The sequence below is a fragment of the Budorcas taxicolor genome, chromosome X (genome assembly GCF_023091745.1).
Source record: "Budorcas taxicolor isolate Tak-1 chromosome X, Takin1.1, whole genome shotgun sequence".
In the NCBI taxonomy this organism is placed as follows: domain Eukaryota; kingdom Metazoa; phylum Chordata; class Mammalia; order Artiodactyla; family Bovidae; genus Budorcas; species Budorcas taxicolor.
The window spans coordinates 122,829,974-122,902,062 of NC_068935.1; the positions used below are offsets into that span (position 1 = coordinate 122,829,974).

The 72,089-nt window shown below is 43.1% G+C and overlaps 1 protein-coding gene across 1 annotated transcript; it reads right to left on the bottom strand.

The window, feature by feature from the left end:
- Nucleotides 1–7,416: 7,416 nt before the first annotated feature.
- SMS (spermine synthase) lies at nucleotides 7,417–56,862 on the bottom strand. The gene is made up of 11 exons (XM_052663181.1): nucleotides 56,707–56,862; nucleotides 36,658–36,778; nucleotides 33,120–33,210; nucleotides 32,504–32,568; nucleotides 26,062–26,237; nucleotides 25,045–25,199; nucleotides 24,519–24,608; nucleotides 16,325–16,439; nucleotides 15,267–15,346; nucleotides 9,190–9,305; nucleotides 7,417–7,918 (listed from the first exon to the last, which is right to left on the bottom strand). Exons 1-11 carry the CDS (start codon nucleotides 56,753–56,755, stop codon nucleotides 7,879–7,881), a joined length of 1,098 nt encoding a protein of 365 aa, XP_052519141.1. The 5' UTR covers nucleotides 56,756–56,862; the 3' UTR covers nucleotides 7,417–7,878.
- Nucleotides 56,863–72,089: the final 15,227 nt, after the last annotated feature.

Consider the following 72,089-nt stretch of genomic DNA (forward strand, 5'->3'; position numbering starts at 1 on the left):
ATAGGGTCACAAAGAGGGACACGACTAAAACAACTTAGCACGCACACACACAAATAGCAGGCAACTACAGTTCCAGGTGAACTTTTTAAAGTCCTCAACCAGTTTTCTCATGAAACTAACTGAATAGAGCTCTTTTTTTTGGCCTCACCATGTGGCATGAGGGATCTAGAGTCCCAACCAGTGACTGAACACATGCGTGCCCCCTGCTGTGGCAGCACAGAGTCCTAAGGGAAGTCCCTGAATAGCTTTTTTGGATGTGACTCTATTTCCAAATTTTTTTTTTTAATGAGACTTTTTGCCTTAAGTAAAAAGAAGGCTTCAGACCCACTCTCGATCTGCATTCCTGTTTCTGCCACATACATGGATTAAAAAATCCTTCATGCCCTCCAGACCCTTGAGGTCTTAGCAGAAGCTCAGGAACAAACATCTAACAACAAACAGTGGGGTCTTTGAAGCAAGATCTCTGCCAGGGACCTTTTGTCTGTAGGCCAGCGGGAGCCACAAGAACCTGAGCGCAGACGGGGAGCCCACTGCAGCGGACCTCCCAGCCAGAGCTCCACTCCCCATTCCAGCCTTCGTCATCTCCTGCGGGAGCCCTGGCAGGTACGGTTATATCTTTGTGTAGCAGTCCCACAGCCTGAAAGACCTAATATAGCCACTAGCACTTCTGCTGCCTCGCAAACATCACATTTTACTGTCTTCTGTGCTCGATCTTAACAGCCTGCTTCACTTGGGTGCTATGCAGGGCCCTTGAGACTCAGTCTTATTGGGTTTCTGGTACTGTGTCCAGAAATCTTGCTGTCATGTCGTTCAGGCAGACAGGAGACCAACCCTATCAAAAATTTCCTTTTTGTTTTTTTTTTTAAGATTTAACCTAATGTTTTGCTTGGAAATCATTTCAAACATAGAGGAAAGTTGCAAAAAGAACTTGTCAATTTAATACTGGTATAACAATACTTGATCAAAAGTACCATCCCCATACCAACATGTGAAATGATGCAATAATGCTCTCTACACGATTTTTCCTCCAACACAGGATCCAGTGTTGGGTCAAATACTGCATTTAGTTGCCTTGTCTCTTTAGCCTCCTTTAATCGGGAAACCTTTTCACGGCCTTTCTTTTAACATTGATACTTTTAAAGGATACAGGCCTTCTGACAAGAGAACATTTCTCATTTGGGAGCTAATGTTTCATCATGATTAGATTCAGAAGCATTAGAAGCATTCTTACCTAACTGCTGCATAGGTACTGATTAGCCTTCTCACCTGCCCCTTGTTGATTATGATCACCTCGTCAAAGGGTCCAGTGTCTCCAATGAAGTTTTCTCTGGCAACATGTAGTAAACTGAAAAAGGACTGCCTGTGGACGTTAACGTCCTAATCCAAGAAACTTAGATGTTACCTTATATTGCAAAAGGGACTTCACAGCTGTGGCTGAGCTTGAATTGGGGAAGAGAATCATGAATCATCCAATGGAATCCCAATAGGGCTTTATTACGAGGATGCAGCCGGACAGGAGTCAGAGAAGGTAACATGACAGCAGAAGCAGAGAGATTTGAGGACACTATGCCTCTGACTTTGACACCGAAGGGTGCAGAAGCCAAAGAATGTAGGTGCCCTCTAGAAATGAGCAAAGACAGTAAACATTCTCCCCTGGAGCCTCCCAAGGAAACCAAGTCCTGCCAGTGCCCAGATCTGAGCCCAGGAAGACTCCTTGCACACTTGTGACCAGATACATTTGTTAGTTTAAGGAACTCAATTAAGGGTAATTTGTTCAGGTGGTAACAGGATCCACAACCCATAAACAGTCTGGGGGAGACAGAGCCACATAAATCTGCTCCCTGTCAAAATCTGCCCCCAGATTTTACATCAGGGGATGGTTCTTGCCTAGGCCAGTCTTCACCATGATGATTACAAAACGCTCTTTTCAATTCCAGCACTCCTCTCCCTTAACGAGCTCTCAGCTTTCTATGGCAAGTACCTCATCTGTTAGTGTATTTGTGACCTCCACTTACTTGTATATTTATTTTCCATATACCCTTTATGACTTTCAGTTTTTTCTGAGGGTCTGATGGTTTATAATTTATCTTTCTGCTTAATTATTTTAGGACACAAACCCTTCTGGGGTTCAGGTTCAAACTACGCATAAGCAGCCAGGATCAGAGTCTCATGGTCTGGCTGACTGAGGCCCTGAAACCCAGGCCACAGCCCCCTATAGGCTGACCCGGACCAAAGTAGAGGGCTGGAGTAAGAATTCCACCCACTGGGTAGGGCGTCACCAAGGGTAGAGATGTTCAAGAAGGACAGAGTTGACAGTGGAGGACAAACAGGAAATAAGAGACTCACAGCAATGCCTGACATCCAAACGGCCGCAGGTCCTACGCAGTGTTCTGGTTTTCGGGTCTGAGTGCTCTATGCCTTTCCGAGTCCTGCTGTCTTCAGTCTGTGGGAGCGCCAAGAAGGAACCCCGAAAAAACAAGCCCTGGTGAAAGGACCTTTCACCCACGCTGAGACCACACCCTGCCGGAGCAGGCTGGCCACGCCTCCTGCTACCCGTGAAGGTGGGGTGTGTTCTCCCTCTTATCGTCACAGCGGCTCTTCTTGAACACGCCCACCTGTGTAACTTCTTCACACGGCATCTTCTATGCTCCCCTGGGAAAATGCACTTCTATGCGTTCCTGTCACAGTGCACTGTAACCATATGCATGAAGCATTAGACAAGCTGAGCAAGAGGTCCCGGGTGACGGCCTCGGGAGCTCATACTGTAGCCATCTGGCACCTGGACTTGGGCTGAAGGCCCTGCATCCCCTGTCCCCACTGGGTGCATCCCGTCCCCACTGTGCTTCACTTCCACGCCACCAGCTCTCACCTGAGAGTCAGAAACCACTGCTCAGCTGTGTTCTCTCCCAGCGGGACTCACCATCCCTTCAGACGTTAAACATTCAAATATACGTGGACAATAGATAAGGAATGAAGACTTAAATAAGATTTAACAGAAAAAGTAGAGATACTGAGTGTGAAGGGACCATGCAGCGGACGCAGGATATGTTGACAAAAGCTCCCCTCAGTGCTGGGAGGAAGGACAGAGGTGTGATTTCATGTATCAAATTGAACTCAGACATCTGAAAGCAGGCAAAGGCAGACTCGTCTAGAAAATAGAGAACAGGGAATATCATCCCAGGAGCATTTCCATCCTTCTGCAGTGAACTCAGGGCTGTCAGAATCCCTTACTGAGAACCTGAGTTATCAGGTAATCATCAACCAGTATGTGAGACTATTTTAGCCCTAAAACAAGAAAAAAAAAAGTTGCTCAGTCGTGTCCGACTCTTTGCGACCCCCGTGGACTATATAGTCCATGGAATTCTCCAGGCTAGAATACTGAAGTGGGTAGCCTTTCCCTTCTCCAGGGGATTTTCCCAAACCAGGGACTGAACCCAGGTCTCCCACATTGCAGGCAGATTCTTTACCAGCTGAGCCACATGGGAAGCCCAAAACAAGAAAAAAGGATTTCCTCATAGGCAGAGCCAGGCATCTCTCCCAAGTCCATTGTCAAAGCCCACATCTACAGACAACTGCCCCTTGCCCAACTTTACAATCTTGGGCCTCCATCTCTAGGCTGAGGTGGGGCAACCCCTCCAGGCCTCCCTCTGGATATTGGAGGGCTCCTGTCCAAACAGGAGAGCCCGTGACTCATTTACTGTTACTGTTCCCTGCTCAATATGTTCCCCAATATGTCATCTGAAAGGAATCACTCATTGAAATGACCACTGTGTGACTGGTTGTTCCCCACGGATGTACTCTACATTAATAAAATGGCCAGGGCATCGCTGGGACCCCCAGATCCAGGAGATAAGCTTACCTGTCCAGTCACATTTATCATCTTACTTCCCAGGGAGATCCCATCCAAGAGTACTCAAATAGCCTTCCAAGAGCACTGGGCTATTTCTTGCCCATGTTCAATTCCTTATTTTTGATGAGTAAAGCAGAAATCAGTGGAATGATTGCCCTGGGTAGTTGAGATTATAAATGGTTCTGGCTGAGAACAACTGATCTGCCACTGTTATCTGAGGTTGTGACAGCAGGGTGAAGGGGCCCAGCTACCCTTCCCCACCGCCTAAACACAATCAAACAGTAGAAGCCAAAACTATGGGTCAGGGGTTCTTAACTGGGCATCTATGGATGGAATAATTTGCGGCTCTAAACTTGGTGGGAAAACCTTTCTATATTTTTACTAACCTCCTACTGAAATCGAGCATTTCCTTTAATCATGAGCACAGGTGACAATCCATGTTAGCACTGACAATACCTATGACTTTGTCAACAAGTCAGATGCATTCTTTGCACATTTCAGTTGCCACAGATCTTCTATTTATGCTCATTATGATTCAAAACAATATGTGACCCACAACTAGATACAGCTTTGTAACACATCATTAAAGCAGAAGTATGAAATCAGACGTCTTTGAACAACATTGTAACCTACTTCCTTATAATCTTATCTCCTTGATGTATTAGAAAACTTGTTTCTGAGGAGGGGTTCACAGGTTCACCAGGCTGCCTTGAGGAATCCATGGTACCAGGAAGGTTAAGAACCCCTACCTAATGTGAGCCTTGTGACAGCAAATTCAGAACACTGGAACCTAAATTCAGATTGTTACTGGCCACGAGACCCCCGGGCATATTTCAAATTTTGACTACTGGCCTACTCAGTGATATTCACAATTCACAAAACTCACAAAGCTGTTTTTAAGACTGAGCAAGAGAATGTAAAGGAAAGTTGTGTACTGACCCAAAGCACAGCACCGTAAAAGATGGTGTGGTAGAAAGACATTCAGCAATGGGGTGATGTAGAAGGAGGTGAACTGTTATCTCAAAGCCATGTAGCAGCTTGAATCAAATAATGCTGCCCACCTGGCCTTAAGAACAGGGCTACTCACAGTGCTGTTCCAAGACTGGGGAAGGACTGTGCCCTGCGGTGGAGACCAACATGCTGCTTTGTTCATTGAGATGGTCTTGCTGGGAATGAAAAAACTTCAGCTGAAGCAAACGAAACAATGTGCATAGAACATAACAACCTGCTGAAGGACCACACTGCTCTAGAGTCTTGGGCACAGAGCAATGATACATCACACACAGACACAGAGCAATGATACATCACACACACACACACACACACACACACACACACACACACACACACACACACACCCCTTACTCTATCCCAGGAGTGATGAGAACAATGAAATTGATCAATTTATTGGGCGCAGAGCAATGATACATCACACAGACACACACACACAGAGCAATGATACATCATACTCACACACACACACACCCTTACTCTATCCCAGGAGTCATGAGAACAATGAAATTGATCAATTTATTGGGCGCAGAGCAATGATACATCACACACATACACACACAGAGCAACGATACATCACATACACACACAGAGCAATGATACATCACACACACACACACACACACACACCCCTTACTCTATCCCAGGAGTCATGAGAACAATGAAATTGATCAATTTATTGGGCACAGAGCAATAATACATCACTCACACACACACACACACACGAGAACAATGAAATTGATCAATTTATTGAAACAAATGCAAACTCTTACGGCAGCAAGTTAAGCAAGAAGGCGTCTATTTGACTGCAGAGGAAGAGCAGCACACTTTTGCTCTGCGCAGTAGAAACAGTGTCAACCCAGCCTCCCTCCAGCCCAGTAGATCACAACAGATCAGGTTCTTAAAACAGCCAATCACACTGTCAGAAGGCAGCATTTCTTCTTTTAATAAGCAAATTCTTGGTAACTGCTGATGTGCTGAATAGAATTTAAACTACAGCCACACTTGTCTTTAATTAAAAAGCAGCTATATATTACAGTATATTCTATTTTAGATGATAAAGGGGACTACAACAGTAAATAACACTACAGCCATTAGAGTAATGTAGCAGTGCTTAGATTTTACATTTCCTTAAAATGCAGCAGAACTGAAGTTGTTGATAATTATCAAGAGTTCAGTTTGCATACGTTTAGCAGTTCAAAAAGATGTTCAAAAAATACTAGACATCCTTTCCCTACTAGAAATGATTGTGCTCAGAATTCATGATTATCACCTGAAACAAAAATTTTCTTTCCATTTCCTTCTTCCTCCCATACCACACCCTAGTCTCTCCTGAACACATCTTCCATGGTCTGTCCCAACCCGATCCATCTCGTTCCTAACTCTCAGCTCTTGGCAGGACCTGCTACATCAGCAGATTCAGCTTCAGCCTCAAGCTAGTCTTCAAGTATAAAGTTATATCACATATTAACACCACCATATTCAGACAGCAGATACACTTGCTTTCACTTTTCAAATGGAAAAAAGAAAAACGCCCCAAAACCTCCACTTCCATTTATCCACTGTGTTCAAACAGTACCATACTGTTTAATCTTACACAGTATACAGACTTTGAAAGACTGAGGAAGTTGGTGGTGAGGAGGCAAGGCGGTGAGTAGGGTTCCTAGTGTCTATCTATCAATGCTATTTTTTATCTCTAGGCACAAGAGAAATATTTGCTGAAAGCCAATCTAGTTCCCACATGAGTCTAACTGCTTTTGTTCATTATTTTTTTTCCCATGCCAATCCCACAAAAAAGAGTAAGTGGACATATATTCATTTTGAAAGATTATATGTTTCATACCATGAACCTATCTCGGAAGAATATTATGGGCTGACACTAATTCTATCTCAGAACAGACAGTGGATATTTTTAACGGTTTTCTTCCTACAAATTCATTGTAAATGAACTCATTTCATCGATAAAGCATAAACTTCTTTAAAAACAACAGGATAACCCAGTGATGTCTAACAGTCTGAGTCAATATAAACTTACCTTTTTATGTGAACTGTGACCCACAAATACACTACCCAGCAGTGACACGCACTTCCTTAGGTGAGTTGAAGTTGCTCCTATGGCTGTAGGCCTCTACATAAACTATCCTCTATCTGTGCATGTAAAAAACTCAGACAAGTTCACAGCAGCAATCCACAGTGATCTTTATTTTCACATCTAATATACCGATAAAGAGTTGGAAGAGAAACTCTTATTAAGAGAAATAAGCTTTTGCCTTTCAACTTTACAGTAAGGCCAAATCTTTTCCCATCCTCCAGGTCAATTTTATAATGAAGAAGTGGTGAATGTAATAGGTGGTAATTTACCAAGGTGGTAAATTAAGTCATTACTACTGTTCAAAAAAGGCCCTAAGGCCATCCTATTATAAAGAGATAAATGGCACCAACTGATAGGACAGAACCAAAAAAAGACCAAGGAGACACCTTTGTTCTGTGAGATCAGAAGCAAGCAAGAGAGGACCTGACTGAAATAAAACGACAGACACATGAAATTTCTCATTTGTAATTTTAATTGAAGCGTTGCTATTCATTTTTAAAGTCTTTCCTCATAAGCACCAAATTTTAATATCTATATCAATTTGGGTGGGAAAGAAACTCCATGAAGAACTCCCCTCCAGAAGAAAACAATGATGTTCACTCCTCCAAACAACCAAATCAAATTCAAAGTCTACCAAAATGAAAACAAAACAAAACAAAACAAAAGCCCACGCAGAAAAACAGAAACAAAAACAAAAATCACATTCTAGGGGTTCAGTGCATTTAGCAGCCTTCACTGTGCTGTCTAATCATCCTAGTTCATCAAAATATACATTTTCCATTTGATTTTTAAATTAAAAAAATAATTAAAAACAGGAAACGTGAAGGAATTCACAATCAATTGCCTGACTTGTTTCGATTTCATGTACAGCATAGAAAGGTCAGGAAGGCTATTTGCAGCACACATGACTCGGGGACACTGATTTTCAAGGTTTAGCTTTCTTCCAAACAGTGTAAAATACCCACCTGGATAAGGAGTCAAGGAATAAGAGGAGGTAATTGAAGGCATCACTTAAACTTTGTTTACTGGCCTATAGACTGGAAGATGAATGAGCACTTCAAAGCTTACAGCGCTGTGGTAATGAGAGCAAAGGCCTCTGAGACAAGGGCACTTCACAGCCTGGATGCCCGCCATCTGTGACGCTGGGGCGAGGTGCAGGGGAGCTTAGCAGAGAAAAGGTTAAAGGGACACAAATATTCTCTCAGAGAACACTTGTGCTTCCAAAGACTCTAAAATGTTTTAGGGAATTAATATGAGAAGGAAGAGTGGGAAGGAGAGAGAAACATCAGAGGGAGTGGGAGGAGGAGGGTGGCAGAGGTGGGAGGAGAGGGACCGAGGAAGAGAAGGAAAAAATGGTGGAAGGATGAGGGACCAGAGAGGACCCAGAGGGTGGAAACCTTTTCTCCAGATGTCTTCAATTGCTTTCAAAAGTCTTTGAGCATGTAAACAAAGATCTGACTGTCACAGAATGCTCTGGAGAGCAACCCTGATGAAGGTGCCAGGCAGGGAGAGGAAGCTTTGGTCTGCAGAACACTGTCCAGTTTTTAGGAGGAAGAAATGCACTATGAAAGTCCAATGACAATGCTCTCCTTTGCCTTTTCTCCAGGTTGTTCTCTTATTTCTCTGGACCAACTTTACTAAGTGGAACTAAATGGAGGACACCAACAACTGACTTCGTGATGCCTGGCATCATTTTTAGCTCTATCTCTACTGCAAAGCAGCATCAAGCCAAGTGTCGAAATTAATATTAAAGTAGGATAATATAAACGTAAAAGGACAGCGAGCTTCTTCAGCCAGCCTGCTCCAGCTAGGGTGGCTTTCTGAAACTCTGAAGTGCACGTCAATCCCCTGGCAGGCTGGTTGAGACAGGTCACGCGGCCCCAGCCTCCAGTGTTTCTGACTGGACAGCAGGCTGGGGTGGGGCTTAAGAATGTGCCTGTTTAACTAGCTCCCAGGTGATGTCATAGGTCTGGTGGTACTGTGAGGACCAGTGGTGCCATACCATCCAAACCACCTGGGAGGCTGTGTCAGGGCACACCCCAGCATCTGAGGCTGGGACCCAGGAATCTGTATTGTTTTCAAGCGCCCAGGGTATTATTACAACATACAGCCAAGTCTGAAAACCAGGGCCTTCTGTATACTACAGAACTAATTCTGTTTCCTGAAACTGGTAAATGGGCATGCTTTTTACATGGGGGTTCTGACTGGGCAACACGATGATGTGGTCAAAGGATATAATTCCAAGTACGAAGGGACACAGACGATCTCCTTCGAGAATTCCACAGGACAATACAGGCGCCCCAGCTGTTCTTCGTAGAGTGACAGGGCTTCTGTCAAATTGACACAGTTCCCCTAAATCAAAGAGAGAAAAGCAAACAATAGGAATCTTAAGTCCTATGGAGGGTCCCACTCATTGGAAGGTCTCTAATAAATGAGAACAATTCTAGCTTTAGATAAAAGTTCATCTCTGAAAATGAGATAAGGTTTCTGTACTTTCACAAATTGCATTGCATTCTATTTATAGGTCCATTAGCTCATTATCCTTCTACTTCATTTACCAAGCCATTTCAAACTATTCGAGGATGAAGCAACAGAAAGCAGTGAAACCAATTTCTCATTAGTGACACAGTCATTGTATCAACACCATGCAATTAGCAAAGATTCATACACATAACCCATTCAAAATAAGTTTTCCCTAAAGTCACTGCAGTATTGAGGATGAAGTATCAGAAACATACTGTTCTTGATTTCCAGAATGACTTAAACTACAACCTTCTTAAGAGTCTAAGATGTTGACACAGAACTATTTCACACCCTTGTGCTTTCTCCAACAAAAGTCAAATCCAGATATATACACTAAAGGTATTTCCTCATTTACTTTTTATCAAACATTTTGTCTTGACTTCATTGTTCTAATTTTTCTCCGTTTCTTGCCATTTCTTGTCTCCCCAGCTGGTAGGAGTGGTCAAGGAAATATAGTATAAATCTGCTGATAAAGATTTTTTTTTGAAATGTGTTCTTTTTCTTAATTATTGAAGTATAGTTGGTTTACAACATTGTGTTAGTTTCAGCCATACACCAAAGTGATTCAGCTACATATATATATATATACACACATCTTTTCAGATTATTTTCCATTGTAGGTTATAAAAGATACTGAATATAGTTCCTTCTGCTATATAGTAGGTCCTTGTTATTTATCTATCTTATGTATAGCAGTTTGTATCTACTAATCCCAACCTTCTAATTTATCCCTCCTGGTCCCCTTTCACCTTTGGTAACTATAAGTTTGTTTTCTATGTCTGTGAGTCTGTTTCTTACAGATTCATTTGTACTATTTTTTAGATTCCACATATAAGTGATATTTGACTGTAGACAAATCAAGGATAAACATAGTGACCTTGCTCCTTCAACTTTCTTCCAGCCTGCAACTTAGATGTGATATGTGGAGCTGTGGCAGCCACTCTATGACTATTAAAAAAAAATGGTGAAGAGAATCAGAAATGCTGGTAGCCAAGACCCAGGAAAGCTGGTGAATGGATACAGAATCTGCCTAATTCTAGAGCTGCCATTCTCAATTTTTAATGTGTATATGAATCATAGGGGGCCTTGTTAAATTGCAGATTTTCATTAAGTAGGTCTGGGGTAGGGTTTATCATTTCAGCACAATTTTCCCCTAATTTTCTCATAATGGATTTAGAAAACAAGATGAGCATTTAATATCAACTATCTCCTTCTAACCTCTGAAGTTCTAACATTTGGAAGTTCTAAACATTTGGAAGACGACTAGAATATTCATGCTGATAACATTCCTTCATAAGAACTTCATTATCAATTTGCCTCAAAACAGCCAAGATGAAAATTATTCACAAATAAAGCATCCTGTGATACAAGCATTCCTAAGAATGGCATTTCAAAATCAAAAAACCAGCCAGCTATGGGGAAGTGGGTAGACAGGACTATTCTGAGAGCTGGCCTGGGCAGTTTTAACTGAGCACATTCGATCAGCATGTCATCATACTTTAGTGCCAACCTGTTTAGTAACCCATCATCTAGGGTCCTGCAGTGGGAATTGGCCCAAGTGCCTCTGACCAGCATATAATTTGGTTTCAACATTAAGTTCACCATGAGAGTATATAAATACCACATGTGTAATTTAAGATGCACAAATAGAAAACACTGCCCAGTTGTTTTTAGAACACCTCACTACTAGGGAAGCTATAGAGTGGAAATACCACCAAGGTTCACAGTTCAAGCTTTTCCTTGCCATCTTAAAAATGACACCATACTCTCTCTTTATAGACGGAATACAGGAAGACCTCCTTACAAAGAATATAGTAAGTAAATACAACAGTTTCCATTTATTCTATCCCAAATGGTCAAAAAGCAGTTTAAGAAAGAAAAATCCCCACAAACAGATGCCTACCCCAAAAAAGTACCATGATACATTTCACCTTTTTGTGTATTTAAATGCAACTACACTGTTCTTTTCTTAAGACATATAAGGGATACATAACAACAATCCAATAGCAGAATTCAGCACCTATTAAGGAGAGGAAGAGACTAATATAGCAAGGCAGGGGCACACCTGGGAGGTAAACCACAATATAGTGTCTTCCATTCTACAAGGTTCTTGTTGCCCCATGTTAGCTCTGGGTGACACCTGCTTTTTTACCTTATAGATTTTAATATTGTTTGCATCTTTCAAAGAGTTTATGTCATATCTGTAATATAAAAAGGTCTGGAAGACTATTTCCTTAATGACACCATTTTTATCTCTTCTAAAATAAGCAAAAATAATGTGATGATTTAGGAAATCACACATATGTGAAATACCTCAAAAAGAGGGGAAAAAAAAAACCCTCTAAATGAGTTACTTCCGGAAGGTTGGAGGGGTTGATGGAGAAATATAGATGTGTCAAGCGTACTGGTAACGTCGAGGTCTGTGGGAGGTGGGGGGAGGTGAGGAGGGGGGCTCATATCTTTGTATCATAACTAACATGAATGTCACACACACATTTGTACTTTCAAATAAACTACAGCTTTTTTTTAATGGGGAGTGGAGGGGCGGAAGTCAAGTCCTAGGATCTGCCTCTAGTTCCACAAAAGCAACTCTCTGCCCCCTGGCCCACCAGACGTGGCTCCATAAATCGGCACATTCCAGGAGGACTTCCCCAGCTTTGTGGCCCACAGACAAGGCTGTCTTCAAGCAGCCACAGTGAAATTAGTGACATCATAAAATCTCCATGGTGATGTAAGCAATTTTAGGCAGGGATGTTTAGCTTTCGTAAGTCACCAAGTTAACAAGCCAAACACCATTTTTGTCCCATCTTTAACCTTTCCTCTGTTTCTAAGCTACAGGCCAAGGGAAGGGGGGTGTGAGTGTATTAAGGGCATTTCCTGAGCATACCATGTGCTACATAAGGCAAGTGTTCCACTGTGGCAATACCATCAGTGCGTCCTTAGTCAGAGCATGCTGTGGCTCTTACCCGACTACTGCTTCCTCACAGGCCTGTGCCCCTGTGGTCCATATGGCATGTTGAACCACCCGACATACTGTGGGACTCCCAGGTATCATAAATGATATCGCCTTGAGTTTCCAACTATACTGAATGCAGGGGTGGGAAGCACATCCTAAGACATCTTTTGGCTAACTCTTAGAAAACCAGCACAGCCTTGAGTCTTTAAGGTGGTTTTTAGTAAAAGCTGGTTGGCAAAGGCCAGGTGATCAAAGCCTGATCTTTAGTGTTAACAAATGTGTGGTGACGATCTGTCAAGCAACTGCTTCTATTAGTTGTCCACACTGAGAAAGCAGTCTACCAGGCAAATATTTGCAACAAAAGACACTAGTCACACTTTCTTCCTAAGAGCACCTGTTGTCTACCGCAAACTGACTGGTTTGCATTAGATCCAAACTGTTCTCAGTCTCTTTTGATTAAAGATGCCAGAGCCTCACTTTCTTTCCCAACTTAAGCCCCACGGGATTTCTATTTGCAGAAACATAAAAAGAACCCAGTTCTATCAATATATGCTCTTCTTGAGAAGTATTCACTTCCGAAAACCCAACTCATTGAATTTGGGTTGCTTTTACAGGAATTAGGCCACTTGGTTTGAGCAGGTTTCATTGTAGAGTTCCTGTAAAGCAGGGTAAGCAATTTCTGCAAAAGGCCAGAGAGAAAATATTTTAAGCTTGCAGATCATATAGTCTTCACCACAACTGCTCCAAGCTGTTGCTGTAGTGCAAAAGCAGCCACAGACACTGTGTAATGAATGGGCGTGGCTGTATGTCAAGAAAACTGCAAAAAACAAGCAAGGGGTGAAAAATGGCCCATGGTTTATGGACCGCTGGCTTTTAAAAAGGCAGTATTAGAATGTTTTTAAAAATCATTCCTAAGCATCAGGGGTTAAAAAAAAATAAAAGTCCACTTGTAGACTTGTAGTCTGTTCCCCTTGAAGCGTGCCAACACTTGCAGCAAGTATGAGATGATCAAGGATTAACTGCCACCTGTAGGGGTGTTCTGTGCAGGGGGAAGAGGAAGAAAACAGGATCGGCTGGAAACAAATTCAAGGAGTTGCCAATTTGTTTTCAGCATTATGAATCTCAGGCCTCATAAACTCCCCAGGGCTTACTTTAACAAACCCTCCTCCTCAGAATAAAATCAGGAATTTTCCCATAGTTCTTGACGTGTAAATATACTTGGGCTTCCCTGGTAGCTCAGATGGTAAAGAATCTGCCTGCAATGCAGGAGACCCAGGTTCAGTCCCTGGGTGGGGAAGACCAAAAATAAAAGTCCATTAAATATACTAATGCTTTAAAAAAAAAAAAGTTGGGGGGGGGAGGTAGAGTTCTCCTGAAAATGCTTAAAAACTAATTACAGGGACCAGAGTACAATACTGTTTATCTTCTGCTTATGAATCAAGGGCTTTTTCAACCAAGTAAAAAGACTGATCACCAATTAGCCGCTTTTGCTGTCATTTCCAAAATGTTAAGGACTTAAGTAAGATATATATGTGTATTTTTATGTATCAGGAAATACTGACTTCAAACCTTCTTTTAAAATTAAGAATACCCTAGAAAATGAGGAAAATACAATTTTGCTTCCATCTGGTGGCAGCAGTTCATACTGCAGCCAGAGCAGTTTATGAAATTATATTGATGACTTCTCCTAGAGGATGAGGCGTGAAGGCAAAAAAAACAAGAAAATCACGGTCTGTGTCTCCCTCTAATGTCAGCAGCTGATACTGCAGCCAGTGCAGTTTATAATGGTTTTTTTCCACTAAAGACTCTCCAGAGAATATGAGGCGGGGCGGGGGGGGGGGGGAGAGATATATATATGTATCATGGTCTGTGTCTCCCTCTGTGGCAAAAGCTCACAGTGCAGCCGCTGCAGTTTATGATGGCTTTTCTACTAAACACTCTCAGGAGGGCGAAGAGGGGGAAGGGGGTAGAAATCACGGTCTGTGTCTTCATCTGGTGGCAGAAGCTCATTCTACAACCAAAGCCCAAATTTAATACATCGGAAGGTATGGTAACAGGACAGAACAGAACAAGGTGCATGCCTGCTTAGTTGCTCAGCCATGTCCGACTCTCTGCGACCCAATGGACTGTTGCCCACCAGGCTCCTCTGTCCATGGCATTTCCCAGACGAGAATACTGGAGCGGGTTGCCATTTCCTCCTCCAGGGGATATTCCCGACCCAGGGATGGAACTCACGTCTCCTCCATTGCAGGTGGATTCTTTACCATTGAGCCATGGGGGAAACTCTCAACAGGACAGGACAGAACTCATAAATTCCCTAAAAGGGCCAGGTCAGCTATTTACAAACTTACTGCTTGAGAACACAGACAGATATAAAAAAAACTTTTCAGTACAACACAGTTTCATTTATCCACTTTTATATTACATCTTCAACTACCTACTTCCATACTGAGAATGCTGAGGATAGAATTAAAATATTGCATAAATGCTCAATGGCTTTATGCCACGTTGCAAATACAACTAAGAAAAGCAATACCAATGCCATCACCACCAATATGATTACTGAAAATATTTAAGATTTTTGCATATACTTGTCCCAGTCTCTCCCACTCACCATTGTTTTCAGCAGTTGTACTGTCCCAGCATTGGAAGAGCATATTGTCGTACTATACCCAGTCCCTTTAAACGTTTATTTAGTCTTCATTTTACAAGTAACTAAATAGTTAGTGCTATCATTAGTCTTTATGTCAATGTCTAAGTATTTTGGTGTGTGAAGCACAAAATGTAAAATTTTTATTAAGTATTTTTTGGGGAAAAAAAACAGAAGTCTATACCTGTGTAAAATATTTCCCATCCTGTTTCAATACTTTCATTGAGAGGTCAAGAATCAGTCTGAGAAACTCCCATGTGGAATCTGGATGTTAAAAAAAAATTAAGTTTTATAGATATCGGTTTGCATGCATGAGAAATAACATCTAAAGTCAAACATTCACATTAATATTCAATGATTCAAAAACAACAACAACAACAACAAAAAGAAATAGCCATGAGACCCAATATTCAAGAGCTTGTGAACAAGAACATGTCATATATTTTGTGTCTTGGACACATGTGCACATATACCTATATATAAGCAAAATCAAAAGTAAATGCAGATGCACATAACACTGCTCTCACCCCACCCATAAAGATTTGACACAAAAGCAGTGGCTGAAATCTGAAAGGGGAACACCTTTAAGCAAGGGGAAAAGCAGTCACATCTCAGGAGAGAAACTGCAAGAGTGAGGGTGGGGACCTGAGTCTGGAAACTCAGCAGGAAGACAAGGTAATAGAAAAAACATGAACACTGAAATCCTAAGCCAGCAGTGATTTTGAGTGCATGGCATGAGAAGGGGCCTTGTCTCTGGTGTTGCTCAGAAAGGTCACCAGATTGTCCTGGTACAGGTTAAAAAAAATCCCAGTATGTAAATTATAAAACAAGCTGATATCTCAACGGTATGATTATGAGTCATTTTATTTCTATACTTGTTTCACACGACTGCGTTAATTTTGCTCATTTAGTGGCAAAACAGGATCTGACCAAAGCCAAATCTAGCCATCTTTCCACCACTGGCCTCAGTTTACTACCTTTAATAAATGAAGGAACTTCACTAGACAATGTCTTAAGATCCTTTCATTCTCACATTATGTTAAGAAAAATATTTCCGTATTTCTGTGAACATTATCTTGGCTGGGGCAGCCTGGATGGGAGAGGGGTTTGGGGGATAATGGATATGTGTATATGTATGACTGGGTCCCTTCACTGTTCACCTGAAACTATCACAATATTGTTAATCAGCTATATCCTAATACAAAATAAAAAGTTTAAAATAAAAGGAAAAACAGAATCTACCTTCTTCTGGAGATGTGGAGATTGGAACAGCTGTCAAATCATTAATCACATAATCAAACTCTCTCCCTTCTTTGGCGTACCTCTTCAGTACTGGAATACAGTCTTCTATTAGAACCTTCCAGAGAGAACAGGCATAGATGCAGGTGAGCCAACATATGTGAAAGTGGTTAAACACTTGTAGAAAGAACGGGGAAATGCACACAGGGGCTGCAGCACCTACCAGAGGAACAAAAGCCACTTCCACCCATACCTGCCAGGAACTAAAAGTTCCAGGCTTACCAGATGCTTTGCATGCCTTTCAATTAAGTGGAACAATTCCTTTTAGGAATTACTATCATCGCCATTTTACAAATAGAGAAATAAACAAGAGAGGTCACCAAGCGTGCTCTTGCGTGCCTGCTCAGTTGTGTCTCTTTGCAACCCCGTGGATTGCAGCCCACCAGGCTCCACTGTCCATGGGGATTCTCCAGCAAGAATACTGGAACAGGTTGCCATGCCCTCCTCCAGGGGATCTTCCTGACCCTGGGAATGAACTCACATCTCCTGCATCATAGGCAGATTCTTCACCACTAATCCACCGGGAAAGTCCTCTCCTTGCTTGGCCCTTGCAAGAAACCTTGCTTTCCTCCAAACTCTGAAGTTTGTTTGGCCTCACTGTGCACCAGGCACACGGATTGGGTTTCACATCTGCTGAGCCACCCAAGGGCCGGTGCCCGTGGCAGATCGGTCCTGGCCAACAGTAGCCCTTTTCCTTGAATCTCCAACAGTCCCCAGAGTTCATTCCACTCAAGAGAACTAGGAGGGACAGGTGATGCCTGCCCTTTTGGAAGGAGGTTTTCTGCAAACAAACGTTGTGACCTACAGCCCACCCACCTTAGGTATGGGTTTGGGGTCTCTATCCCACATACGTAAGCTGGGAATTCTACCTGCTCCTTCTAAGTTCACCCCTTTTTGGAAAGCAAGCCACTCTGGGCTCATTGTGAGTCACCCTAATTCTCTCTTGGGACCCAGACCGATCTGTTCTAGGGCCTCCGTGTGGGAATGGGAGTGCAACTTTGAACTATACTTCACCTGATCTCGTCTCTGCACCAGGATGTTCTTCCCAACTTCACTGGCTTCACTTACAGCAAGGGGTTTTCCCTTTAAGAGTATGGCTTGGTCGTTCGGCTTCATCTCTAATGGGGAACTGATTGGTATCTCCTCTCTGGGGCAAGGGAACTGTGACCTTGAGAGACCATTCTGCATTGCACCGGTGTGCCCTTTGCTTGGTATTTGACAGCAGCAGCCGTGCATAAGTACAGGTGATGATAGTTCTGTTCCACCTGATAGTCCATTAGGGTACACTTTGCAAAACGGGGAGATCAGCTTTGCTCCCATGAATGAAAGAAAAAATTTCACTGTAACACTGCTTGGCCTCAGTACCCCTTGGACACCAATGGCCCTCTAAATTAGAACATCCTTCAACTAGAATTGTTTTATAAATGGGAAGGGAAATAGGATAGAGTTCCTTATGCATAGGCTTTTATACTATTGGATCTAAAGGAGACTTTTGGAATTAGTTTGGCTTTTATTTGGCGTGTGTGCCCAAGTGTCTCGGTACATGAGTCCTAATACTGTTCTCTCTTCTGGTTTTGACCCTCATTAAGGGGGTCTTGGGAACTTGAATGCTGATTCAAGTTCTTTTGTAAGAGAAGCATGTGAATATGAGTGAGTGACAGGTATGTAGAAACTGAAGGAAATCTCACCCTGAAAACAGCCAAGATGGGGCTCTTCTGACATTCTGAAACTGTTTTTTTTGTGTGTGTGCAATTAGTATTAAGCTAGCTTTCTAGGAGAAACATGCAGATCTTTGTGCCTTCAAGATGAAAATCATCTACCTGGACTTGCAGAAACTTTAATCATCTGTGATCCCGGGGTGGGGTGGGGTGGGGGGTGCTTTTTAAACTCAAACAGGTACAGTTTTAGACCTGTGTCTGTACAGACATATGCATATTTATGCATACATTATAAATACAATGTGCCTCCATCTCCAAATTGCATTGCTAAGCTTGGTTTGTGGATGAGCTCTATTTTTAACTTAAGTGCTTATGTAAATTCTCAGAAATATAAAAAACTAGTCAGAATGAATTTCAGGGTCATATGATCTAGGAAATATTCACTATTAAACTGATATTTGGTATTAAATCGAGCCTTTAAGTGTGCTGGTTTAATATAGACATGTTTCTAGAGTCATAAGTATTAAGTATATTACTTTCATTGCATCTAAGAAAGTCAATAAAGCTCATATTGTTATAAAATCTGTCAACAAGAAAAACTACGATGAAACACTTGAGTAAATTAAATGTAAGAGCTTCCCTTGTGGCTCAGATGATGAAGAATCCACCTGCAATGCAGGAGACCCAGGTTCAGTCCCTGGGTAAAGACGACTCCTTGGAGGAGGGCATGGCAACCCACTTTAGTATTCTTGCCTGGAGAATTCCATGGACAGAGGAGCCTGGTGGGCTACAGTCCATGGGGTCACAAAGAGTCAGACACAACTAGGCAAGTAACACTTTCACTTTCAAGAGGATTTCTAGGTAAAACATTTTTTCAAATGTTTTTAAAAAAGAGAAATATTTCAACACACAAATAAAGCTTTTACTGTCTGCAGTAAAAGCAGGTACGAAGAATGGAAATCCATTTTGTTAAATGGAAAAAAAGGTAATTCTGTCCTAGAGTTGGTTGTTTCTGAATGGTAAAGAACTCAGGGACAAAATAATATAGATATAGAAAGTTTTAGAAAGTTTGTGAAAAAGGAACACTTAGAAAAGTTCATGTGTATGCCTGGTCAGTATTGGCTATGATTAGACTGAATTTAAGTAAATAAATTTTATTATCAAGAATAGGCTGATAATGCAAGACTAGAATTTGAATTTTTGGTTTTCTCTCTTTGCTTTCCCAGCAAAAAATAAAAGAGTGCTAAGCTGCTTTTGCCTTTTTGAGAGATCTAATTTTAACTTCATGTATTTACTTTTGAGATCTTTCATTGTCACTTTGGTTGGGTGAATGGTTGTTGTTTAACAGTGACTTATCATCTTCTTTGACTTTTTAGTATTTCTGACAAATGCCCCAAATATCAAATTCGATCTGAAGTTCTTTTGACCTCCAGTTAACTTTGGGGTGCTTCAGAGGAACCCTTGAGGCATCTCAGAGATTAAATTAATTAGAGACAATTCAGTATGTTAAATTACGTGGGAAATATTGCCAAATGAGTGATAAGCCTCCTCAGGTTATATTGTGTGGGCAAATGTTTTTACATTCTTAAAATTACATGGAATACAACATTGTGAATCAACTATACTCCAATAATAATTTAAAGAAAATTAGATGGGGACTTCCCTAGCAGTCCAGTGGTTACGTCTCCATGCTTCCACTGTATGGGGCATGCATTTGAGCCCTGGTTAGGGAACTAAGATCTCTGCATGCCACAGGGTGTGGCCAAATAATTAACAAAATAACATGGAATTTCTATAATTTTGGTGTGTCCTAACAAAATGTTACCCCTGATTCTAGTTATTACAACCAAGTCTTCTGTCAGTTACATTGAGATCAGTTGTTTCACTGTACCTTTTAAGTCTTGTCACTCAGTTACTGTCCTACTGCTTTTGCAAAAGTGCTTCATCTTCAAGAAGATTCATAGGAAAGGCTTTTTGACATGCCCTGCTGCTGCTGCTAAGTCACGTCAGTCGTGTCTGACTCTGTGTGACCCCATGGACTGAAGCCTACCAGGCTCCTCCGTCCATGGGATTTTCCAGGCGAGAGTACTGGAGTGGGATGCCATTGCCTTCTCCGTGACATGCCCTAGTTTCTAATAAATTTCAAATCATACCCGTGAACTGGGTAAGGAAGTAAAGAATCCTAAAAGGAAAACCTGGTGGCTTCATAAAAAATGTTAACAAAAAAAAAGTATTGTAAAGTAAAATAAAGTAAAAATAAAAATTTAAAAAAAAAAAAAAAGAGTACTAAGGACTTCCCTTAGTGGTACTATGGGTAAGAATCCACCTGACAATTCAGGGGACATGGGTTCGATCCCTAGTTCGGGCAGATTCCACATGCTTCAGGTCAACTAAGCCCCAGTGCAGCACAACTGCTGAGCCCACATGCTGCAGCTACAGAAGCCTGCATGCCCTACGGCCAGTGCTCCACAACAAGAGAAGCACCTCAGCGAGAAGCCCGTGCACAACTAGAGGGTAACGCCTGCTCGCTGCAACTAGAGGAAGTTAGTGCACAGCAACCAAGAGCCAGCACAACCAAAACTAAGTACGTTTTTGTAATGTTATTTTATATATATAATGCATTATGTCGATAATAGATTTAAGATTCATATCTTTACATTCAACTACAAATCTTTTGGGGACAAGATTTAGGGGACAAAAATTCCTTGAAACTGCTAGATTCACTGCTTGCAAATCTTATACATATATACAAAAAAATCTTTCATTTTTCTTTCTGTAGTACCTTAATTTTAAGATTAAAATTATTCCATCATAAAAGGAATGGGGTGTACACTGGAACATTTTCTAAAAATAGTTAACAGTAATTGTGTTTTCAAATGACAAACACTTGCAAGGACCTGGTTTGTTTTCTTTTTTTAATGCTTTTTCCAGAATGATTTTTTTTTCAGTTTTATTGAGATATAATTGACATACAACATTATAGTCATTTAAGGTACAACCAAGAACCTGTTTTGTCTTTTTGTTGTTGTTGTATTTAAATGGCTAAGGGGCTTGCCTACTGCTGTCCCACAGACCAGGAACCCTCTCCCCTTTAGAGCTTTAGGAAAACTCTTAGCATCAGAAGAGTTTGTCAGACTCCCCTTGGTAGCTATTCTGTTCCCAAAATGGGGAGGGGGATGCACTGGGGCACTAAACTTCCTCAAGAGCCAACCTATGTAAAATATTTTTCCTTCTCTAAAGGTCCCCCTGTCTATGTCACCATCTGCCTTTGGTGCTCTGTCCTCAGAGCTTGGACTCGCAAGTCGAGAAGTTTTTTTCTGGGGCCATTAGTAAATCTTTCCACTTACATCCACATCCTGCCTCCAATCACAACAGTCTATGACTCTATAGTACTGCAGGTTTAGATGCGCTGTTCTTGTATTTTTTTCTTAATCCATATAAGTAAGTCAACCTAAGGAGTCAGGGAGACATGAATTTGAAACATTCCTCTAAAGTTACCCTATAATCTTGAATAAATTGCCCTTTGAACTCTTTAACTTACTGTCTTCATCTAGAAAACAGAAAGCAGCCACGTAAGGCTTTGAGGATTAAATTTTAAAACACTTAAGCAGAGGGTCTGGCTCACAATGCAAATGTTTGTAAACAAATTATAAAATTTGCAGATATTTTAGTCATTGTGAAAGGTCTGTCATACTCTGAAGAGCCTGAATCCTCCCTCTCCCTTTTCATGTTGTACAGTATTGTATTTTAACTTTTGTGTATACTACAGTATGCTCACCACCAAAAGTATCATTTCCATCCATTACCAGACAGTTGGTCCCCTTTACACATTTCAGCCTCCCCTACCCCTTGCCCCTCTGGGAAGTACTACTCTATTCCCTGGATCTATGTATTTTTATTTGGTTTGGTTTGTTCCTTTATGAAAAAATATTTTATATTCCACATGAGTGAAATCATATAGTATTTTTCTTTCTCTGTCAGACTTTATGCTAATTGAAAATAATACCATCAAGGTCCATCCAAGTATATCAAGATTTCATTTTTTTCCTTTTTTTTATGGTTGAGTAGGATTCCACTGTGTAATATACACCACATCCTTTTTATCTGTTCATCTGTTAATGGACAGTTAGGTTGCTTCCATATCTTGGCTATTATAAATAATGCTGCAATAAATATGGAGGTGCACATTATCTTTTTGAATTAGTGTTTCCCTTTCCTTCAAATAAACACCCAGGATTAGAATTGCTGCATCATCCCTCCCTTTTTAAACTTTACAATAGTGTAAGTGAAATATGTTATCTTTCCCTTTTGCCCATGAAACTATCACAACCGCATTTTAACACAGATATAATTTCTCTCTCAGCTTAAAAAAATTAATACGAGTGTACCATGAAATCAAATTTGGACACACACACCTTAGAGAACATGGGTAGGAGTAAGTAATTTATATAACAAATTAAAGCACTCTAAACTGTTTATAAAACTAGAGATACATATTTAAGATTCTAGTCAAATAAGCATATCCATTTGCTTAGCTATCTTGTTCTATCAAATAATGTGGGTATGGGCACTAATATTTGGATACTCAAAATACAATACAAAATGTATCCTACAAACTGTAATGATTGGTCAACTTACAAGCACAGTAGAATTTAGGAACTTGGCTTCCCTGGTGGCTCAGCTGGTAAAGAATCTGCCTGCAATGAGGGAGACTTGGGTTCGATCCCTGGGTTGGGAAGATCCCCTGGAGAAAGGACAGGCTACCCACTCCAGTATTCTGGCCTGGAGAATTCCATGGTCCATGGGGTCACAAGAGTCGGACACAATTGAGTGATTTTTCACTTTCACTTTACTTAGCAAGAAGCAAACTTATTCCTATGCCAAACATTTTAATCATCTACACTCTAATCAAATTCTTAAATCCCTTCTCAAAGACTCAAAACAGACTCACGCTAAAATAGACAAAAGGTAGTGGTTACCAGGTCATAAAAAGGTACATGAGGACTTCCCTGGTGGTGCAGTGGGTAAGAATCTGCCTGTCAATGCAGAGTATACGTGCTCAATCCCTGGTCCAGGAAGATTCTATATGCCATGGAGCAAATAAGCCTGTGCACAAGCCACAGCTACTGAGCCCGTGCGCCTAGAACCTGTGCTCCACAAGAGAAGCCACCACAATGAGAAACCCGTGCTCCACAACTAGAGAGTAGCCCCTGCTCACTGCAATGAGAGAACGCCCGCTTAAAGCAACAAAGACCAGCATTGCCAAAAATAAATAATTTTTAAAAGGTACATGACATCTTTTATATAAGAATGTATTCATGTTACTAAATTCAAAGCATCTGGAATTGGCAATTTCTTTTCTTTATGAGATGTACACACTTTCCCTGGATACAAATATATACAGAACTCACATAAGAGAATAAAGGGCAGCAGAACAGGCTATCTCAAAACAGCAAATGTAGAGAGAGGCTTTCTCTGAACTCCCCTTTATCTACCTAGAGACAGAGCCCCCAAAAGGAACTAAAGTATCATAGATCCCTCCCCGAGGGATTCAACCAGGGAAGATGGCCTCTTAACTCCCCTTTATCTACTAAAGACAGAGGCCCCCGAAGGAAATAAAGTATCATAAATCCCTCCCTGAGGGATTCAACCAGGGAAGATGGCCTCTTAACTCCCCTTTATCTACTAAAGACAGAGGCCCCCAAAGGAACTAAAGTATCATAGATCCCTCCCCGAGGGATTCAACCAGGGAAGATGGCCTCTTAACTCCCCTTTATCTACTAAAGACAGAGGCCCCCAAAGGAAATAAAGTATCATAAATCCCTCCCTGAGGGATTCAACCAGGGAAGACGGCCTCTTATCACAGCAGAAGAGGCTGACACCACACCCAAACTTTGTTACGCAGTATCACACCTCTTTTTCTACTCTTCTAAGGGCCCCGTCTATTTTTCCTAAGTTATCTACTCTCACCTAAGACACCTACGTCCCCCTTTCCCTGTTAGGATCGTATTTTAGCCTAAATTCTAAAGCTACCTCTGAGTTGCTCATTTTCCTGTGTATCTTCCATGTATACATGAGTGTAAAGCATTAATGAACTTGTTTTTCCTCTTGTTAGTCTTCTATTACAAGGGGTCTCAGGCAAGCATTGGAAGGATAGAAGCAAACTTTTTCTTCCCCTACAAGATCACCCATCATCTTAATTTTCTTCTTTAAAAAAAATATTACTTATTAATTTATTTGGCTGCAATGGGTCTTAGTTGGGGCATGTGGGATCTAGCTCCCTGACCAGGGATCACATCCAGGCCCCCTGCATTGGGAGTTTGGAATCTTTAGCCACTGGACCACCAGGGGAGTCCCAATTATTTTTCTTCTTAACCAATTACACTTAAAGCTGTTTTAAGAAGGCACAGTTGTGATCAACAACATCATATCATCACCTGACTTAATAAAAAAAGCATTTATCTGATAAAAATAATTACCTGATAGCAGTCTCCTTTAAGATTGTCTAAGACATCACCACACGTTTTTCGCATGTATTTCTTACATCCGTCAATCACCATTTGGTCAATGTTCAAAATAGGTTAAGGAGAAATTTCCCCTGTATTTGAACACGTCAAAGGATTCTGAAATACTTTTTTAAAAGGTAAAGATGAACATAACATTTTTCACACTAATTTGGGTATCATAAAGTTTTAAAAAATGATGAATGAGACAACGACTTCATTTGGGCACCAAGGACACTCAAAAGGCACTGCATTTCCTTCTAATGGAGAAGCCATCTCAGCAACTGCTGGGCAGTCGACACGGTGCAAAGGTTGCCTGCTCTTTAATTCTCAGTTCTGCTGCTTTGTTGGTGGCCTGTTGGTAGCCATACAAAAAGGCTACTGGTGCTAAGTTGAAATCTTTGTTCAAAGTAATCTTATAACATTAACTGTAGTATTAAGACAAAAAAGGAGGAAGAGAACAAAGTCCACCAAACTTAATCTCTTATACAGCAAAGGATATCTCTACCATAGTCACCATCTTTGGTTTCAGTTTGACTATTTCACATAATATGCCCCCATCTCCACCTCCCAGAATCAGTACATCTTTGCCACTGTAATCTTCTTTGCCACTGCCCATGATGGCCCGGGTATACGCCAAATCACTTTCTGCCAAATCTAGGGAGGAGAAACATCCAAAATGGTGACTTAACCAAAGCCTCAGAGGACCTGACTTATCATTCCAGAAACCGCTAGAATCTAGAAAATTAGACATTTTCCTTTTCAGTCTTTAAAAACTCAGTATATAGAGAGTTTTGGTGTGTTTTTTTTTCCTCTTGGATTGTGAACTTTTCTTCATCCCTACTCATCTAACACCCAACATGTTACCTACATAGATTATACACATATATAGTTTAGTTTAGAAGAAAATTCAGTCTTTAGCCTGTTCTGATATGATAATTAAAAAGCAATTACATATTTCCAGATGAAATATAACAGCAGAGTTGCTTCAAAAGAATATGAGAGGGAGAAAAGTGACTGGAGTTTAAGGGAAACAAGACTGGCCAGGAGTTGATCACTGTTGACACTCAATGGTGAATATATGTGGGTTCATCTTACGTGGGTTCATCTTACTGTTCTGTCTACTTTGAAATTTTCCACAACAAAAAGACTTCCTAATAAATAAGCAATTAATATAAAATAACCAACAAGGATCTACTGTATAGCACAGAGAACTAGACTCAATATCTTAACAATAACCTGTAAGAGAATGTTAATAAATATTTATTTTATATCTATGTATATATAAAAAAAAGAATATCAAGACAAAGTTTTCATGGCTCTACTATAAAATATGAAAACTCAGACAATCCACAGGTAAATCTAATGTAAATATTCATCTCAAAAACCAAACACACACAAAAGTAACCAGCAGTGCCCAATGACACACCTGGACAAACCCACAATGGTGGTATGTCAGGAAAACACAATCTAAAATTGTCACTTTGTTATACGATTGGGGTAGAGATGGAATACTTACTAACATCCCCACTGAGGATGAGAATATTCCCAAATTGCTTTGAGTGTAAAATTTTAATGTTCTGGTAAGGTGAGTCTTCATCATACACCACTTTATCGATGTCGTACTCAACCAGGCGACCATCAGCAGTGGGCCAGTATCTGTCAATGGCCCCTCCTCGAACTATGGGTGGTAATCTGGAAAAAAAGGTAAAAAAGGAAAACAGGAATAAGCCTTACAACAAACTGCTTAGGTGAGGCTGCCTTAAAAGAAGACCTAGGAACAAGAATGTTCCACATGGAGCCACATAGCCTCAGACAGACTCCTAAATAGTATACAACCAACCTTAAACTTGAACTTTGAGGGCTATGTAAGAACGGCCACTACCAAATTTCAACACTGTTGTATATTAAGAATTAACTTGGGGCTTCCCTGGTTAGAATCCGCCTGCCAATGGAGAAGACACAGGTTCAATCCCTGGTCCAGAAGATGCCACAAGCCATGGAGCAACTAAGCCCATTCACGACAACTGCTGAGCCTGTGCTCCGTGTGTGCGCTCAGTTGCCAACTCACTAACTCTTTGTGACTTCATGGGCTGCAGCCCACCAGGTTCCCCTGTCCATGGGATTTTCCAAGCAAGAATACTGGAGCCTGAGCTTTAGAGCCCTGGAACCATAACTATTGAGCCCACATACTTGCAGCAACTACTGAAGTCCATGCTCCACAAGAAGAGAATGAGGAAGCCCTCACAGCACAACTAAAGGGTAGCCCCCACCTGCCACAACTAGAGAAGAGCCCAGGCAGCAACAAAGACCAGGCATGCCCAAAATAAACAAACAAATAACTTACAAAGCACCTCTGCAAAAAAAATTTATTTATTTGGCTGTGTCCGGTCTTAGTTGCAGCATGCATAATCTTTAGTTGCAGCAAGCAAACTCTTAATTGCAGCATGTGGGATCCAGTTCCCTGACCAAGAGTCAAACCAGGGCCCCCTGCATAGGGAGCTTGGAGTCTCAGCCACTGGACCACCAGGAGAGTCTCAAGAATTTACCTTTTAAAAAAACCTTTCTGTAATACTATAAATTTGCCCTAAAAAAATTTTTTTTAAAGTTGAAGGAGAAAACGGCCACTAGAGACATCATGCTTCACGCCCAAATACCCTAGCAGGAAGGACTCCAAAGAATGCCTGCATCACCACTTTGCCACTAGCACGTTCATCCAAGTGCACACACATGTAATACCATCACCTAGCTCAGAATCCATATTTAAATGTTCCCAACTGCCCAACTATCTCCTTCATAACCATTCTACTTTTGACTAAGAATCCCAAACTGTATTTTGCTTTTCTACCCTCATTTCATCTAAAATAGATAGTTGTCACTGCCATCCCTTCCCCGGGGATTTCATGACTTTCACATCTCAACAAAGTCCAGGCCAAGAGTTCTACAGAAAATCCCTCAGGTGGGTTTGCCTGAAGATCTCTTCAGTAGGGTCACGTTGGTACATTATGCAACCATCACATCAGGGACACTGAGATGTATGCCTGTCCTAATTGGTAATGCTAAGTGTGACCATGTAGTTAAAGCCAATGCCCCCAAGATCCCTCCATTTGCAAAGGTACCTTTTGTCCCTTTGTAATTATGAAGCAGGGTGTGGGGAGGGGGGACTGCGGGCAAGTCCATGAAATCCAAGTCAAGAAAACCGGGTCAAGTTCCTGATCTCAACACACCTTCACCAGTGGCGTCGAGAAGATTCTTGCCTGAACCAATTATTATGAGAATGTCTGCCAACTGATGATTTTCTCATTCAGTCCTTTTTGTAAATCCTGAGTATCTTACACAGAGTGAGTAACTAGAAACTGCCAGCAGAGGTCACTACATGACAGCGAAAACCAGACTTAGAAAGGGGGCTTGGCAAATGAAGAGGAACACAAACAAGGTGAGAGCTCACCGCGCACACACCACAACCACGTGCAAGTTCTACGTCCTCAAATACAGCGGGGTTCACAGTAAGCAAACCCAGGTACCTAAAATGCTGGGCTACCTCCGACTTGCTCTCAAACGTCTTTGCTCTCCCTGCTCACTTGTTTCCAAGAATACAGTCTGAACCTGTTACAGGTTAACAAGGCTTTCAGTGAAGAAATATTGCGTCCGTGCTAAGTCTCATCAGTCATGTCCTACTCTGTGCGACCCCATGGACTGTAGCCCACCAGGCTCCTCTGTCCACGGAATTCTCCAGGAAAGAATCCTGGAGTGGGTTGCCATTCCCTTCTCCAGGGGATCTTCCTGACCCAGGGGGTCGAACCCATCATCTCTCACGTCTTCTGCACTGGCTCTGGGAAGCCCCATGAGGAAATACTAATATCTGTCAAAGGCACTGAATTTACAAAGCAAGTTTCCATAAACTATCATTTACTCCCAACTCCTCCTGATTTAACCACTTCTTCATCTTCTGGAACAAATGCAGCTGTTGGAATTAGAGAGCTAACTGTTTTTCTTGTAAAATGTCGTTGCCCCGGCAGGACAACCCCCATGAGCAGGCAAACGGGACTTGGGAGAAGCGTCTCCCACCCCTGGCTGATGAGTGGTGGGAGCGGAGCTCCTGTGACACTGGATGGAAGCAACATCAACTCAAGGGCTTCTGGGGGAGGAAATCCACCCCTCGGGGTTGACAGCCAGCCAGCTATTGGCAGTTACTGAACTCTTGCACAAAACCAATCTAAACAATGTCCATTCTCAAATGTGTCAATGGTGCCTTAGGTGCAGGTAGAGTATTGCAACACAGTAGGTTTTAAAGAGATCCAAAGAAGCAAGGATCTTTAAGGATGGCTTCACCTTGATGAATTACTCATTCTATGATACCCAGCAGGACCCTGGGGGCTCCTAGGCACAAAAGTCTTTCTTTGTCCCTCCATTTCTTGACTACAGGAAATAGGCTTCCTTCAGCCTCCAGGATCTTCCCTGAGTTCCAGGGAGCAGGTTCAAACACATGCTAATCAGAGAAGGGAGGGGATATGGACACAAAGGAAGAACAGTCAGAAGAAACAATAGGGCAGCCTTGGGGTGGAGTCCTGGTTCCCATCAAGGGATGCACACAAGGACATCTTTGAGAAGTTTGCAAAGACTGAAATTCTCACCAGGTAGGAGAAATTAAAGGTATGCTGCCCACAGGGGAGTAATCATTTCAGATGTTAATAATTCAGTCTCTAACAATGTCATTTCTCAGACAGCAAAGCGGCAACATTCTTGTCCTTTTGAGGCCAAAAACAAAGGGCCTACAACAAAGTATTCCCAATAACTTCCTGCCCCCTCCACCCTGATTTTATAAAAAGATGTAAAAACAGTGACAAGGAAAAACAAGGCCTGTGCTGTGTTTTAAACTGAAATCGGAAGTGTAACTGCACTCTCACTTCAAAAATTCCCACACCACAACCACACAGGAACCAGATTTCATGAGTGCTGAGGCCCATAAACGCATTTCATCTATTCATTCACTCCTAGAAGTAACCCCAATAAAAACCACACCAATAAAAACAAAAATCTGGCATGTTGATGTTGGCCAATTCTTTATCACCCAACTAAAGACACAGTGGGAACCCATTCTATTCAGATGGATCAATTCCGGAAAGATTATGTAAACTTTGCAAACAGGAAAAGAGGGAAATTTCAGAAGAGTGTGGATGTGGACAAGTTGCTTGAGGATGAGGAAGGGCCTGAGGATCCGTAAACTGAACTGGGGGGTAAATAAGTCTGGCTGCTCTGACATATTTCAATCAAGCCGCCAAGTTCTATACTATGTCCTGCGGTCCTGCTCTCTTCACAGGCAGTTTCCTGCCTTGTATTCAAGTTGGAGGTTAAACAAGTTTCTAATTATTTTACACCTGCCCTGGGGCTTTCCTCCAAGCTGATCAAATTTAGCAGGATGAACCATTAAGTACTTAAATATCCTTAAACAGCCAGTAAGGATTCCCTCTAGTGGAAAATGCCCTGAACTGGAGAAGTCTGTATTCTGGTCACTTCTAACAGTGATGGTCTGACCTTAATCAAGTCTCTCTGTATTACTGCGTCTATGTATTTGCCTTTATGAGCAAGCTGTTATTGTCGTTCAGTTGCTAAGTCCTGTCTGACTCTTTGCAACCCCATGGACTGCAGCATGCCAGGCTTCCCTGTCCATCAACATCTCCCGGAGCTTGCTCAAACTCATGTACATCAAGTCGGTAAAGCCATCCAACCATCTCATCCTCTGTTATCCCCTTTTCCTCCTGCCTTCAATCTTTCCCAGCATCAGGGTCTTTTCCAATGAGCCGGGTCTTCACATCAAGTGGCCAAAGTATTGGAGCTTCAGCATCAGTCCTTCAGAATATCAGAATATTCAGGACTGATTACCAGGACTGACTGGTTTGAACTCCTTGCTGTCCAGGGACAGACCCATTTTGGGGGGTCCGATAAGGAACCACCCAGGCAGAGCAAGGCCAAACCGCTCAGAATAACTTATTGTGCAGCCATGATTAATTCACATTCTTAATTCCCAGGACCTGCCAGACTCTACCCCTCCCAAAGAATGCCAAAACTTTACTTCTATCAAAGCTCTTCTAACATCTGACACCACTAGTACATACGTCTGTGCTGTCCAACAGAACATTTCTCTGTGTTGTCCAATATGGCAGTCACTAGCCATTAGCTAGTGACAAGAGGTAAGGAAATGAATTTTTTTTATTAACTTAGTTTTAAACAGACACAGGTGGCATAGTAGCTGCACTCAACAAAAGCTTAATGGTCTTTATCATCAACTGAAAAGAACCTGTTAGGGGAAGCACACTGATTGAAACTGCCCACCTGGGCCAGGCACCATAGTAACCATTTGCATGAATTGTTTTATGACAGGAGATCCTGATAAGGAATACGGAACTAATAAGCCACCACCAACCGGAAGAGTTTGGGAAAGGTCTTTAGACACCACGTGCCCATCCACTTCCCAGAATCCCTCTTGCTAGCATCCATCTTGGCTGAGTGATGCATGCGCCACCAGGAAAGACTCTGAATTAGAATGAGTGGCCAGGGACTTCTCTGGTGGTCCAATGGCTGAGACTCTGTGCTCCTAATGCTGAGGACCAGGGTTCGGTTCCTGGTCAGGGAACTAGATCCCACATGCTGCAAATGAGACCTGGCTCAGCCAAATAAAGACATATTAAAAAAAAAAAAGAATGAGTGGCCAAAGACCACCCGGAAACTAATCCCATCACCATAAATCCCGAGACTGTGAGCCACCAGGCAGAGCAGTTCTCCTGGGTTCCCTTACCCTACTGCTCTCCACCTGGGTGCCCTTTCCCAATAAAATCTCTTGCTTTGTCAGCACATGTGTCTCCTCGGACAATTCACTTCCAAGTGTTAGACAAGAGCCCAGTTTCGACCCTGTCAAAATCTCTTAACACTGTTTCATTATACTGTGGGGCCCAGAACTCTGAGGAAAGATAGATGATTTTTTTCTCTCAACTGGACACAGTTGAGGAGCAGTTTTCTAGCTCCTCTTTGAGGTGCCAGCCCCATCTGATTCTCTCACACACACACACACACACACACACACACACACACACACACACACACAGTCTTCTTGCCATCAAGGCCATCTACATTAGCCTATCAAGTGGCCAGAAGCTCTGACACACACACACACACACACACACACACACACACACACACACACACACAGTCTTCTTGCCATCAGGGCCATCTACATTAGCCTATCAAGTGGCCAGAAGCTCTGACACACACACACACACACACACACAGTCTTCTTGCCATCAGGGCCATCTATATTAGCCTATCAAGTGGCCAGAAGCTCTGACACACACACACACACACACAGAGTCTTCTTGCCATCAGGGCCATCTACATTAGCCTATCAAGTGGCCAGAAGCTCACACACACACACACACACACACACACACACACACACACACACAGAGTCTTCTAGCCTATCAAGTGGCCAGAAGCTCACACACACACACACACACACACACACACACACACACACAGAGTCTTCTAGCCTATCAAGTGGCCAGAAGCTCACACACACACACACACACACAGAGTCTTCTAGCCTATCAAGTGGCCAGAAGCAGAAGTTGACTGATCTCTTCCACATCTTACATAGACACTGCTCAGGGATAACACCACCATTGCGATTATTTTATTGATTGTTTTTCTTGTTGTTTAGTCACTCAGTTGTGTCCAACTCTCTGCGACCTCATATACTGTAGCCTGCCAGGCTCCTCTGTCCACAGGATTCTCCAGGCAAGAATACTGGAGTAGGCTGTCATGCCCTTCTCCAGGGGATCTTCCCCACCCAGGGATCAAACTCACATCTCCTGCATTAGCAGGCAGATTCTTTATCATCTGAGCCACCAAGGAAGCCCATTTTATCAATGAACCAAATATAAAAGAACGTTCAGGAGTGGACTTACCGCTTTACCCGCTCAGTACTGTCCTGACTCAATTCTTTCATTCTTTCTTCTACTTTGTTCAAAAGCTGCAATTACAAGAAAAGAAATCAATGGGCTTATCAAATAAGCTGAGTAGAGAGCTAAATTACAGACCAGGAGGTGAAGGTCATGTTGACAGAGCTGTTACTCTGGCAGGTGTCCAGATGTAATTGTCCTCCCCCAGCTCTCCAGCAGCCTGCAGGCCTGGCCCAACTCCATACTCCCCTGCCATCTACCCCTCCCACTGCCAATCTCACTTCAGCCTATGGTATCAAGAGTATCAAAAGATATCCTAAGTAATAGGAAAGGGGAAGGCTCAAGGATATTGCAGCTATAATATCCTGGTTAAAGGTTTACATTCCCTCCAGTGCAAAGTCAAGTCATTACTCACTATTCAAATGGTCAAGGGAAAGATGAGAACCAGGTTACTAAAAATCACTTGAGGAACAATTATTTTTCTTCTAAAATCATTTAACTGAAGGCAGCCAAGTTTAAAAGTAACTGGGAAGTCAGCAATTAGGTGAAAATGATTTTATCATTGAACTGAGCTGTTTTTGTGATCCTTAAATACTTGAGTAAATAAAAGTGGAAAACTGACACTATCGACTTCTTTGCCTTGTGCATCGCCGTCGTAGCTCTGAAGATCCAGCAACACCAATCCATGCGGGTAAATTCTCAAATTGGCAAAGCTACAGAGGAGAGCATAATTGTAAGGTTAGAAACTATATCATGGCACTCAAAGAAAAAAGGCACCAACCCAGTTAAAAGGCAAAACCACTGCTCTTTTTTCCCCTAAATAACATAATTAACCCTGTGGCTTTCTTATTAGAGCCTCTTCATGGGGGCAGGGAGGCCAATCATTTAGGCAAGATTTTAGACAGAATCATCAAGTGCTAAGGTTTTCAAACAGGTTATTTGGCCCAGAAAGTGATTCAGCAGGAAGTCCTGTGAATCTCATTTTTAAGAAGGTTCCTCAGCAGTGACTGATCCCTCCTTAAAAGGATGGGAGGGTGGGGCAGAGCAAACTCGGTTCTCCCAATTTCCCTCGGAGTTCAAAACAGAGCCGTGTTTTTCTGACTGCAGGCAGGTGGTGGCTACATTCATTGAGTTAGCGGCCTGCAAGTCAGATCCAGCCTTTGGCATGTTTTGTAAAGCATGCAGATCAAATATGCTTCTTACATTTTTAAAGAGTTGTTTAGGAAAAGAAAAGGAGCTCCTTGACAGGAAAAGCTTTAACCTCTAATTCAGTGTGTCTGACCAGCTTTTTTATGAAATAAAAATAGTGTATCACACATGCATAAGAATTATCTGAAGAAACTTTTCCTTCAATTAGACATGTATATTTGTATATATGCAGATATGTATGTGCACATCTGATATAAAATCACTTCTTTTTTTAAACATTTGTTTGGCTACACCAGTCTTAGTTGGGGCATGAGGGATCTAGTTCCCTGACTAGTGATCAAATCGGGCTCCCTGCATTGGAAGCAAGGAGTCTTAGCTATAGAACTATCAGGGAAGTTCTAAAATCACTTCTCTCACTATAAGGTGTGGTTAAAGAAACATTTGAATAATAATACTAAATAAGATGAAGAATTCTGTTCAGAGACTACAAGCAGTGTGCTTGGATTAAAAAAGATAAATACAACTAGTTAATTTTCACCTTCAGCCCTAAAATGGCCTCAAAATCAAGTTCAGGCCAGGGACACCACTAACTCATGTACTCCTGAACTAGCTAATCACCCCCCACCCCAATCTGCCACACAAAGGAGAGGAGCTAGGGGTCAAAGAATGATAGAGAAATGCCACCTCTTAACCAGCTAGGTGGTTCTAGCAAAGAATCTTCCACCTGAGAACCGCAGGAAAACAGAGAATGCCAGAAGGTGGGGACAAGCACTGACCTCATCTGATTAAAAGCAAAAATAATGAAGGAGGAAAAGTTGCAAGGGGGCAGGGTGGGGGGGAATGGAGACCAAAAAAAAGGTGACTTAGGACCAAGATCTTAGGCAGCATGGAGATGGGTCCCAGCTGAGCAAGTGAGAGAAAAGGAAGACCACTGTGGAAACAAGTCTTTAAACCAAGCACGTTAGTGACTTCCCTGATGGTCTAGTGGCTGGGACTCTGTGCTTCCACTGCAGGGGGCCCGGGGTCCATCCCTGGTCAGGGAACTAAGAGCCACCAAGCTGCATGGCAAGGCCAAGGAAAAAAGTAAACTAAACATGTTAATTTTCTTTTCTCTGTTTTCAGAAGCCATTTCCAACAGCTCTTATCACTCAAAAACTCCTTTCCAGGAAGAATTCTAAGTCTTCTAGAAAACTGGGATTGGTGTCTAGGGTAGAAGATTCAAGAACTGAAGTAGAATGGTTGGCCCTAACCAGCCCCAAAGGTCCTTAGGAGGTGGTAGGAGATGCAAGGGGCTTCCCTGGTGGCTTCACAGAAAAGAATCCGCCTGCCAATGTAGGAGATGTAGGTTCCATCCCCGGGCTGGGAAGATGCCCTGGAGAAGGAAATGGCAACCCACTCCAGTATTCTTGCCTCAGAAATTTCATGGACAGAGGAGCCTGGTGGACTTCAGTCCGTGGGGTTGCAAAGAGGCACACAACTGAGCAACTACACAACAAGAGCTTCAAGGCTTCAGCTGGATTAGAGGAGGAACCTACAAGGTGGCAGAGAGGCAAGGTCTGATTTGCTGTGGTCCCCAAGTTATGGACCACACCTAGGACAGGGAGAGAGGGGGGCAGAGAGAAAGGAGAAGAGAGGCCAGAAGCTGTAAGGCCAGCTGCAGACCTCTGCTTCCAGGAGACTTACCAGTAACTGGGCGAGGATGGAGACAGTGGAGCGTCTGGGTGACCCTTGAGAGGAAATCACTTTAGATACATTGGAGGGATCTATTCCATGCATACATGGGGGTTTGCTATGCAGTCAGAAATACAGATTTGGGCTTGAGGGCCCTGGGGTTAGGGTTTCTTTGAGAGGTGTAGATATGTTCACAGGGAAGAACTACATAGACTTACAAAAAGAATAAGAGAAGGGGAGGTGAGCTCAAAAGTACAAGTTTCCTTCACCTCACAACATTGTCTTTTGAGCCTAAGATGGGAGCGGGGGGTTCTTTTAATTAGAAAAACAAGGGGGAGAATGTGGGACATTAATGAAACCTCGTGGAACTCTAGGACTTAGTTTCCATTGGGAGAAAAGAACGAAAGCCATCAAAAATACACAGGAGTTCACGTTTTAAAATTAATAGTGCAAATTACTAAGACTCTTAACAGTTTTAGACTCTAGAAGATACTACATAGACTTAGGGAAATACAGAGAACTCAGTGCACCAGTATCTTCTGGTATCAGTCATTTCTTTTTTCTTTTTCACTTGGCTGTACAGGCTCTTAGGTGCAGCATGCAGGATCCAGTCACCCGACCAGGGATGGAACCCAGGCAGCCCCACATGGGGAGCAGTGTCCCAACCACTGGACCACCAGGAAGTCCCCTGTTCTCAGTCATTTCTTAATTTAGGTTTCCTTCCCTAGTCTCAGGTTGACTTTCATTTCCATACTGATCAGAGAAAAAGTCTAGATAGATCATCTATAAAGTCTTAAGGAGAAAACAAAACCCAAAATCTTAAACTCCTGGAGGCCCCTAGCTTCCTATCAAGCTCTTTGCAGACATTTTCATCCTGCATTTGACTACAGTCTGCATTAACTGATAACCACTTACTACAGTGCTACTCACAGTGGGGTCAACTGACCCACAGTATCAACATCCTCCAAGAGGATGGGGTGTGGCCCCAGATCTGCTGCAGCGGCAACCATTCGAGTGCAGCACAGCACATCTGGATCACTGCCTGCCAGTTCACACTGCTTATGCTGCCCGAGGCTTCTGAGTCTTGGGCACACAGAATCACCTGAGGGTCTTTAGAGAAATAGCAACCCTCAGTGGCCTTAATCTCTGGGGGGAGTGCCTAGACGTGGGATTCTGTGACATGATTCTACTGCGCAGCTAGAAGCACTGGATTCTAGTCCCCTCCTCAAAGATGCCAAAGGAGGAAAGGAAAAAAATTCTGGATGCCCCCCCCCCACTCTTTACATACACATAGAGCTGAAGCGCTCAGATCCGAATAGGAGCACTCACGGTCACCTCACCTGCCATTTTTGTTTATGTACGTCGCTAAATAGCCATGGTCCTGCCAGGTGTGCACTGACTCCGTCATCCCCTGCTCCTGGAAAATGGACTGGAGGCCTTTCAGAATGGTCTCACCATCAGCTGGAGAACAGGGGGAAAGGCAAGATGGTCAGATGAAACACTGAGAAGCAAAGCACAGTTTGATGAATGAACTTTTGAGAAACCCTGAACAGGGCTATGGACATCACTTATCCCCTTTGTCATGAGCTAGAACTTTCTCAACACTATAGGGCGAGGCTGCAGATTACCAGGTAACACAGTAAGAATGGCAACACCAACCACAGAAGAACTGTGCCAAAAATGCAGACGGATAATTCAGCCAACTAGAAACAGCATAACAAAATGTTCAGCCTAGCCAGAAATCAAATAAAAACACGATAAAAGACATTCCACTTTAGATGAAATAACTTAATGAGGATCTAGAGTACTAGAAAAGGGTTTCCATCCACTGTTGATGGGTATCATAAATGACTTCAAAACTTTTGACTCTGTATTCCAGGTGTTCTGCAATAAGGATGCCTTGTTTTTTATTATTGGGGAAAAACAAAAGAAATTGCACCACTCAGTAACCTACTTTTAATTGGCAGAAACTGAACAATTCAATATGCTACAACTTGCTAAGCATTCTGATGCCCCTCTCTCCCATCCCACCGGCTACCCCCCAACCGCCACCAAAGTGGAGCTCAAGTCAAGGACTGAGATCAAGGTTATAGAAATTGCATTAACCTCTGCAGGTTTACTTGCATCCAGAATCTTCAAGAACATCTAACAGTATGATACTTAGATGAAAAGCAAAATGCAATTAATTCTCTAGTTGTATCTGCCAAAGTACTCATTCCTTGAGAAGGTTAAGATAAAGAACCACAATGAGACAAAAGGAGTTACTCTGTACTGTCCCATGAGCCCACCACAGGCTGATGCTTTTTCCACATGAAGGAAAAGAGGGCAGGCTGAGAAGCGTCAACACAAAGCACCCTGTGCTTAAACCAAGGGCAAAAAGAAAAAAAAAAAAAAAAATGGAAGATCCACAGTTGACCGCAGTGTGGTTTAACAAGAAAATTACACTAGAATTCCTTCCATAAACTAAGGAGTGCCAAAATGGACTGGAAGAATTCCTTCAATCTACACAGAGTTGATCTCCAATGACATTTGGAACACCTTCCAGTGCACTTACTGTGCACTGGAATGAGGGCTACAAACTAGGTTCAGAGCCCACACTGGGCAGCAGATATGTCCTATTCTGGCCTATGCAGACATTTGTAACATGTAAGTTAACTGGCGTTTGAAAACCAGACGATTTCATCTATTCCCACTGTTGAGGGTAGAAGAGTGACCCCCCCCCACCCCCGCCAAAATATATGGCCACATTCTAACCCTCAGAACTTGGGAGTGCAACCTGATCTGGAAAAGGGTTTTTGCAGATGTAGTAGTTAATTTAAAGATGCCGAGATGGATTATCTTCGAGTATTCAGGTAGGTCCTAATTCCAGTAAGTTCTTATCAGAGACTGAAGCCTGGAAGACATAGGAAGGAGGAGCAGGAACAGGTGAAGACAGGGAGAGACTGGCATGTGATGGCCACCAGCCAAGAACATGCAGAGCCACCAGAAGTTGGAAGAGGCCAGTGAGGACTTGCCCTAGACCCCTTAGGGCAGCGTGGCCCTGCTGATGCTCTGCTTTCAGACTCTAGCCTCCAAAACTGGGAGAGAATAGGCTTCTTGGAGAAGGAAATGGCAACCCACTCCAGTATTCTTGCCTAGAGAATCCCAGGGATGGGGGTGCCTAGTGGGCTGCCATCTATGGGGTCGCACAGAGTCGGACATGACTGAAGCAACTTAGCAGCAGCAGCAGCAGCTTGAAGTCACCAGTTTGTAGTACTTTGTTACAACAGCCCTGGCTGACTAATATACCCACCAAAATATAGACTTTAACTTTGCTTTAAAAAACAAAAGCAAAGCAGTAGCAAAGATGGCAGGGAAGGAGTGATTTCGTTCATCCTCTCCATTTCCAAACACAGAGCAATTAGGGTAGCACCGCCAAACCTCACGGACAACATTTAGAACAAAACTGAACGACAGGCTGTGTGTATGCCTACATAGCATGCCGTGTGTAGGCAGAGACAAGCATTCCCCGCCCAGAAACCTGTATGATACCACCAAGTGTGAGAGGAGCAAGTGGACACAGCAAAGGGACTTCAAACCCCCCATAAAAATACCAACAGGAGCTCACCCCAAAGGGAGGGGCCCCCTGCTTTCAGACGGTGCCGCCTGGCAGGCTATGGGGCCCAGGGTCGGGTCAGGGAGTGTGGGGTTAGCCGAGCCCTGTGCTCAGCCAAATGACCTGAGGCCTCTTCAGGAAGGGGCCTTGAGTCCCACATCAGGAAGCGACCCCTGGAGGGGCATCCACACCACTGCCCCACCCGAGCACAATCACTGCCCAATGCAAGAGGCGACCTCCTGCCCCAGGTAAGGCTCCCTCATTCCCAGCAAAACTCTATGTTTGGGAAACTCATTTGACAAAAAATAATCTAGCTGGCTTTGCTATTCTGAAAGTGGTTTTAGGAAGTTAAAAGGAGGAAGCTTGAATTTTATCCCCCAGAACCATGGTTTTAAGACTGAATTTGGCCCCTGGGGGGAAAAAAAATTCAATGTCAAACTTGATGCAAACATGTGATCTCGTTCTTTTTGGGTCTGAGAAGCCAGGGGTGGGGGGTCAGGCCACCGTGGAAGTGACCGAGCTGTGGGGCGGTGAAGACAAGTGCACCCGGCAGTACTTGAACTGTGACTAGGAAAGCCACTATGCAATTATTCAATCCCTCCTTGGCCAGAACAGATGTTTTTTGTTTTGAAAGTGTATAAAACAAATCATCACTCCCTGCAAATGGCCTCAGGCCCAAGTTCAGTTGGCACATTCCACAACTGAACACAAACCCCCATGATGGTGGAGGGGGCAGCGCCGGCAGGGCCACCCCGTGGGTCACTGGCCAGGCTGTGTGCTGAACCAGAGCCCCGGGGCTGAGCTGGAGCACACTCTATCCCTTGGGTAGGAAAAGGGGGTGTCTTTGTCTGGTACACACAAAGCCCTTGACTGCTAGCCAAGCCCAGCGTGGCGACCATCCTAGCAGAAAGGCAGAGGGGCTAACCTCCAGCCAGGTTGCAAACTGAAGAAAACACATTACAAAAGAAATCCAATTTAGTGTTCTTGTATGTCTATACTGTGGGCTTATTTCCCAATTCAGTAGAAATACCCTAGGTCTGAATGACCTTTCCGGCGGTCACTGCCGCCTAGCTCCTGTGGCCGTCAAGCGTGCCAGCCTTGCCAGGGACACAGGGATCACGCCATTTTGTCCACTGTTCACCTCATGTCATATTCACCTTCCTCCAGACCTGGGGGCTCCCTTGTCAGCCAAGCTGCTCCCAGCCCTTGGAGAAGACTCCAGAAAGCAGAGCTAGAGCTGAAACACCTACCTAGGATCTCTTTTCCAGAGCCAAGTTTTTAAAATGAAAACTGGAAGTCAAAGAAATGAATTCCAAAAGCCTTAACGAGGTGGCCTTCTTGGTCATCTTGATCCCAAGTGCTCAATAAATGTTTTGTGAGTCAAATGAAAAATTCATTTGGCTAAATTAATCATCCTATTTTTGTATCTTGTTGGAACACCCAGACCAGTAGTTTTCATAATCCTAGCTGTGCATTATAACCACCTGGGGAACTATAAAACTTCTGATGCCACATTCTACACCAGTTAATAGATAACTTTGAGGGTGGGACCCAGGCATCACATTTTTAAAGCTCCCTGGGAAATTCCAATATGCAGCCATGTTTGGGAACCACTGATCTAAACCACTAAATACAAAAAAGAAAACCAAACTCCATCTCCAAACTAATCACACTCAAGTCACCAAAAGGTTATATCGATAGAAATAGAAAAAAGTCCAAACTCCCTGCTAGCTATAGCCACCAGTTATAGCTACAGCCACTGCTCTGCAATTAATTATCCAATTTCAACCTCTATGCCTGTCTAGTAAGGAACATGTAACATGACCAAACAAAATGTACTTGCTGTAACAGAGTTACTCAACTTGGGTTGAAAATATGATGTGAATGATTACCCAAATTTGGGAATACAAGATAGCAATGTCATAAATGCCTACAAATCAGAAAATGTGAAAATAGATTCAATGATAAAAGAAATATAAGCACACCGGATTCAAGTCGACATGGTAATCCAAACTAGGCTAATAAAAATGTTGTTTGGCACAAGTTCTTAGAAAACTCTGCCCAAGCAAGAATGACGTTTAACTAGCGAAGCACTCAGACAGAGCCTTCCACAGTGCTCAGCAACACAGCGACCTGTCCCAGGGCAAAATGCGTCCTTTGTCCAACAGGCAACTCAATGTCCTCATTTCCAGACCACTGCCCACTTTGTCTGTGTTTATTCAACAAGAACTTAAGAGGAATCAACTTGGAGGTCTGGTCCAAATTAAATACACCACTATCAAAAGAAGGCCAGGGAAGACAAGGTTTCATCTCCCTGCCTCATTTTGTCCCAGAGACCCATTTATAGGCAGGCCTCTCTTGGGAGAATGAACCTCACTCCTCTTACCCTGGCCAAACCCCAAATCTGTATATCCAGCTGGAACCTTCTTCCCACCCTAATGCTCACCACACTGTCCTGATCTCAAGTCTGGAATCAAAACCCGGGTCAGACTTCCCTACTCCTTCCCACCAATAGTTAATAACCCTGCCACTTAAGATTGCCTGCAGAGACCCCCAGCTTCTCCCCCAAGTCCCCCACCAGAGCCTCTCTGCACCACTCAAACTCACTGGTCAGGACAGCCCTCACTTACTTCAAATAGACTGCATGGTAATCCAAACTAGGCTAATAAAAATGTTGTTTGGCACAAGTTCTTAGAAAACTCTGACCAAGCAAGAATGACGTTTAGCGACCACTGTCCACTGTTCACCTCATGTCATATTTACCTTTCTCACTTACTTCACCTTATTTCTTCAAATGTTAAAAAAGGAGATGACCCTTTACAGGGTCCCTATAAGGAGCCTGCACCAATGTTCAATCCCTCAAAATTAGGCACTGCCATTTAATCATTGATCCATAAGGTGGGCAGCCCTATGGACATAAGTTAAGTACATCAGCCATGTACTTACATCAGCCAAGCTTACTAGCCCAAATAGAAGAGAGAGTCCTGCCAATGAAATCCTATGACACTTGGTGCCCTGGCAAAAAGGCAGGGAAATATGCTCTGGTTAGATTTCCACTTCTTCAGCTTTAAGAAGCTAAGATACGGTAACCTCCTTAACTAAGCGAATTACATTAGAGAGGCTGGCCTCAGAAAATAAGCAATTGTCACACGTTCAGAAAAACTCTGGACTCTACCCCGTGACCATGACTTGCACCTTTAAGTTTTTTCTGACTTGAAATACTTCACCTAAGAAAATTCTGGACCTCAGGTGTGAGGGCTTTAAGCTACACAACACCCAGTCTCTGCCTCTGTGGGACCACCACCCTGCCACAACCCCACTAGTCCCCTCTGCATAATTAGGCTGCGTTCCTTTCTGCTCGCCCACATTTAAGCAGCACCTGGCTTATAAAAATTAGGACCGTCCCGCCCCCCAATTTTATTGTCTCCTAGGTCTCTCCCATGAAGCTCGAATAATTTAAGCTCCAAGAGGTTGTTAATTATTTCCATGGTTGCACCATGCCCAAGGGCTGAGGCCCCAAACCCAGCCTCCTTCCTTTCCACCTCCCACTCCCCCAACTCTGGAATTTCCAGAGCTCCCTGCCCTCCCTGATACTTGGTACCGGGTGCCCTCTGATCAACCTCCTCCACACACATCCAGGTCAGACAGCCCACCCCTACTCCCGCCTCCTCTTTTCAGACATCTGCACTCTCTCTGTGGGAGGATGGCCCTGAAGCTATTGGCAGATCTGTTTGCAGCTCCCCACAAGAGGAAGCACAAAGGCAGAGAGAGAATCCCTTTCCCCCAAACCGGAGACTCTGATGTGTCAGAGAACCTAAGAGCCAGGCGTGGGTTGTGCAGTTTACCAGCTTTCTGGTCTTCTTGATAGATCCCTAAAAGAGGAAGCAAAGGAAAAGGGACTCCGAATACAGTTGGAAATCAGTCGAGTATCTGCTTTAAAAGTCTTCCCAGGTATCCTCATCTTCACAGTGGTGTGTTCACAGGACCATATGCTTTGGTTACAACTCAGAACTGTACGCTCGAGTTTACTCTATCTAAAATATATCATGTTTAAAAAAAATCTTCCAGAGTTACCAACCCCACCGGCATAACCACTCTGAGAACAACAAAATAGCATAAGCATTCCTCATGGGCTCCGTTCCACCCCAGCTGACAGCCTAAGGGTTCAAGAACAACATCCTTTGAACACACACTGAGTATGCTAGATTTAAAAAAAAAAAGAATATTGTGAGGCAGAAGCAACAAAGCCACATTACTGAAATTAAACGATAAACAGATGTCTTCATAGTTTATCAAAACACACTTAAATTTAAAATTATGTTTTTAAAAAATTTAATTTTAACAACAGGTCTGTGTATCAGAAGACTTCTCAGACATTCAAAAACCTAATTCATTTCCAGGGATTAAAGTGAAGGTCAAGCAGGTGCTTCCTCAGTCTGTCTTAGGTTCAACAACTTGGTCATATAGTCCCCGTTTATAACAGCTGCAGGATGATTAATCTCATCACACAAAACCCACGCCAACAGGAATGTTCAAAGCAGCATGACTCACAGTCAAAAAGTGAAAACACCCAACAGCCCATCAAGTTATAAATGAATAAGCAAAGTATGATACTATCTACACCATGGACAATTATTTTGCCATGGAAGGAGTGTGATATTGACATAAGCTACAACACATGCTAAGCGGAAAAGGCCAGGTACAAAGGACCACACATTGTATGATTCCATTTATATGAAATGGCCAGCAAAAGTAAATCCCTAGAGACAAAAAGCAAATTAGTGGCTGCCAGGCCTGGGATATAGGGATCTACAAGGAATGAACGGAGCGATGGCAAAGGGGCACAGGGTTTCTTTCTAGAGTGACAAGAATGTTCTAAAATTGTGGTTATGGTCGCACAACTTGGAATATAATAAAAACCACTGAACTTTAATTAAGCAACTGTATGAGTCATATCTCTCAGTAAAGTGGTCCAAAAACATTCAAACAAACAAACGGCACTTTTATACTCTCAGTTACGGGGGCGGGGGGGGGGGCGTGTAATCAAAGCAACAAACTTCCAGAAGCTAGTTTCTACCCTTCGATCAACCATAAGACAGGCCCCAGAGACTTCCCTGGCGGTCCAGTGGTTAAGACTTCAAGCTTCCACTACAGGGAGTGCTGGATCAGTCCCTGGTCAGGGAATGAAGATCCTGCAAGCCACTCAGCCAAAGGAGGGAAAAAAAAAAAAAAACAGGCACCAGTCCAAAGGGGTCGCAAGGGGTGGTCTTCTGTACCCATCCCCACCAATCACCAGCCTCATCGTTGAGCGTGTGCTTGAAGGGCTGCCTCATGTAGATGCTGTCTGAGGCCTTGGAGATGGTTTCCTGCCACTAACACATGTCTGCAGCCCTTGGCAGTGCCTTGGGTGCGATCACAGCATTGAAGCTAGTTATGGATACTGTATTGTATATTTGAAAGCTGCTGGGAGAGTGGACCTGAAAAGTTCTCATCACAAGGGAAGTAATTTGTAATTACATGTGCTTACACATGTTAAGCAGACACTGGGCTATCATTTTGCAACATTTCCACTTATTGAATCATTACCTGAAATGTTATGTCAATTACAACTGCCTCAATAAAAATAAATAAATAAATCCCAGCATCAGGGTGGGACTGCAGAATTCTGAAAGGGACAATGACATCAACACTTTGGGCATATTTTCAGAGCACAGTTTCTGATATGCACAGAGAAGAAAAACTAAATCAGGAAAATATTAAACCAAACGACCTACTGAAGTTGAATTGACAGCCATACAACACAGAAATAACACCCTAGCTCTTTTCATGCAAACGTATGTTAAGCAAAACCATATGGGACTGTTTACAGTACCAGCCACAATGACTATTTCTTAAAACTCACACTGTGGTGCACTCAGGATACTGTCAACACATTGCTAATTGCTTTGCCACCCGGCCTCCCCTTTCCCACCGCAGGAGCAGTGAAAAGGGCATTTCTCACAGTCATGTGGGCCCCCAACACCTACTGGGGAAGTGGCAGGAGCCTGGCTCTATTTTTTTTTTCCTGCCTCTACTTTAAAATAACAGCAACTTAGAAACAATCTCCTTAAGAAACTAGAGGAGGATTTAAAAAAGAGTAATCTATGAGACACAACTGTCATCCCTCTATACTCTGGAACCAGAACACTAATACCACCATAGTGTAGCTCTTCTTCCTGGTATGGCCATTTCCCTGAAGACTAGGAGACTTCAAAGTACAGCCACCACCCGCAAGGCTCAGTGGGCAAAGGGAGGGGGGACTCTCCAGTCCTCACATCCTGACTTAGCCCACGTGGGAGGCTAAAACCAAGAGTTATAAAATGAAGCAAAGAAAAGGGAGACTAGGCAAAAGCCTGGCTTTCTTTTGGTGCGGGGGGAGCTGACACTTTTTGTTCGTGGCCAAAAGGCGCTGAACATCAAGCCACTTGCCCTCTCCTGGGAGCCGCTGGAGAAACGCCATGTCCCTGGCTTTCAGGGTCAAAAGAAGGCAACCGGCCCAGAGGTCCGTGGAGGAGACTAAAGGAAGATCACCAGGTCAGAGGACACAGAGAAGAGGTCACGGGCACAATAAACCCTCTCGCAGGGTCAGGCTCACCCTGACAGACAGGAAGGGGACATTCAAGGGAGCTAAAGCAGGCCCAGCAGCACCCCCAAAAGGACAAGCAGGTGCCAAGAGGGGAAGGACAGGGTCTGAGGTTAGAGGACAGAAGACCTGAGGCGCCTGGCCCAGGACGACCGAGCTGCTCCTGTGACACTTTAGTTCAATAATGCTGTCCACCGCGGGGCATGGAGAGGGGTCCAGCCACCACCTGCCACCTCCCCCAATCTCCCAGAGCGGCAGGGGGAGGGCACCCGACAGGCTGACCCAAGGAGGCACAGCCTTCGACTCCACTCCAAAGGAGAACAAGATTTCTTTCCCAGAGTAGAAAAGGTAGGATTTTTTTTTTAAGTCCAGGAAGGATGAAATAAGTTTCACTTAAACAATATGAATATCCAGCTTTCTTCCCACTAACTTTAGGTGGGCAGGCTCTCTCCCAGCTCAGACCTATTATGAAAAACATGTATGTTGCTATTAAAAAAATGCTACGGTTTCTGCCAGAGTTTTTACGCTAGGCTGCAAATCAACCATGAAATACGATTTCCGGAGATAAAGCAGTTTGGACTTTGTAAACTCGGATGTCAAAAATCACATTCATGTCAGAAATGCCCCGAGGCAGCCCAGGCACCCTCCTTTGCTCTGGCTTTGGCTAGGCCAGACTCAGCCAAGTCGACACCCAAGTCTGCCCACCTCAGAAGGGCCCAGGGGGTGCCTGCAAAGTGAATGCGGCTGGAGAATGGCACAGCAACAAAGACAGAGGGCACAGGGAGGGGCATGTGCTACGACAGATGGCAAGGCACCTGGGACCTGTACTTGCACATTTTCCAGACGGCTCTGAAGCTGGCTTAGATATCTAAAGGCAGCGGTGAGCAGGCTCGCTTTGTGAAGGGCCACACAGAAATGACCACAGGCTTCGCAGGCTGAGTTGGGTCCTGTCACAAACGTTTGTATGCAACTGAATTACTGCCCTTTAAAAAGGCAGAGGGAACTCCCCGGTAGTCCAGTGGTTAGGACTAGGCATTTTCACTACCAAAGGCCTGGGTTCAGTCCCTGGTTTGGGAACTTAGATCCCATAAGCCTCTGCAGCATTGCTGGAAATTTTAAAAAAAAAAAAAAAGTAAAAAGGCAGAAATCATTCTTAGCTGGAGGACGGTACAAAAAGATGCCAGAAGGGCAGGTTTTGGTCCAAGGGCCTTAGTTTGCTGACCCCAAGTCTGAGATCTTTTCCAATTCTAAATTCTTAAACAACAAGCACAGGGATGCTCAGCTGTAATTCAACAAGCTGAATTTCCAGAAGTGACATTCTGGAATTCGAGACTGGAATAATCCAAGGAACATTTTCTACATTTAACTTAGCAACTTACTAAATATGGAAAAAAATAACAGCTAATAACCTGCATAACTAAGAACCCTGCATTTTAAGGAATACATAAAAGTTACATTAGTAACTAATAGGAATAGCCTCACACTAGAGAGTTAAGAATATTTTAAAGTATCAGCCTTCATTTTAAAGTCTCAACTCACGAAGCTATGCTCCCACTTCAAGGACTTGGAAAAAGCGAAGAAGAAACCCAAAGCAACCATGTTGACGTATGACAGAAACCAACACAATATTATCCTTCAGTTAAAAATAAATAAAAAACCCAAAGCAAGGAGAGGAAGGGAACAGGATAACAGCAGAAATCGATGAAACTGAAAGCAAAAAACCATAGAGAAATCAGTGAAGCAAAAAACTGTTTCTTTGCAAAGGTCAATAAAATTGACAAACTCTAGCAAGACTGATGCAAAAAAAAAAAAAAAAAGATACAGATTACCAGTATGAGGAACCAAAGAACTATCATTCCAAATACTGCAAACACCAAAAGGATAATAAGGGAATCCTACAAACAACTGTATACACATAAATTTGACAATTTAAGGAAATGAACTAATTCCTCAAAAAACACAAACCACAACCCGCCAGTATGAAACAGGTAATCTGAACAGCCCTATAACTTAGGAAATTGAACTTGAAATTTTAAAATTCCAAATAAAAGAAATCTTGAGGCCCAGATAGTTTCACTAGAGAATTCTACCACATATTTAAAGAATTAAACACCAATTCTACATAATCTCTTACAGAAAATAAAAAAGGAGAGAACACTTCCAAATTCATTTTATGAAGCCATTACCCTAACAGCAAAACAAGACAAAGTTAGCCCCAAAAGAGAAACCTACAGACCAGACCCCTCGTGAATAGAAACACAAAAATCTTTAACAAATTCTTTAAATCCTTAATTAATTTAGCAATACAGGAAAATTATTATGTACCATGACCAAATGTGATTTACTCCAGGTATACAAGTTCAATACTTTAAAAAAAAATCAATCTGACATACCATATTAATAAATTAGGGAAGAAAATAAAAACACATGGTATTAATTGATGAGGAAAAGTATTTGATATACTTCAACGCCCATTCAAAATAAAAGCTCCCAGAAAATAAGAACAGAGGGGCACGTCCACAACTTGATAAGGAGTTCTCTACAAAAAAAACCTACAACCAGCATCTAACTTAACATTAATGGACAGAATGCTATCAGTAAGGAGACAAGAATGTCTGCTAAGTACTGAAAGTGCAGCCAGCTCAATAAGGCCAAGGCATCAAGATGTACTCACGGTGACAGAGCTAATAAGTTAAGTGGTAAAGCTAGGATCCAAACTCAAGCAACTGGGCTCCAAAGATCCAGTGCTTTTAATCTCAGCACAGTTTTGTCTCCTTTAGTTATATATAGGAAGAGAATAAGCCATTTGTCTCACATACCAACACATCAACAGAGGTTACCTACTTGTCATAAGATCAGAGATCTGGGTTTTTCCCCATTTCCCTACACCCTGTAGGTAGTCAAAAATGAGCACATAACTTAAAACGAAAACACCTAAAAAGACAAATGTATAAACCAATACTTGAACAGCTTCTGCAGTTTCTTCAAGGAAAGCCATACCCTCTATGCAAAGAAAAATAATATGCATGTGAACTCTATTAACAATTTAACATCCACAAAATGGTTTCTTTTTAAATGACCTATCATATTCCAAACAGAAAAATTGGTGTTAAGCTCTTTTTCTCTCCGACCTAGACAGACCCCATTTAGAACATCTAACACTTGGACTGACAGGCCCACGACTTCCTACAACCCCAGAACTAACTGGGCCACTTAGCTACAGCATTAAACAGTTCAAAAATTCAGTGTTAAACCCCTACTGTTTTCCCAAGTGTGATCCACAGCACTGGTTCTAAGAAAAGGGGTCCCATAAGTCAGTCACAGGATGTAATACACAGCACGGTGACTATGCATTGGTGACTATAGTTAACACCATACTGCATATTTGCAAGTTACTAAGAAGAGATGTTAAAGTTCTCACCAGAGGAAAAAATAATTTTCAAATTATGTATGGTGCCAGATGTTAACTAGACTTACTGCAGTGATCATTTTGCAATATGTACACATATCGAATTATGACGCTGTCCATTATGACGCTGTGAATACAATACACCTCAATAAAAAAAGAGAAAGGGCCCCATGGTGAACCCAGTTTGAGATCTCTTCTAATATTTTCTAGAAATTCAGAATGCCCATTATCTTATCAGTACTGCTTGACCACTGTGATCTGCATTTGGTGTTAAATGTAACAGTAGCCTAGAAACTGCTCAGGAGTCTCACAGGAGAAATTTCCACTCCAAGGGAAAAGAGAGTCATGCAACAGAAACCCATGGAAGTGTTATCTTAAAAATCAAAATGTCTTCTTAAACTTCTGCTTTAGTAACTTAGAGTGGTCCTTTAAGCAGACCAACCTTCCAATCACATGCCAACCCTTTATTTTCTGCCTCTTTTTTTGCCAGCAAAACTTTCCTTATCTTTCAGTAAGTGAAATTCACACCTCTTTATAACTGATCATCTTTACCCACTGGCAGAATTTCAAAGTGCTCAGCGCTAAGTATTGCAATTGGTGTGAAGTGTTTTATGTATCGCTTGACACTCTTCCAAATATTTTATTGGACATCCCACCCAACAACACAATGTGTGGGATTCTGGTATCATTGGTGCCTTTATGCAAAGGGTGAAATTAAGGTACATGGGAAACTACCCAAAGGGTCAAGTCAGCTCAGGATCCCAGAATATGCTACTGGATCTTACCAGCTCCTTTTGACTTTGCAACTTAGTGCATAAATATCTTTCATCACAAGTACAGCCACTAGTTCAGGGGCTCTTTCCAGACCATAAGCGACATCGTCAGTTTAACGAAATGCAAGCCCACCACAACTTAGGGCTGCAGAGTTGTCTTTTCCCGGGGTCTGGAAAAGCGCCTAGCTGTAAGGGTTTAAAAGAGCATTTGTGCAATGGTTTACATACTTGGTTTGCAGAATTCAATTGAGGAGGTTTCCCGACTTTTCAAAAGAACTGAGCCTGTAATTAAACTACCATGAAATGGTGGTTGGAGCCACAGCACACACCAGCAGGTTTAGGTTACAACTGCAGTGAAATGGTGGATTAAAATGCCTAGAATATGCGTGACTCCAAAAACTAAACTCAATAATAGCTTTATTGAACACGTTTCTAAACAGATGCTCAACCACAATCCAGTAACTTTCAAACTAATCCTTACCTGCCAAGGGTTATTATAACCACGGTGGTCTCAATTCAAATTACAAAGTCCATAATTACAAATCTTTCCATGGTCCCAAGTTCAATACCAAAAGCTCTAACTATTCAAAGTTTTGAGAGACCACAGCACTTCAGTCTACCTCCCAAGAAGGTAGGGAAGGCCTTCAAATAAAACCATTTGCATTATACAATTAAGAGGGACTTCCCTGGCAGGCCAATGCTTAAGACCCTGCACTTCCACTGCAGGGGGTGGGGGTTCGATCCCCGGTCAGGAAACTAAGACTCCACATGCTGCATATGGCAGCCAAAAAAAAAAAATAGGAGACAAAGAACATTCCAAACTGCTAACTCCTCCACTGCAAAATGAAACCAGCTTTCCCCCGCAAAAATAAAACAAAAAACCCACAAGACAAACCATCTACCAGTTGATTAAACTGGAAAACACTTTTTAAGAAACCATCACCTGCAGAGCTTCAGATTACTTGAAAAAAATACCTCTTGTTAGCTGGGGTGGGGATTATTCCTAATACCTGGATTATAGAGTCACTTTCTTAAACAGCTATCATCCTTTCCAAAGCATCTAAAACAACTAGAAAACTACCAAGTAAGAACTAGGTGAGGATTTTTGATATAAAGCAAAAGTATTAACAATTTTACCATATGCTACCTCTATAGGCTTAAAGATATGGGTATAGTTTCAGAACTGTACTTGAAAAAACCATTAAGGTTTACACAATTTTTAAATGGCAAGCTCACAAGATGAATTCCGAGCAATGTGCAATTATTCAGCCTGGGGTCAAACAGAGCACGATCAGAGAGCTCTTAAGAGTCTTGCAGAGCTGGGAGCGAAGAGCATGCCAAACGTAGGCTGACTCCAAGGAGGGACCTCCCCAGGCAGACTAGAAAACATTTTCAAAGGCAATTAAGGTATGAGAGAATACCTACGTAACACAAAAAATACCTTCCCTGGGGCTGCTGGAAAATTAATTCTAAGTCCAGGTGCTATGCGGAAGCACAAGGAGTGTGAGACTCAAGAGTATGTTGGGTGAGGATACAGAATGGGTAGAAATGGACCTTCACGGACCCTGCAAGTGCTGATAAGGAGTCTCAAGTCATTCTGTAGCATGATGAGTCACAGAAAGGCTTTGAAATGGGAAAGGGGGCAGGGATCTGTCGACTGAGCCCTTCCCCAACAAGGGAGACAAGTTGAGAGATTGTGTCCATGAACAGTAGCCAGGGAAAAGGTGAGCACGGAATTTGAGAGGGTAGCAGGTACAAGCCACAGGACTTAAAAGACATGGATGGGCACGGTTTCTGGTACAAGGGGATTTTTGTTTTTAATGAGGATCCTATTACTGTGTGGTGTTTCTCATACTTAATCACCATCAGAAGTGCTGGGAGGAAAGCTGGTTAAAAATATAAATTCCAGGTACTAACCAGCCCTCAAAGACTGTGATTCATGTCAGTCTAGCGTGGGGCCTGTGAATGCCTTTTTCCCACTCAGCAGCCGCCCCAAGTTTTATTGTTAAATCAGGGGTGTGGGTGTGGGTGGTGTCATGGTGGTGGATAAAATGTAATGGGACAAAGATAATGATAATGCTGAAGAGGAAGGGAGAAAGCTTTTTCTACTCTTGAACAAAAGAACAAAAAAGCTAGATGCAATCAAAACTGACTTAAGTTTTATGCTTATAGCAATAGCTACTGAAAATACACAAAGATGATATGTTTCCACCAGAAAGCAGCTCAGTAAACACATACAAGAACAGGAGCTTGATGGAGAGATCGATGGTTCAGGAACTCAGGGAGGGAGGGTCACCTGAACCCACAGGCTTTGCTGGGTAGGCAGCGCTAATCGACCTCAGTACAAACCTCAGGGGAAGGTAAGGCCCATCCTCCACCCCGCCCGCACCGCGGAGACTTCCAAAAAGGACCAGGGAAATTTGGCTAATGATTTGCCGCCCAGATTACAGCTTGGTTAGAACTTACACTGGGGATTCCTCTACCTCAGCACCACAGGTATGATGGCTTGTCAGTACTGTGTCAATGTTTAGCAGCATCCTCGGCCTCCTGGATGCCGACAGCACCTGACCAAGCGGAGGGAACATAGTGATAAATTGGTGGAGGGTGCAGCAGGGGACATGGCCACTGAGAAGGCATCACAGTTGTGGAATGAACAAAAAGGCCTTGGAATCAGAGAGACAGGGCTGTGAATCACAGATACCCCACTTAAGAGAAAAACTTCTATGTGCTTATGTGTTCACCTTTAAAATGGGGATAAGAGAACCCACCATATAGGGCTGTTGTGAGGATTACATAAAATAATGTCTTCTGAGCTTCAGGCAGTGCCTAGCCCAGGACACAACTAGTAAACATTGGCTTTCATGTTTTCAAAAAGATGTTTTGATGAAGCAGGGACATTTGCTTACAGCTTTGGCCTCAGTGGAAGTGAAGTGGCTCAGTCGTGTCCGACTCTTTGCAACCCCATGAACTGTAGCCTACCATGCTCCTCTGCCCATGGGATTTTCCAGGCAAGAATACTGGAGTGGGGTGCCATTTTCTTCTCCAGAGGGTCAAACCCAGGTCTTCCGCATTGTAGGCAGACGCTTTACCGTCTGAGCTACCAGGGAAGTCCTAACCTCCTCCCAAAAGGAACAATATAGAGAAATGACAGTCCCAGTCCTCTCTCGAGCTCCTAGGATCTATGGGTTGATGGACTCCCAAAGGGCCACTGGACACAAATCAGAGGCACTGGGAACACAGATGAGAAAAATATATATCCTTATTTTCACTAATTGAAACTTAACATTTTATTCATTGCTGCTTGTAAAACCACACATTACCAACCACCTGGCCATTGTCACAACAGAAGCACAGTTTTTGTTTATCAAATAATAGCTGAAATACCTATTTTCATGGCTCTACTTCAAAATTATGGAAATTATGAGGCCCGAAGCTAGACTATGTTTTAATGCATTACTAAAGAAGCATATATTACTATTTACTATGCCACATATTAGAGGGTTTATTTTGAAGATGTTCTTTAAAAAAAAAATGGGTTATTTTACACATTTAAAATTCTTATGCTGTGAAGCGTTCCACAGGCTTTCCCAATGAGGGTTAAAGGTGATACGATTTAAGAACCCCTACCCTACACCTTTTTTGGCTAAGCCCTTAATTCCCAGGGAGACTTATGTTGTTTTTGTGTTTGTTTTTGGCAGTGGCACCCGCTTGCAGGATGATCTCAGGCCCTAACCAGGGATTGAACCCAAGCCATGACAGTTGAAAGCCCAGAATCCTAACCATGAAGCCATCAGCGAACATCCATGTTCTTAATTTATTAAATAAGGTTTTTGTTATGAAACTAATTTGTTCATTTGAATGACACAAGTCACTTTGTTTCCCTACCTAAACTATAGATCAGTGGTCCAAAAGGCGGACCCAATAGCATTGGCCACATTTCTCCACTCCGGACCCATTCTCCACATTCTAGAGGTAAACGTGTGCCTGGTTTTCATCTAGTGGACTTGAACTAGCTTTCCACCTTTAACATAACACCAATCAGGTATTGTATTTAACCAGTACTTCTCAAACATCTATAATGTATCAGAACCAACAGGTCTGCATCCCAGACCATGAAGGTCAGCTTCCAAAGATACTCCCACAGCCCAGGGATGAAATGGACATGAAAAAGAAGACTGCTACCTTGCCAGGGCAGGCAGAAGTCACGCGCACCTCACTCTCCTCTATCTATAAAGCACACTTGCCGGCTGCCTGATGTAAACGAACCACGTGTCCTCCACCTGCCCAGAGATGCTTAAGCTATACCGATGTGGGACATGTTTATTCTTGTTAGCCTCAGGCTGAGAAATCACAAAGTGTTTTCTGGGCTCAAGGGTCTTCACAGTCGAATACTTCACTTACAAGATCAAAGATGAGATTTTTTTTTTTTCAGCAGAAATTAAAATTTCCTGAGTTACCTCATCAACCAGAACTAAACAGGCACAGCCAGGCCCAACCTATAATTGGCTGCAATGGCCCAGTGGCTGCTGGGCACTAGCTGGCTTGCAGCGGTAACTGTTATACAGAATCGCAGCAAAGTAAAATAACTAAGTGGTTCAAGTTTAATTCCATTAAAATCACATCATGGAACTGGAGCACTAGGAAGAATTACTGACAAACGGGAAGAAGAACATGATTCCAGGCTCCACAGGCATTTGACTCACCCTTGAGTCACATCCAATACTCACATGCCAAGAGTAATGTCTTTTGACTCATTATTATCAATTAAAATAAATGTTTTTGGAGACCTCACAGGTGGTAGACTTCTCACCAAGTGCCCCTTATTGAGAACCAAAAACTTTGATCCTAGTTTAGCCAGATCCCTTTATTTCACAAGGGTGGATACCTAAGGACACCAAGAGTGACATGACTCCCCCCAAAATCAAGTGATGGGGGAATACAATAAGAATCAGGGTTTTCCTTCTCCCAAAACAGTTCTGCAGGGACTCAAGATCTAACATAGATGCATACTCACATGTCCCCTTAGTATCTCTTTTTCTTCACCTTGCCATCAAAACTTTTTCATCTTGAAGATTAACAATCTGGAAATTAAGAGTAACTGGCTGGGAATTCTCAATCTTTTTTTTTTTTTTTTTAATTTTCTCTCAACACAACTAAATTATTTAGATACTACTTCCCCACCTCACCAACTTCGAACCTGCCAGCTTCTTTCTCCTGCTCCCTTCCAAACTGCAGGTCCAGAGTTCTCTCTCCCTCTCTAGCCAGTGACTGCCCCAAATGTACAAGTTCTCTAGTTTTTCCTCTGGCTTCTACAAAGGAACACAGAAGGCCATTGGGAACGGCCTGAATTAAGCTGAAAAGTGTTTAAGGCTTCAAGCAAGGGCACTTAGATTGAGGGAAGTGCCAAATCTTCCAGCCTCATCGTTACCCTCCTGACAGCCTAGAAAACCCACGTTCAATGAGAAAAGGTGTTCATACATGCTTGTCACCAAAAACTCAACTTATAAGCTGAGTGATCTTGAACCACTATTTCTTCCCCAAGCCTCACTCTCCTCACCTCTAAGTTGTGTATGCTAGAAGCTTCACTAAGCCCTAAAGCTAGCAGGCTAATTACTCAACAAAACCTTTTTAGCTATCTGCAATCACCATTTCATCTCCTGATTCTCCCCAGGCATCTCCAGCCCCACACCAGAAAGGAGCGAACTAAGAAATGCTTTTTTCTCCTTCTCACTTCCCCACCACCCAAATAACCTGATACTACTTAACAACCTTGCAGCGTTTTACAGAAACTCCACTGAAGAGTCCGGAGCAGGGGAGCCCTACGAAGTGTGCACTGTCCTCCATTGTTACCACAAGGCTCAGAAAGGTTGAGAAAGTTACAACCAGAGCCAGTCAAGACACGACGCAAACGTAGGTCTTCCTTCTGTCCCTAAAGTCTTACTTTTTCCCTCTTATCTTATGCCTTTGGAAAACGTTTACATAGGGAGAATGCTGAGTGAGTACTCAGAAGTTAAAAACGGGGGGGGGGGGGGGGGGGTTGGGCTGGAGGAGAGAAAGTGTGAAAGTAATGTTTGTAACAGTAACAGAAAAGGTGGCTCTAGCCAATAAGGAGGAAGACAGTGAAAAAGCAAGACCTGGGTGAGACCTCCAAGTGGGGTGGACGGGAAGCGCAGATTCAAGTCTGCGGCACTCACAGGTTTAAAAACCACCAGAAAAAAGACCAGCAGTCCTACCCCTCCCCCCCCACCCCGTGTTAGAAGCACCAGGAAAAGGCGTGCAGAATACCCTTCGTCTCCACGATTCCTGCAGTCGGTCCGGACCTTCCCAGCCCTCTGTTCTGAACGGCTCGCGGTCTACGAAGCCTCCCTGATCCCGAGACTTAACAGTTCCCGCGCTCGGACCTCAACCCCCCCACCCCGCCCAATAATAATATAATCATCGTTTCCTTTTCCCCTGCCCCGTTCCTTTCCGGGGGAATCTGTCTCCTACGCAGTTGTCTGAGAATTCTGCGAGCGCGGCGCGGTCCTGCCCCAGGCCAGCTCCCACGAGGGGAGCCCCCGCCCCCGGGGAATTTACCCGCCTCAGGGAACTGGGAACGGGGAACGGGGAACAGCCCGTTCCCCCCCCACCACCGGAGTCTTCCTCTCGCGCGGGGGACGCGAGGGGACCCCCACGAGGCCGGCCGATCCCTCGTGGGACGCGGGTGGACGACCCGGGCCCCGGAAGGCGGCTCGGTCCGAGTCGAGGAGGGAGCCGGCGCGGCCCCTCCGGGCCCCGCGCTCCCGCCGGGACCGAGCGCGGCGGGAGGAGGAGCGCGGCCTCCGCGCGGGCGCCGGTGCACGCGGCAGCCGGGGAGACGCCCGCGCCGGGGCCGGGGCCGCGCGGCCGTCCGCATTGTTCGGCCCGCGGCGCGCGCCCCGCCCGGCCCCGCCGGCCCCAGCTCGCTCGGTGGCGGGAGCGACAGGGCAGGTGGCGGGCGCGCGCCCTCACCTTTGGCGCCGAGCTTGAAGTCGAGGGTGCTGTGCCGTGCTGCTGCCATAGTGAGGCGAGGCCCTGGGCCATGCCTGGGGGAGACGGCCGGGGAGACTGGGGGGGCCGCGCGGCGTGTCAGGCTGCGGCCGGCGGGGAGTGCGCCGTGCCGGGGAGGCCGAGGGTAGGAGGTGGGAGGGGCCGCCGGGAGCCACCCGGGGCGCCGGGGGCGGGGTCGGGCCCGCCTCTGGGAGGGAAGAAGAGGACGACCGCAGCCCGGGACTCGGAGCGCCGGGTGTGAGGCCGCGCGAAGGCAATGGTGGAAACGTGGGCGCCGTGCTCCCCGGCGTGCGTCACCAATGGCCGCGCCCCGCGCGGAGGATCGGGCGGGCACTCCCGCCATCCGTTAGGTCACCTTAGGTTTAAACCGCGCAGCACGACTTCCGGGGGGCCCACCCCCCGCACTTCCCCCAGACCGGCCCCCAAGCCCAGGCCCCTCTGATTTCCTGGCCAAGCCAAGAAAAAGAAATGCTTGGATCCACCCTGGAGTCTAAAAGCACTGCCGCCTTTTTCTTAACTCTTCAAATGCTACAATTTAATCCATTAGAATTGTCATTTCCATTATCATCAGCCGGGGCCGGCTCTGCGTTTCAGCACCGAATAGAAAGCTCTTGGGTATTACATGTTAGTTACCTACGTTTTTTGTGAAAAATGGGCACCGGGAAGAAGCAAGTGAGAGGCAAACGTGGTTAATGTTAATTTGAGAAATTACAGCTTCTAGAGTTGCTCGTCCATCACTGATGGCTGGCTCTGTTCATGGCAGTGAACCTTTCTGCTGCGGGCTTCTCTATGACTTCGGGGCTCTGGCTGGTATTCAACAAGATGTGCAAAGGAGAGGATATCAGTATCTGGGCACTAAAGCCTTCTTGATGACACTATCACTGGGCAAAGGCCTCCATCATCACATCAGTCCTAAGTGCCTCTCGCTGCGTTCCCAAGTTCCTCAGGAATTGCTGAAATGGCCGGACAAAGCCTAGATCAGTGAACTCTACCTCCTTGTTACAAGCCCAGGGCGAACCTAGATATTAAACTCTTCTCTTCTGCAAACACTCCCTATTGGCTATTTTGCCAAGTCCTTCACCTTTCGTCAAGAACTGGGCCAATTTCTTCATCAGTGGCCTTCGATAGACCATCCTGTTAAGAACTGGATCTGCTTTCAGCCCCCACATTGATTTTCTCCTGCCCAGGCCACCTGTTTGTTGCCCTGAATGGTTTGCTTTCTTCTGTGGATCCCAGGGTCCTCAATTTCAGTAGCTATTCTGCTATCTTGGCCTTCAGTCTCTAATCTTCAGACTGCCGCTCCTGTTTGCTTCCTGGAATGTTCTCCAGTTCTGGCCATTCCTCTGGAGTTAGGGCCCTGGGAACCCAGTTGTCCTTGTCTGCCATGTTGCAGGGGCAACAGGGCTCTGACAGGCCTCCTCAGGCTCAGAAGGGTCCTATACTTGGTTTAACTTTCTGCTCTCACTGTCTTGAAATTGTTAATAAATCTTGAACGAGGGGCCCCTTGTTTTCATTTTGCACTGGGCCTACAAATTATGTAGCCAGTCCTGCTTAACAGCTTTTGTCTTGGCAAGACAGCTGACAGCGGCCGGAGCTAGTGCCGGGCCTTGACTCTGCAGGTGCAAAACAGACAGAGAGGAAAATCAAGACACTCGGCCATTAACTCATCAGACAGCCACAACAAAAGCGGAGTTTAACAGAAATGCTTCATAATGTTAGCATAGCATCAGGGATAAATGGGCCTTGAAATGGAGCCAGCATTGGTGGGGTAATTTTCAGCATGTTTACAATGGCTGTATCACCTACCAATGACAGGATCCTGGCAAGATTGTTAAAGGTAGGACATGGACAGGAATCAAAGGCTTGAGGCCTTTTTAAATAACTCCAACTGGACTGTGAGTACCTATCTGGATTCTGGAAGGTGTTCTGCTTGCCTGGGTTTTATAATCTAGGCCCTTCGCTTCAAGGCCTGTTAGAGGACGAATAATCACTTTGTTTGTGGGAACTGTTTGTATTAGAGTTGATTGATGTCTTCTGTGCAACTGTGGTCACATCAGAGAATTCAGCAACTTATCCTGCAACAAAAAAGCAGAAGAAGGACTTCCATGGTGGTCCAGTGGCTGGGGTGTGGGATCTAGTTCCCCAGTGCAGGGGACCTGGGTTCCCCGCATTGGAGAACTAGATCCCACATGCCATGACTAAAGAGCCCACATACTGCAACAATCTGACCCAGTACAGCCATTTTAAATAAATAAATTTTTAAAAAGCAGAAGAGACTTACCCAACTCCAGCCTGCATTTTCGAAGCAACTTCCTCATCATCAACAAAATCTTGGCAATGGTAAAAATGTAGACATCATGGATTAATGTCCTCTTGACTGCCCTCATCTATTCTTGGCCCAAAGGAGTCCTGAGACAGAGAAAAGCAACGCCTGGTATCTGACAAAAGCTGGCCAGGCACTCTCCGGTTGAACACAAACAATTCCCCAGAACTCTAACATCAGACAAGGCCACTCTGAGTTCAAGATGGGACTGAACCAAAACAGGACCACTCCAGAATCTTGTGAGAACACGGAGCAGGAACTTGTCCAAACCACCAAAATCACCCAACGTCCCTGGGTCCTGGCTCCTTGAGCGACTTTGGCTTCTTCACCAATCTCAGCCTTAGTCTGGTCTTCCCCCTTCTCTGTAAAGTTACTAAGACACCCCATCAGGACTCAACCCTGCTTCCTGACAGCACCCAATGCAGAGCAATGCCCAGCTTCCTTCAGCGTTCCCCAGAGAACTCAAGCCAGGCCCCACTGCTACATGTGGTCCTTCCTGAGCCCTCTCTCTGTGCTGCCCCGTGGATCCCCACGCTGCAGGGCTATTCCACCCCAGGTGTTGCCACGGGGTGGGGTGGGGTGGGGAGGAGGCCCAGTGGTAGTGGGTGGAAGATCGTGACAATAAGATTAAGTCAGTACTTAGAGGAGAAAAACTGCAGGTGACCCTCTTAGCAAAATGCTACCTACTGTGAGACACTTCTCTCATCCAAAACTCATGTTGCAGGGGTCCATCTGCTTATTGGCAGTCATGCCAACTTGCACATCTGCAACAGTTTTTAAAACCTCAGAAGAACCACATTATCCTGCACAGTTAATAATAGTAACTACCTTCTGGGAAGAAGAAAATCGAAAACAGAAAAGAACTGTGTTAAAAAGGAGAAGGCAATGGTAGTGGCAGGGAAGTGGGGGTGCTGACTGGACACCTCCTCGGGCTATAAGAACCCAGAGGCCACCTATTGGGCTACAGTCCAAACCTTCCTTGTGAAGAGAGGTAGGGGACCGGCAGGGAGCGCTACCCAGTAGCCCTTTGTTTTACTGTTTTGTTTTTTGCTTTTTCACCAGTTCACTTGGGACCCTTGGAGACATTCTGCCTCCCTCCCTCCTGTGTACAGCTGTGGTGAAATCACTTCCTTTCTTAAAAATAAAAAAAGAAGAAGTGGCCTTAGCTGTTAGGGTTACAGTGGCTGACAGAAATCTGGATCACTCCCCCACCATTTCTCAGATGAATGTGGGCCTCGCCTAGCTAGTTAAACATGATTTAAATTTCTGATTAAAGAGTATATGTCCGAGAGGGGCCTGGAATCCTTGATACAATGATTCTCAACTTGGCTGTACACTGGAATCACCTAGGGGACTTTAGAAGCTCTTGCTGCTCCCTGAGCCTGCAGCTCAGGCATTGGGTTATTAAAATAAATATATAAAAACCCAGGAGATTCCAATGTAAAGTGAAGTGTGACACTGCCAGATCCCAAAGCATTGTGAACCCCAATAGATAAACCCACAAGGATGGCTCTGATACAAGTAAATAAAGACATTCAAAAGCCAGAAAATAGCAAGTGTTGACAAGGATGTGGAGGAATTGCTGGTGGGAGTGTAAAATGGCAGAGTCATTGTGGCAATTTCTTAAAACGCTACACATACAGTTACCATGCAACCCAGCAATTCCACTCTTGGTATATATATCCAAGAGAATGGAAAAACAGGTGTTCAAACAGAAACTTGTACACGAGTGTTTACAGCAGCACCATTTACAATAGCCAAAAGGTGGAAACGACCCAATTTCCATCAACAGATGAATGGATAAACAAAATACTATTCAGCCATACAAAAGGAATGAAGTACTGATAAATGGCACAACACAAATGAACCTTGAAAACATTATGCTAAGTGGAAGGTGCCAGTCACAAAAGGACAAACACTGTATGATTCCACTTGAGGTGTCCAGAGTTGGTAAATCCATACAGACAGAAACAGGGCTAGCGCTTGCCAAGGGCTGGGGGAAGGAGGGAAGGGAAGTGCCTGTTTAATGGGTGTGGGATTTCCTTTGGCAGGGGATGAAAATGTCTTGCAATTACATACAAGTGCCCAAATTGTAAGTGTACTAAATGCCAGGGAGTTTTTCACTGTAAAATGCCTAATTCCATGTTATGTACATTTTACTTCAATTAAAAAAAAAAAGACTAAACCAAATTTGTAAGGTAAAGCTCTATAGAAATTTTTATTAAGTGAACTACATCACCCATAGCAAATTTTAAGTAAATGCCTGATGGAGTGGACTTGAAGTGAGAAAGTGAAGTGTTTGCAAAACGGAGCAGAATTGAAGGCTGCTGTGAAACCAGCCTCACGGTTGTGGTTTTCCCAGAGAAGAGCATCCTTCGGCCTCAACTGCTAAGTTATTGAATCTTTACAACAGCCCTAAGAGGTAGGTACAATTATCCCCATTTTACTGATGGGTTAACTGAGGCACAAAGAGGTTATGTAGCTATAAGTGCTGGGCCCAAGACTCGAACCCAGGCAGGTGGCTCCAGAGTCTGGCTATTCACCCCTTCATGGTGCTGCCTCTGATCATCCTGCCGGTTGTCTCAAAGCATCCCCATTTTTCTTACAACTCCCCAAAGCTGAGGGACATAAGTCTGCCCACCTCCCACCAGCAGACGCTCCCTCTCCATTACAGAGTATGCGATTGGAGAAGGTGTTCTGTCTCCCTCCTCTCTGGAGCCATCGCCTATCTCTACAAAACAATTTCTGGGATGAATTCCTACCAAACCTCCTACCAGCTGTGTGACAGTGGACAGGTTCATCAACCTCTCTGTGCCTCCTTTTCCCCTCTACCACCCCACAGCGTTACTCCAGTTTGAGAAAGCCTGACTTAGATGGAAAATTGGAAGCCTGAGGCGCCATCGCTCAGCCTGGAGAAGACACATGGGGCCAAACTTTTTAAAGAGAACCTCCTTGAGACTCTTTACAAAGTGCTCATTGCTGCAAGTGAAATGCTATCCAGGGACTTCCCTGGTGGTCCAGCTGTTAAGATTCTGCGTTTCCACTGAAGGAGGCACAGGTTCAACCCATGGTCAGGGAACTAAGATCCTGCATGCCTTGCTGGTGTAGCCATAAATAAATAAACACTTAAATTGCCATCTGGAAAAAAAAAAAAAAGAAAAGAAATGCTGTCCAACCCATCCCATTTCCTCCTTTCCTCTCATTTCCAGCAAAGAATGACGCCTTATGGGGAGGGGAGACTAAACTGTTGTAAGGCATTACCTAAGTGCCGATGCTCAAATAATGACACAATCAAAATTGTTACCAAGAAAATAATAGAACATGTTTTGGTCCCAAAAGTAATGCCCTGGCTTCTCATCTGAATGCAGCATTCACTACAGCTATACTCAGTGCCTGCTTAGTTGCTCAGTTGTGTCCGACTCTTTGCAACCCCATGGACTGTAGCCCGCCAGGCTCCTCTGTCCATGGGATTTCCCAGGCAAGAATGCTGGAGTGGGTTGCCATTTCCTACTCCACACAGCTATATTCAAAGATGTAACTAAATTCTCAACTGTTAGCACTAGTTACATATATATAATACATTTCTGTTGTAAAACAACTATACTTCAATAAAAAAAATTGTGATAAACAATAGATACATACTTTTCTATCATATTGATTCCTTGCTTCCTCTAGGGAGGTAGCTTGCAGAATTGTTAGGATCAAAGCCTTTGTCAACCACCCTGGATCCTAATTTTGATTCTTCCATTTGCTTGCAGGTGACCTATGGCAAATGATCTAATCTTTCTAAGTTTCTTCAACTATGAAGGAGGTATCGCAACAGCATCTCTTTCACATGATTGTTCTGAGGATTAAATAAATTCGTAGAAGTATAATAGCACTTTAACAGTGCCTGGCACATAGAACACCCCATGCAATGATCAGTTATTAGTGAGTTAAGACTAATGTTTAATTGGTAGTTTCCTTTGCCCCAGTCCAAATGGTGAGTACCTGGGAGTTTAGAGGGCAATTCCCATTTCAGTTACCATTTCCCTAGAGGAGCGGTAAAAAATTTGCAAAGCTCACAGAGGGTCCACTTATCTTAAATGTATTTGCTACAACTCAGCAGTCAGAGATAGTCCCAGAAGCTGACTGCATTGGGATTGGACATAAGCCACCATTTTGCAGCACCATGCCCTTTCATCTGCTGGGCGTTTGAGTCTTTGTCCTCACCTGAAACACCTCCTTTCTCCAGTGGAAAAGCCCACACATGAGCATTCAAGGGCCAGCTCAAATGCCACCCCTGATCCAGGCAGAGCTGATTGCTCGTTTGCTTGTTCAGCTGTATTCCCACAGCTCATTGGTCAGCTCTCTAGTGAAGAACTTTCCAGCTTGCATTAGTGGCAGCATGCTAGTGCTCCTCCAACTAGGCCTGTGTTTCTCTCCAGCCATCACTTCTCAAATGAGACAACAATCCAGAAAAAGCACAGCCCAAGTTTACATGCTTGTTAGTGAGATGAAGGCTCAGGGACAGGACTGTAAGCAGATAGGATAGGGGGTCCCCAGAGAAAGAGAACCAGGCATGGCTTTCTTGAAAGGGGAGAAGTCATTTTTGGCCTAAGCCAGTTTGTGATCTAAGCCTGGCCACAATGCTTGCCCTTGAACAAGCCTCAGTAATTGACAATTGCAAGGGAAGTGAGGGGATGCAGGAACAAAGGAAAATCAGGCAAGAAACAATAGCTCAGCAATAAAACAGAGTCCCAGTTCCTCCTTAAGGGATATACACAACAATCTGCAACATTATCTTTGAGTTCTGTGGGAACTAAGGCCCGCAGCCAGGTGGAGGATGGAATGAGGATGTTGACCTTTTCTGATCCTTAAGACTTCAGTCACCTAAAGCCTGAACTCTGTCAACCCTTGCCCCAGTGGTATGCTGAATTCTTCTCTGCCCAATTCACAAATATGCATGTACCCTTAGTTTAAAACTTCCCCAGTTTGGTCTTTGGGGAGATACTGCTTTGGGAAAGATCCCCGGTGGGTGTTCTCCTTACTTGCTGCAAGTAATGACTCCTTCCTCCTCCTAATCGATCTCTGGCTTGGTTGTGTCTTTTGACTTGACACCCACCAAGAGATGAACTTAGTTTTCGGGTAACAGGACTCTGGTGCCCCAGTTCCCAGGCCAGGGTTCTTTTCTTTAAACTCCATTGTCCTTGTATGCAGCTTCCATTACTGAATGTCCACTATGGACCATAGTATTTGTCAAGTACTGTAGGTTCTTTCTCATTCAAGTTTGGATCGCTCAGTCGTGTCCGAATTTTTGCAACCCCATGGACTGTAGCCCGCCAGGCTCCTCTGTCCATAGGATTCTCCAGGCAAGAATACTGGAGCAGGTTGCCATTCCCTTCTCCAGGGGATCTTCCCAACCCAGGGATCAAACCCAGGTCTCCTGTACTGCAGGCAGATTCTTTATCATCTGAGCTACCAGGGAAGCATATGTCATTTCTAATCTTTGCAACCCAACAAGGTTTATCCCCTGTTTAAAGACAGAGACACTGGGACTTTCCTGGTGATCCAGTGGTTAAGACTCTGTGCTTCCACTGCAATGGGTATGGATTTGATCCTTGGCTAGGAAAGTTTCACATTCCCTGTGGTATGGCCAATACATAAATAAATAAAAGGGATTGTTATTAAAATATAAAAATGAAAAATAAAGGCAGACACTGAGGCCAAGTGCATGGAGTCAGTCTGACTCCAAAGTCAGGAGACTTCTAGTCTATGGTGTTGCCTTTCAGTACTGGAAGTGAGAGCAGAAAAGAGCACTGAATGGTTCATTTAAAACTCACTCATTCTACATGCAGATAATTGTTGTTTTAAGGAAAGGAGAGAAGAAAAGGAGAGATTACATTTTGGCATGCAAAGGCAAAACAATAAATATTCTTTTTTCCTGTTCCTGGATCCCATTACAGCTTCTTCAAAGCAAGTGAATTTATGCATGTTGACACAGCTCTTATTTTAAAATCTTCTTTGGCTCAGTTTTCAGCTTCTTCCCCTTGGCACAACCAGTCCCATGACTCCCCTCTGTCAGGCTCTGAGAATCTGCCTAAAATCATTATACAGCAGTTACTGTTAAGATCCATGCTACAAAAATAATTCACTTCTCTCCAGTATGCCATAGGGGTTTCTTCTGGTTTTACAGTATGTTACGTGGTATAGCGCCTTGTTAATCATAAAGGTCTTGGACTTTAAGGATAAATTAATATTTAAAAGATAGATTTACAAATATATACTTTTCTCATTATTGTCTGAAATAGTGTGTGTGTGTGTATATATATATATATATATATATATATATATATATATATATGGCTCCTGCCTGCTGGGTCTAAGTATATTTTGTTTTGATCTAAGTATACCAGTTGTCATTAAAACTTCACAAGTAAAAATGAATGGGTATTATTTTAAACTTGCTTCCTTTAAGAAAAAACAGGTTATTGTGCTTTGGTTATTTGCAATTAATCAAAACTAATTCAGAAACTTCACATTATCATGCTTGTGCAAAATAGAAAATCATACTGCAATGTGAGATGCCTGCCAAATGGGAAAAATAAAGCTCAAAAAACCTTCCATTGCTGTTATAAAACAACGGTAAGATCTCCAATTGGGCCAAACCAACATCATATGCCTCCCGCTGGGATGTACTGAGAAGAACCCAACATCCTTACTATGGTCTTTTTTGCCAAAAATGAATCTAATCTACTCATGAAGAAATATCAGATAAACTAAAACTAAGGGACCTTCCACAAAATGAATGACTTATATTCTTCAAAAAATGTCAAGGTCAAGAAATACAAAGTCAAGTTGAGGAACAGTTCCACATGAAAAGAAACTAAGAAGACCAGACCACTAAATCACAATTTGTTAGTCTGGACTAGATCTTGGACCTGGAAAGAAAAATAGAAATAGGAGACACTACTAGGACAACTAACAAAAGTGAAACAAGGACTGTGGATTGAACCACAGCTGTATCACAGTGGTCAATTTCCTGACTTTGATCAGTGTACCGTGGTTGCATAAGAGAATGTCCTTGTTCTTAGGAATTACAGACCAAACCATTTTGAGTAAAGGCCTATAAGGTCTCCAACTAACCAGTGGTTTGCGGGAAAACAAAAACATGAACGTAAAAATAAAGAGAAAGAGAGTGACTGAGAAATAAATGGAGCAAAATATCAACAATGGTTGAATCTGGATAAAGGGTATAAAAGAATTTTTTGTACTCTTTTTACAGCTTTTTAGTGCATGCATTTAAAATTATATCAAAATGAAAAGTTACCAAAAACATTGAATGTGTAAAAAATGTAAGAATATAAAAAGAAGGAAAAAAGAAAAGCAATGCTCCTGAATTATATATGACACAGCAGCATCTAAGACATGTTTAAATCTCTCAGTAATAGACAAGCTTGACTTCAGGGAAACAAACAGTCTGCCTTTTAAAGTGCAGGGTTGAGAAAAACAGGAAGGGGGCCTTTTGGATACTTGCAACTCACTGTTCCCAGAGTTAATGAAAAAACAACAACCTAGGAGATACATGCCTTATCACTAGTCACTCTCTACCAGGCCTCCAGGCCTCAGCTCACCTTCACTGACAGCTTTGACACCTGTGTGACCTCAATGCCATGCTGCCTCATCCTGGGTGGAGTTTTGGCTTCTCTGTGGAAGATTCAGCCCCCGCCCTGCCTCAATTCCTTAATCTCAACTCCAGTAATTCCGGATACTTGGGGTGGGGCAGGAGGAGGAAGCAGCTTCATGGAAAGGCCATTGGCTACTCCCAGTATATGTGCTGTACCCATTCTTTGATCATATCAGGACCTTCAGTCCCCAAACCACCCAATTTCCCTTCACCGTATCACTCACCTTATTTCCTTATTCTCTCTCTATGGTTAGTCATCACATCCTCAACCTCTTAAGCCCTTGTACTTTGTCCCTGCAAACTCCCAACCCTGGATCAATGTAGCCTTTTGCCTCTTCTGGTCCTTCCCACTTGTTACTCAGGATAATAGGGAAAACCTCACGTTGGTGCTGACTGGTATGTGCGTGCACACGCATGTATATGATTATAGGACTGTTTCCCCCAACATGATTGGGCTTCCACCTTATTTGACAATCTGTTTTCATTTTTCTCTGTGTTTTTTTTTCAATATTTATTTATTTGGCTGCATTGGCTCTTAGTTTCAGCTTGTGGGATCTAGTTCCCTGACCAGGAATCAAACACCAAGACCCCTGCATTGGGAGCATGGAGACTTAGCCACTGGACCACCAAGGAAGTTCCTCTTGATTCTTTTATTCCTTGAAATTATTCCATATTGTTGAAACCTCCTTTTCCCATAGTTCCCATGACATTAATCTCTTTGGGTTTCCACTACTTCTTTGCCCTGCTCTCTGTTGTCTCTCTACATGTTGAGTTTCTTCAGGGTTCTACCTTGGCATATCTTCTTTCCTTACACCTGGCTGCATATGAGAATTGTTACAGGAGGCAGGCAACTAGGTATGAGCAGAGAAAGGGGTGCGTGAGGCAGATGGCAGGAAACTACACAGCTTGTAAACAGCAGGGGTCCATGGGCAGAAAAGAAAAGCAAGACCTCCAGACTACAGAAAAGCACTCATTTAGGGCGTGAAAAGTGCCCTGGAGGCAGACAAAGAAAGGTGGGCAAAGGTGAGAATCTCCAGCATCTGAACGTTGACTTTTGCTCTTATGTTGTCATTACAATATACTTAGCCTTGTAGATAAGAAGTACCCATCATGCACCAAGGCCATGACACTTCCAATTAAAGCAAAATAAGGACAAAAATCCCTCCTCCCCTTGGGAAGGTGGCGACAGGATGAAAATCAGGGACTATGACCCCCTCCAAACTCACCCTCCCCAATGAATATTCCACCCCTTCATTTGTACATCCCACATAACCAGCTTGCCAAAGAAACTCAGGGCAGCTATGCTCCTGAAACTGCCCACTCTCATCTCCAGAGCGTACTATCACTTAAATCCTCACTTTACTAACTTACGTGACCTCCCTGTCTCATTTCTGAATTTTTTCTGAGACAAGAGCCTTTCACTGGGAACAGAATCACCTGGGAAATTAAAAAAAGTTATCATGCCTGGGTCTCATTCCTGACTTGATTGGTTGGTGATATGGCCTGGGCATTGGGATTTTTCAGTCCCTCTGAGTGATTGCAAGGTGCAGCCAAGGTGGAAAACTTCTTTACCAAGGTTATCTCATCTACTCCTACAATTCTAGCCACCTAGATGCAGAAAATTGCTAAATCTCCATTCCTAGCTCCCACCTTTTCCCTCGAGCTTTGGACATGTCTACTGGTTATGTTCACATCTTACAGCTGCTGCTGCTAAGTCGCTTCACTCGTGTCCAACTCTGTGTGACCCCATAGACGGCAGCCCACCAGGCTCCTCTGTCCATGAGATTTTCCAGGCAAGAGTACTGGAGTGGGGTGCCATCGCCTTCTCCGACACCTTACAGAGTCAAAGTCAAATGACCAAACTGAACTCTTGAACTTGATCTTTCTCAAGTAATCGCAATCTTGAGGTATTTACATGTTAGAAAATAGTGATGGTCTGTACCATCACCGTTCACTGAGCCGAGCACATCAAAAACTTCAGACTCATTCTTGACTCTTTACCTTCACTTCCCACACTCTACAAATCTCCAAATTTTTCTTAAATCAATCTCATCGTTTCCCCTACCCCTTATTCCCAATTACCTACATTTGAGTCTTTATTCTTTCTATTTGGCATAGTAATAACTGGCTTCTTGCAAACCGTGCCCCACAGGCTTCAACAGTTACCTTTCTGGAATACAAATCTAATGATGAAAAAAAAAAAAAAACCCTTTGCTAAAACTCTTCAATGGCTGCCAATTGCCTACAGACGAAAGATCAAATGCTTAAAGATTTCTCACAAGGACTTACTTGGTGGTCCATTGGCTAAGACTCCGTGCTCCGAATGCAGGAAGCTCGGGTTCACTTCCTGGTCGGTGGAACTAGATCCCACATGCCACAACTGGCACAGCCAAATAAATTTAAAGAAAAAAAGAAAAGGACTTCTTACAGTCTGGCCGTAGACTTCCTTTTTTGACTCAACTGCTATCATTCTTCCAAAGACACAGGCTCAAAACCTGGTGAGTTACTGCAAGTCTCAGACATGTCACGGTCTCTCATGACCCAATAATGTTAAGAAAAATTATCCAAAGTTTGTGAATAAGATTACTTATCAAATAATAAAATAACCATCCTGTGCTCTTTCAATGTCATACTGGAGGATGTCAGATAAGTAAGATTGTGTTACCTGATTCCGAGCAGTGCTGTCCAGGGGAGCCGCATATGCGATTTAAAATTTGCTAGTAGCCATAATAAGAAATAAATAAAAGGAAGCTAGAAAAATAGATGTTAATAATGCATATCACTTTACCCAATATATCCAAAATATTATCCTTTCAATATATTAGAAAAGAGTACCAAAAATCATTTTCCTTCAACATTTGCATCTGCCCTGATAGAACTAGTTTATTGAAGAATTGATTTGACTTTAAAGTTAAAGCATGTCAATTTCAAAACCACATCTGTCCAAGTTAAGCAAATGCACTAATTTGTGTCAACTTGGTATTCTTTTTTTTTTTTTTAACTTAGTATTCTTAACGTTAAACCCAAGGGGTACTGTGCTTTTTGAGAAGCAATTCTACATTTGTCAACATAAATGAGGCATTCTTCAAATTTTCTTCCAGTATTTACAGTCTATTTACAGAATGCTATTACAATTAAAATCTTCTATATGTTGATTCATGTTGAAAAAGTGTATAAAATTACTGTTAATGCTTTGAACCATGAAAAAATTTCCACTTTAACATAAATTCTTATACCTGTCTAGCTAAATCATAAGCTTTTCCTTGGACTTTCAAATTTATCTTGTTCATATGCAGTGTGAAATCCATGAGAAAACATGTAAGACACATTGCCTTTTCTTAATTATTGTTAATGAATATTTGGCAAGAACTACTTTTGTTTCAAGAAAATCTTGAATTGGAGTTAACAGCACAGTAAAACTTTATAAAACCCTTTGTGGCTCAAGCAAGAAGCGTCGGTAATAAATACAAGATCATTAAATTTACTATTTACTTCTTTCAACACTTCCATGAACTGGTGATGAGTCAAAGCATTTGCATGTATATGCTGAACAATTGTAACAACTGTATCCATGATGCTTTTCATAGAGTCTGTTTCAGAGAATGGAGCACAAATATTTTCAGTATGTATCATACACTGATATGAAGTCACCAGAAAAACATCAGTCTCTTGTTTTTAAAATTCCAAGAGATCCAAAATTTTGACCTAACAGCTGGAGTACTGATATATTTTTTTCATATTTAACTGAATTTCTTCTTTGACAGATGTAAAAGATTCAAAAATATCTATGCCACAATTTTTTAGGCTACGAATTGTTGTTGTTGTGTTTTTTTTTTTGCAAATACAACAGTACTGTGAGACAAAACACACCCAAAGTATTAATACGACATGAATCATCAAAAACTAAAGAAAAGTACTTGCAATATTTCCAATTTTTGAATCAGTTAATCCTGGGTACTGTTAGAAAGCTCTTGTATTCTACAGACAATTATTTTACAGTTTAATTGAAGATCATTCTCTTTTTTTCAGAATAACTTTTTCAGTCTTCCTTTTATATTTTTAAAACAGAATTTCCATAACAGAAATAATTTATTTTGCTATCACTATCTAAAACTGTTTTCTTTCACGTGTAAGAATCCAACCCATTATAAAGCTAACCAACATTAAAAAAAAATAGCTGGCCAAAGTTACAAGTTCAGAGTCTGTGATCATTTTTTTAAACAGTTTTTATTGGACGCTCATTTTGAATGCAGGCAACTAATTTTATTGACTCTTTTTGGACTATGGACTGCTCCCATCAAACTCACTCTGTACTTACTGAAAATGTCTCTTAATACTATCCACTTTACTATCTTTAAACAATTTTTACATAATAAACAGCTTTTAAATCTTGGTCTGCTGCAGCAAATTACATGAAATTTACATGAAATACCCTCTTCTAATTTGTTTTTCTTTCCTCTTCTGGTATTAATGCTAGTATCCATGTCCCCATTAAATTCTGCCTCAGTAGTATATCTTTGTTTTAAATTTAAAAATTCAATTCAGTTCAGTCGCTCAGTCGTGTCCGACTCTTTGAGACCTCATGAATCACAGCACACCAGGCCTCCCTGTCCATCATCAACTCCCGGAGTTCACTCAAACTCACGTCCATCGAGTCAGTGATGCCATCCAGCCATCTCATCCTCTGTCGTCCCCTTTTCCTCCTGCCCCCAATCCCTCCCAGCATCAGAGTCTTTTCCAAAGAGTCTGTATAGTACAGGGAATTATGGGCTTCCCTGGTGGTTCAGTGGGAAAAGAATCCACTTGCTGATGCAAGAGACACAAGAGAGGTGGGTTCGATCCCTAGGTTGCTAAGATCCCCTGGAGAAGGAAATGGCAACCCCCTCCAGTATTCTTGCCTGGAAAATCCCATGGACAGAGGAGCCTGGAAGAGTATAGTCTATAGGGTTGCGAAAGAGTCAGACACAACTTAAAGTCTAAACAACAACAGGGAATTATATTTATTATCTTATAATAACCTGTAATGGAGTATTATGAGAAAAAAAAATAACTGAAGTACTATACTGTATACCCTAGACTAATACAATGAGTCAACTCTTCACATGAGGTGGCCAAAGTACTGGAGTTTCAGCTTTAGCATCATTCCTTCCAAAGAACACCCAGGGCTAAGTCCATACTATTTTTTATTTTAAAATAGCTTAATTACATTATCATCTAAAGTATAAGTATTTCACAAAGGTGTCACTGTAAACAGTGCTGTCTATAAAATATTCAAATAAATACATTTCAGTGTAAACTTAATATGTAGAAAAAATAATTTAAATGGATTCCATTCATTGACACTAGCTAGTTGTA

What these genes read in the sequence shown, in the direction of transcription:
- SMS (XM_052663181.1), bottom strand. Translation starts at nt 56,755, where the DNA reads ATGGCAGCAGCACGGCACAGCACCCTCGACTTCAAGCTCGGCGCCAAA. An exon ending in TACATAAACAAAAATGGCAG is followed by an intron (nt 33,211 to 36,657) that starts GTGAGGTGACCG and finishes TCTCCTCTGTAG; the next exon opens with CTTTGCCAATTTGAGAATTT. An exon ending in GTCCCTTCGTACTTGGAATT is followed by an intron (nt 7,919 to 9,189) that starts ATATCCTTTGAC and finishes CTCCTTATCCAG; the next exon opens with GTGGGTATTTTACACTGTTT.